The 63,343-nt window shown below is 48.2% G+C and overlaps 1 protein-coding gene across 1 annotated transcript; it reads right to left on the reverse strand.

Annotated features, from left to right (window-relative positions):
• Positions 1-22,332: 22,332 nt before the first annotated feature.
• LOC144161193 (ipis-1-like) lies at positions 22,333-57,519 on the reverse strand. Its single transcript, XM_077692094.1, has 4 exons — positions 57,472-57,519; positions 52,518-53,927; positions 28,128-28,218; positions 22,333-22,388 (listed from the first exon to the last, which is right to left on the reverse strand). The coding sequence occupies exons 1-4, from the start codon at positions 57,517-57,519 to the stop codon at positions 22,333-22,335; spliced, it is 1,605 nt and encodes a 534-aa protein (XP_077548220.1).
• Between the last annotated feature and the right edge of the window lie 5,824 nt (positions 57,520-63,343).

The raw sequence follows: 63,343 nt of genomic DNA on the forward strand, positions 1-63,343 counted from the left end.
ACTGGTTGTACGGTTATTTAAATATTGTGGTTCATTCAAATAAAACTAGTTGGAAGTTCATCGTAGTCCTTGACGCCGTCTCTCGTCCTCGTCGTCCTCCTCGTCTGTTTTTTGGGCTGTTTTTCTGCGACCTTAAGCTTTCGTCCTCGTCGTCCTCCTCGTCTGTTTTTTGGGCTGTTTTTCTGCGACCTTAACCTCCCCCTTCTCTTTTTCCTTCCCATCCTCCTCCCCCTCCTCCTCATCATCACCATCATAATAATCATCATAATCATCATCAATAACAACATTATTATTATCGATTGTTTTAATTGTCTCGATGACCTGTGAAGAAATGTACGGGGCGAGATATTCCGTTCACAGATCGGTACAAGCCCGGAACTTCAGGTGCGATGCAGGACCCTAATTAAACGTGCTGATATCCCGTGCACCTCCTCTAAACCGACCAAAAGGATACAAACCGCTCTTATTTACGAAAAGAACGCATAGAAGTGACCTAAAAGAACATTTCACAGTAAAAAAAAAATACTTTGCAAAAAACAGTAGCACTGCTGGGGCTCGAACAGCGGTAGTTCACGTCAAAACCCGGAATTCATCCCCTATGCTTTTAAGTCCGCATAGCGGAGCTGTTGTTGCAGCCTGAAAAAGAAAAACAGGTGGAGTGTTCTGAGCAAACCAGCAGATGGCGCTGAATGGGTACAGAAAGTGCCGGGCTAGCACCTATCTAGAAGCGGAATGTAGCGTAAGGGGCACAGTGTTTTCATTGTATCGAGCCTGACTCGCAGCTAGTGTCTCATAATGTGGCAATTTCACAGCAGGGGCCCTATTCTCGACTGCACAAATTGCCGGCATTTCGCCCATGTTTTTTTGCGTAAGCACGACGTAAGCAATCAGTGACGTGCTGCACCTATAGCTATGACGACATGCAGTGTAATTTGACGAGTCACTCATAAAGATCGCTACCAAGGTATCAAATATTGTGCGAGAAAGATATAAAAACACTTGGCATGTACTATAAAAATTAAGGCGGTAGCTGAGGCTGACAAAAAAAAAACGCATTTCTGGAGGTCAAATTTGGCGCCAACACCACAAGGCGATCGAGTAACGTTGATCCAAAAGCGAGCGAAAGGCGGATGTCGAGCTAAAGAACATCACACAATTTTTTTACCGTATCTATTTATTTCTTTCAATCGCTTTTATTAACATAGCTGGGCTCTTTGCTTCAATGCAAGCTTTGTTGCGTTATCACCTTCCCTGCCGCCACCGCCGCCACGCCATCGTCTGCTGCTATGTTACAAGTTTGTGGCGTGATCACAGAAAAAGACGGCCGCGACCATCGCTTCTATGACACATAAGAGCAGCGAAGCGCTACGCCTGATAACCGCGGAGCGCACCGATGTCGCCGATTCACTCATTCGTCAAGCTCGACTGCAATCAGCGCTGTAATCAACTAAATAGTCACTTTTCATTGTTATTTTTCTCTTGAGTTCGATCATGTGACCCAACAGCTTACTAGGACAAGTATGGACAAATGCCATGCATTGGGTTCTCTTTGTCATGGAGAGGCTTGTACTGCCCTCTTATGTTGCGGTTACGCCAAACAAATAATTTTTATTTTATTGCCAAACATAAAAGCAAAATACTGCATGTTATTTGTATGTTTCATGATCGCTGACTTGGAAGCAGTTGAAACTATAATTTGTTTCGGTAGGAAACATGCTTTAAACAGCGCGCATGCGAAACTGCGCCTGCTGCAAATTGCCGCACATTTCGCGGCCCCGTAAGCCGGGGCAATATTGTACCCTATTTTGCTTGTATTTTGCGACAAAAACAGCCGCCATTTTTAAGCTGTTACGTAGCATTACGTCACTTTTACGCAGGCTGAACTTGCCAATGCATGACGTAATCGTTCCCGCTGGTTCCCGCCAACTGTTTAAATTACGTCACGCCTTCTCAGCCAATCACAGAGGGGGTGTGTATTACAAGCAGTATTGTTGTTGAATAGCAAAGACAGGCTTACGTTGTCATGTCCGCTGCATTTAGTCTGGTTTTTCATTGCCGGCCAAGAATTATGCGCCTTTAGTAACGAGAAATAAGGCATACTTTAGAACTGGTGTCCGTAGACGACATGAAACGTCAAAATGGCGACAGCACACACAACCGCTTTGTCAACCGGAAGCACGTGACCAAAATTGAAAGCCAATCAGAAAAGACTTCCGGAAAATTGCCTGAATTGCCGGCAATTTGTGCAGTCGAGAATAGGGCCCCAGCTTATATGAATGAACAAAAAGATGAACGCCATCCCGCACCGCGAAAGTGGATGTCCAGAGCAGCTGTTGTAAACCACTGCGCATGCTGATGGGGGAGGATATGAAATGTTCCCCGTTGTATCGGCGGGCTTGTCGCTTGCACTCGGCTTCTCTGGCGGCAAATGTTGGGTCCTGGCGCATGCGCTCGGCGTCTTGTGCGAGAACTGCTGGGTCCTGCCAGAGTCCTGTAAAGCATTGAAGGACTTTGGTCCTGCCTAGCCTGACGCATGCGCTAGCCCTCGAATGACGTCTACACCTCTCCTTTCGAGAGCAGCTGCAAACCGAATCTCTACCAGAATACATGGGGGGTCCATTGTTCACCAGCGCATCATCCATCATCCGGTTTCGATGCTTGTTTTGTGGTTTTTCTTTACAGGAATACTTCGCTCCATGCGCTCGGCGTCTTGGACGAGAACTGCTGGCTCCTGCCAGGGTTTTTTGTTCACGACACAAATTTTCCGACAAACGAGAGGCTAACAGCTTCGTTGTAAAACGCTTCTCTTAACGAGGGAAATGTGACCATTTATTTAGACAGTGCTTAGTAATTTTGGTTTCGCGAGGCTATGGTTAAATGCCTCTAGCCAGAGCATGCTACGTAATGTTAACTGAATTCTGACATCGAGATTTCCTTAACAGTGTTCTACTTCGGCGCTGCCTCACGCATTTCGAGCTCATGGCATGTACGGTAATTAAGTTAGGCTGTAATGCTCGGCCTCTAATAACTTGGCAAATACCATTATCACACGTATAGGCGGTGGTTGTGGCCGACCAGGACGACATCTCGTCGCTGTCTGATAACTCTTACAATGGTTCTTGTTTTCATGTATGAGCTAAACTGAAATCATGTTCTTTTCAGACCGCGCATGAACCACGGGACACATGGCTGGAGAGTTCACTATGGCAGAAATTTCCCAGGCATAAGATAAGAGGTCGTTGTGGCAAACACCAGCGTGATGAGGTCAAGCGCGATGTATTTAAGTGCACAGTGTAGCGGCCACGATTGTCTCTGAGGTGACACATTTTATCCCGCGCACTCAATGGTTTTGCACGAAAAGTTAAAAGGTACACATACAGAACATTAAAAACACTTGTACGTCATTAGGTGTTTATGAATCAAAACAATAGTGGGGCTTGCCCAATGGGGAGGAGGTGGAAGAGGAGGGGGCAAAACTTAATGCACAAGACAGGGTTAACTGGAGGGAGAGGGCGCTAACCTTCTCTACCGTGGGTGCTGTTTCTTATTCCGGGATACCTCTGCAGGTCAAGGCCGCCGCCCGTGCCCGCTGGGCAAGAGCTCGCTGCGACTCCAGGTCCGAGCAGCCGGACAGGGCGACCTCCCAATCTTCCATTGTTGGCATAACTTTGGTTTTCAGTCCGCGATTATATTGACAGGCGCATACCATATGGCCTGTATCTGCCCACTGGCCGGAGAAGTTACAGGAAGCCGATTAGGAGAAAAAAAAAGTATTTGTCATGTTGAGCGCGATTGTACATTCGTCTCCACGTATTTCGTCTCTACCTTACGTTGCATAGCATTTCTGCGGCTTGTGAGCTCGACAAAGAAGACACGAAAGCTTCGACTAACAAATCGTCCTTGCGGCAAGCTTGCGCAAAGTGGCCACATTTTGGAATGTAGATGCCCACCGCTCTAATGCACCAGAATATCTGCCTGCGTAATTTAGACGCCTCTTGTGGTAAGGTCCCCCATGGGCATGGTTTCTACATTATGTTGTTTCGCACCTTAAGTTCAACTTTTCGCTTATGTTTGACAACTGTGTCTTGGCTGGTAGCATTGCATAACAGCTATAAGTGATGCGGGCTTCCCTACTTTTTTACAACTTTTTACTCCGCACATACTAACACCGTTTAAAATGCATACGTTGACATTGCTTCAGTTTTAGCAAAGTTAAACAGGCTTTTTAACGAAATGAAAAAAAAGAAGATAAAGCACGGTGCACACTGTGGGACGCCTGGCGGATTTATTTAAAAACAAAAGAAATATATACTAAGAATTCATCTACGACAAAACAAAAGGGGACGAGTGAACACGATATGTGAAAAATGATATGGAGGGGACTACAAGTCCATGTATCGCATCCCTTTTTTTGAAAAAAGCTCTATTGATGGGGCACTTTCGCATATTATGCTCCTTCTTTAGCGTATTCAAATGTCTCGTGAATTTCCCGCATGCGTTGCTCTCGGCATGAGTTCAATATATTCATGTCCTCAAGCGCAGCAGAGCACCTGCATGTGGCACTTTAAAATGATGCCGAGATTTGGCACACGCGCGAAATTCAAGAGGAATTTATGATCACCAAAACAAGTAGCGACGCGCGTAAGTGCCGCATCAATAGAGTGTGTTCAAAAAGAAATGAGGCACCTGGGTTTATACTCACCACAATATCGCTTTTCACATATCGCGTTCTCTCATCCTCCTTTTTTCTGTCGCCGATAAATTCTTCGTATGTATATTTCCCTGTTTTGAAATAAACCTTTCAGTTGGCAGTCAGCATACGGCGTTTTGCCTTCTTTCCTTCGCCCCTTTAAAAGCGCTGCTTAAATTTGATAAGTCCTGCACCATCTAGCCCGCCTCCGTCCTTTTCTTCACATTGCTTCAACAACTCCCCGTTTATAAGAATGCAGAATAAACGGTGACTGCATATGTCTACTTGGGAAGTAGAGAAATAGAACAGGGTATATTAGGGCTGGGCAGGAGGGATGGATGGTTGCACAGCGCACAGTGAAGGCTTAGGATTCATAATTCAGAAGGTAGATCCGCACTTCCCTCCAGGTTGGATGCACCACGCCACAGAACCAACTTCTTTTTCTGCAGTGCTGTGAATTGAATGTGTGTGCTTTCATTCAAATGAATCAGCACAAGTTAAAAAGTTCCAAACCCTTTCAGAACTGTTTCCTTTTCTTTTCTGTCGTCCTGCAATCCTCAGATTCTGATTTTTCCAGGTTGCCGTTCCAGCAGAGGTTAGATGCAACGATACAAAGAAGGAAGACAAGCTGGCCACACTTACAAAGCATCTTTTATCACGGCAGTCTTTCAGCACTCAAAGTAGCATGCTTCCAAACTAAAAGGCTGCTGCATGCCCCTGTCGCTGCTCTGAAGAAGATACTTCCGGGTTAGTTTAAGGGACAGGAAACCAAATAGTGATGAATCGCCTTCGAGGCCGTTGTTTATATCGACCTAAGCGTATTATTGTATCGCTCTGTAGGTTTCAGATATCCTGTATTCGGAAACATGCTGGTTTTCTTGCTAACTGTTACGACAACCTAACGTTTTAGTTTAAATAATACAGATAACGTGCAACGCCGCATTTGATGAGTTACAAAGCCTCACAATCATGGAAAGCGTTGTGTTATGGCCATAAAAGCCGATACAGTAGAATCTCGATGATACGAATCTCGCGGGACCGCGAAAAATATTCGTATCATCCGAAATTCGTATGAACCAACACAGACCAAAAAATTGAGCGCTGAAAAAAGTTTTCGTTTATTTCTTTTCTTACTTTCGCGTGAACAAATCCGTGATTTTTTCTGTTTCTTTTAAACCCCCATGTCACAAAGCAGTCCTTTCTGGAGCGCGTAACGCTTCGCCTAGCTTCGCGCTTGTCTCCTCACTCACGGAGTCCAAGCTCGCTACACGCCGCAACAGTCAAGCGTGAACAGCATGGTGCGTTTTTGCACGCGATTCGCACGCCTCGGCTTTGCTCGCGCTGTATTTTCACAGCCGCACTGACGATTTCGCGCCCGCGGTATCTCCTACCTCGGTCAGAAAATGACGCTGACGACTTGCAAAACGCTAGAGACAGCCGGCTGGCTCCGCCCGAGATGTTTAGGCTTAGCACTCCGGCAGATATTTTATGGGCGCTTTCACTAGCGGCGCGGATGATGTTTTATAGTACCGTTTTCGCCAACGTTATCAGCTCCTTCACTGTACAAGCAACGTCGTGTCTGCCTTGAGCGGCATTTTAAAGAGCGGCTAGAAGCGGTGCCACTTCGCGGTACCACTTCGCGGCCGAAGCCGCCGCCATGTTGCCGCCGCCGGCCGCGGCGCGCGCAGTTTGCGAGAGGTTTCGCGGCGCGCATGGGGCATGCGGGGCGCGTTTTCGCGAGCAGAAAACAACAGCCCGGCCGTTTCTGGAGAAAGAAGAGTGACAAATGGGGAGAGAGAGCCGTCACTTGCTTGTTCGGCAGTCGGGCGCCTCGCCGGCTCGTTCGTATCATCTGCCGGGCCGCGCAGGTCCGTTCGTAACAGCCGAACTTTTTCCCATTGCAAACAATGCAATTTTGCCGGGACTTTTCAGAAATTCGTATCATCCCGAAATTCGTATCACCCAGAATCGTATCATCGAGATTCTACTGTACTTCTCTTTGCTAATACAATTACCCTGCTGCCTGTATCGGGTTTACAGGAGGAGGAATGAACATCTATTTAGATCGAAACGGGAGATAGACTTCACAACAAGAAAAAAAAAAAAACATTGAAACTCAAGTAGTTCTTTTTACAAGGTATGCTAACTCAAACGACGCACTTATTCGGAGATATGCTATTACGAACAATTGAAGCTCCCTTGTTTTTCTTTTAAGAGGAGCATATGGAGACATCTGTGCCGTGCATCCGGAAAGCGGTCAGCGTCGAGTTGAATATCCTCCGCAAGGAATTAATGGAAGTTTCATTGGTGGATTTTTAAGAACGCGTACGCCCCTATTCCCCCTCCCTTGCGAACATGAGGCTCGGCCCGATGCGCACGTCTCGTTCTGGATTTAGAATCCCTCAACCCTCGTAGCCCCACGCGCGGCCCTTGCAAACTGTGCCAACCTTGCTTAGCGCTCTAACCGTCTCAGCGATCACTTCTGCTCGCCTGAGCAGCGGCATTGGCTGGCTGTCGCGCCTTTTGTTGCCAATCGGCACCGGCATTTTGTCGCCGTCATTCCCATTCGACCATGTTGGGCCGCTAACTCGGCCCGGATTCGCGTCTCGCCATTTATAACGCGTATAAGCGTATCATCCCAGTGCTTGAGCTCTAATTGATTGATTGCCTTATTGATCATTGGCTTGGTGCATAAATCGTTTGCCCATCTTGGTGCTTGCCCATCTCGCCGGCAAGCACCAAGGTATCCTGCACTCGGGACACCTCCCACGTGGACAGCACCCGAAGACCGCGCTTGCCATTAAATAAAGTTTATCCATTCCACTCTAATCGGTACCTGTTCACGACGTCAGACCTCAAAATCTGACGTAAGGGCCTAACGTCCTACGTTTAGGTTTAACTACGGCAACCGTCAAAGTGAGCTTTACGGCATGCCAAACAACGTTATACCCATTGTACGTCGACGGTCGAGCCACGGGTAAGGGCAGACGATGTTCACCCCAGAACGTCACGCTTGGCCTAACGTCCGGGCGTCGCATCTTGTGTGGTTCCATTCTTCAGCTGTGGCTACAACCTTAGCACAAACGTGTTATAAACTGGAAAATACGGGCGGCTTCAAGAAAAAAATGGTCGCCATCCCGCTCTGTGAAAGTGGATTTCCAGCGAAGCTGTTGCACACCACTACAAATGCTGATGGGGGAGGGTATGAAATGTTGCTCGTCGTCTCGGCGGGCTTGTCGCTTGCGCTCGGCTTCTCTGGCGGCAAATGCTGGGTCCTTACTAGCCTGGCTCATGCGCTCGGCGTCTTGGGCAAGAACTGCTCTATTTAGTGACACTAGTCCCGCCTATCCTTGAAACATTCTGCAAACAATGTTTACCAGGAACACACGGTGAGGGGGGGAGGGGTGGGGAGGGGGGCAGGATCTTATCGTTCACATGCATCCCTAATGCGGTTTCGATGCGTGTTTTGTGGTTTTTTCAAACAAATACTGAGCTCTATGATGCATGCCTGATTATTTAGCCTGACGCACGCGCTCGGCGTCTTAGGCGCGAACTGCTGGATCCTGCCTGGCTTCACAAACGACGCTCCAGGAAACCGCCTTCACTAAATAAGGTGCGGAATCTACCGGCAAAGCAGGCACAGGTAGGGTGATATTCTTTCGAAGTAAAAAAAATAAGGATCACTCACGACAGTTTTCGTGCCCGTTGATCAGCCACAGGCCACCAAAAATTGTTTCGCAGGCCCATATGCATTCAAAACCCATATACCGGTCGCGGGTTCGATTCCCGGCCGCGGCGGCCGCTTTTCTGATGGAGGCGAAAAGCAAAAACGCCCGTGTGTACGAGATTTCGCCACAAGTTAAATATCCCCAGGTGGTAAAAATTAATCCCGAGCCCTCCACTACGGCGCGCCTCATCGCCTGCGTTGCGTCGGCGCGTTAACCAACCAACCCTACAACCAACCAACCAAAACCCATATACCCCGCGTCAAAGCCCGGAATTCTCTTTGACGCAACATTTCTGAGAAATCAGAAAAAAGCACCCAAAGCATTCGAAACACTTAAAAGTAGAGCATGTTTTTCAGGGATTTACAATAAAGCCACCCATCTAATGTAACCCTTTAGCTGCCCAACATGCTCCCCGTCCTTTAAATGTAAAAAAAAAAGACGAGCTTACATCTCTTGGCATACATAATGTAATGCATGCCGTAGTCCACGGTGCCTGTTGCTCTCGGAATATGAAGGACAGTATAAGGGTCTATAGCACATGCACCATTTCTTCACAGCGCAGTGATTTAAATCAACTGAGATCGAAATCACAACACCGTAACCCCGCATTCGAGTCGCTCCGATCCCAGCCGTAAGCGGAGAGCCAGCAGTTGGGAATGCCTTCAACAGGACATTCGTTCCCCGACAATGTGAAAAGGAAGAGCGCGTAAACAAACGGAACGCGCAGCGGGGACAAGTGCGTCGGCTGCAGGTGGATATTGGGGCGGGAGGAAAAGCAGCGACAAAGCTGCCGCACCCTGGGCGGAGGGGAGCGCGGTATGATCGCGACCGCAAACGGCCCGTGTGATCCGAGCTGGAAAGCTCATCAGCCGCCGCGAGACATTCGCGCTTCGCGTGCTCCGAGTAAATTGGACTACCCGGCCGCCGGCGGCGCATTACGCCGCGCCTGTGCAGCGAGCGGCAACGCAATATGCGCCGCCGGCGACGGCACTGCCCGAGACGCCCTCCCCCGCGCTGACAGGGAACGTGGCGGAGGAATAGGAGCGGCCGTCTTATTTTCACGCCGCTTTTATGGCCCGCTCGACGCCGCTATACTGCGCCGTCCACTTCTTCCCCTTCCGTCCTTTTCTTGGCAGTTTTTCACGCTGAAGAGCAGCGCTAAGTTTGTACATTAACTGAGAGGCTGAACGAAACAGAGATGAACAAACAGGACAATTGGGCTAGTTGGTGAAATGCATGGTCGAGACTGGCGGGCTGGAGAAGATTCATAGTTGAGACATGCACAACCCAAGCGCCGGCTCGCAATCATATCTTTATTCAGGAAAGACGCGTATCCATGCGTGTACAATATATATATATATATATAGCTCTATTGGTAGAGTATCGTATATCGCACGCGCTATCCGAAAATTCTGGGTTCTGACGGCAGCTGAAACACACGCACACATTTTTCTACCTTTTTTTCTTTTCTACCATTTCGCCGCAATCCCCACTTTCACACGAAAAAGAGACGAGTTATTTCTTGCCTATGGTTGTCTTTGCATTCTTCACTGTTGCTATGGTTATACAAGCCCCTCATTCCCAAGTATGATTACAAATCCTCGGTTATGGAAGCTCCAGGTATCCACCCGTGCACTCATTGTGACAAAGGCTGATTTTTAGAAGGCGAACCACCATGAGAGCGCCATCACCAATGCCGTGTTCATTAGTGATCGGCCGAGCAACACTGTAGGCGCTATCACCAGCCATAATCACGTAAAAATGCAGCACACAACTAGTCCAGTCATGAAACCGGAACTACAACAGCGTGGCGAGGGTGATTCTTCAATTAAGGCTGCATCGCCAGTCCTGGTCGAGCAGAAGAAAAGAACGCGGGAAAAGGACGACGCGGAGCTAGCCGCGGGGGCACGGCCACATGGGATGTTTTTGTCATGCAGCTACCGGCCTAACACGCGGGGAACCCAAGGGAGGACTTGGTACTGGCAGCCAGACGGGTCAGGATACGCGGCCGAGGGTGGTCCTAATGTTTCCCAATGGTCCTCCTTGCTCCCACGGGTTTTCCACAAGCCTGCCTGCCCTTTAGTGCCGCCTTCTGAAGCATGGCTATGAAAATTGGAGATGAGCTGGCCGACGTAAAAGAAAATACCGAGGACTGCGAAAAAGATACGTGGCAAAAAGGTTTAATCCATTAACCCTCCCACTGCCTCTTCCTCTAATCTTATCATTCGGGGCGAAGGTGCTGGGCTTTAGCCGCGCAGATCTTTGCTGCGCCGTACACTTATTCATTTCAGAATCTGGCCGTCTCCCGTGCTAGTTCCCAGATGGCCGTGCCGGGATTTCCCCAAAAAGATCCCAGAGCCTATGGCCTATGATCATTGCTATCATTGCCTTCCCGCCCACTGCCTCTCCTTCACCACCTTCTCTCCTTGTTTTATTTCTTTACATACTTTTCGCGGTTCTTTTTTCTCTTCTTTACTTTTTCTAGTTCTAATTTTATATTGATTTATCCCCCCCCCCCCCCCCCCCGCACAACCGCCTACTTTAAATGCATTCGTTAAATGCATATCTTTAATTCCCGAGCATATAGTTTCTCTCGGTGAGCGCCCCTTGCCTGGCCAATCACCCTGGATGGGTATGAACCATATCTTCTGGAACCCCTACCATTGCCTGCTGCAGCTGCCGCACCAAGCGTTTGGACTTCCAGGCCTATTCAGCTCAAGACAAGTCCGCAATCATGTAGCGACCATGGCAAGAACGACACTCGTATGCATCGCGCGAGCTTTATCAACCGTGGAGACCCGCGCCACCACGATGACGAGCAGCCGAGCCAGTGCCTCGCATTCAGCACGGGAGCATAGTTGATGCTGTCTTGAACGATTCTGGCCTACTGACATCGGAAGTACTTGCGGCACTCGTGCGAGTACTTTGCGGGAAGATTGTCAAAAGCGCCCGTCAAAAGCGCTTGCCAAAAACCGGATTGTGAAAACCGCTTCCTATTCCCGCACCGCATGCACTAACTATTCTGTGGACCAGACAACAGAATAGTTCTCAGCTTTATTCTGTGAACCAGACCACCGAGTAATTACGCTTTGATCTAGTATTACGCTAGACCACCGAGTAATTACACGGGTAGAGTCTCGAGTTTTGACGCCAACGGCCTGGGTTCGAGCAGCAGTACTTCTGATTTTTTTTTTCACGGTGATTTTTTTTACTGTAAAATGATCCCCTAAGTAAATTCTAGGCATTAATAAGGGCGGTTTGGTACATTTTACATTGGTTCAGACGAATACGGCTTAACTCTACCGTGGTATGTTTACAGAATAAAGCTGAACATTACCCTCTGATCTGGTACGCAGAAAAATGATACACATCACCATGTGGTCTGGTCTACAAAACAGGCACTGCCTTCCCGTATCTCCGTAATAGTGGGAAAGAGGGGTGGGACGTTTGGAGACTTATGGACGACTACCTTCAACGAGTTGCTCCTATGCTGTTTCCCGGATGCAGGAGATCGGCTGCAGGGGATGCCGTAAGGAAACCTCGCTACAGGTTTACGCTAGACCACCGAGTAATTACACGGGTAGAGTCTCGAGTTTTGACGCCAACGGCCTGGGTTCGAGCAGCAGTACTTCTGATTTTTTTTTTCACGGTGATTTTTTTTACTGTAAAATGATCCCCTAAGTAAATTCTAGGCATTAATAAGGGCGGTTTGGTACATTTTACATTGGTTCAGACGAATACGGCTTAACTCTACCGTGGTATGTTTACAGAATAAAGCTGAACATTACCCTCTGATCTGGTACGCAGAAAAATGATACACATCACCATGTGGTCTGGTCTACAAAACAGGCACTGCCTTCCCGTATCTCCGTAATAGTGGGAAAGAGGGGTGGGACGTTTGGAGACTTATGGACGACTACCTTCAACGAGTTGCTCCTATGCTGTTTCCCGGATGCAGGAGATCGGCTGCAGGGGATGCCGTAAGGAAACCTCGCTACAGGTGAACGGCGTTCACCGTCGCCTTCGTTGATCTGCTGGCAGTCACGATTGCGAAATGATGGTGTCGTGCTGACTCTGTCTCCACGTCACTTTGATGTGACTTCTATGTGGCAGGGTTTTGTGAATGCTGCAAGATAATGCTTTTGACCGCTCCAGGGCGTGTAATAACACCTCTACTGGTGGTGGCTGTCAAGAAAGGTAGTGGATTGGGAGCACATCACGACCAGGAACTGGTTGTCGTGAACCGCAGCGAAGAGCGATGCTCACGGATATCCCAGCCCTTGGACGCAAATTCGAAGCGGCATGAGAACCTTTTCTTTTTGCATGAATGTGATGCTCATTCCATTTACGGTATAATAAATACAACCGGTATCAATGAAATGTAACTTGCGATGTTAGTTTTATGCTTATTTGTAAATTGTAATCTATTTAACACAGCTATTCAGAAATCGGTTTAGTGGTGCGATTTGGTCTTGCCGATTTTGCGGAGAACACGGAACGCTACGTCATATGGTCGGCGGGTGTGACCAATCCCCACTGATTCCCCCCAACCTGCAACTTTCTACTGCCGAGCTTTGGGAGAGCGCCTCGGCGAGCATCGGCCTGGACGACCAGCTTCGGCTGGCTCAAAGGGCTGTCGATGCTGCCCGCGCTCAAGGCATCCTGGACTGAGGACGCCTGCTTCAAGCTTCAGCACAATCCCCTCTGCTTATTTAAATAAACGCTGTGTCTAGAGTGCCGTCCGACGGCAATCTAGCTGATTGTTGCAGGCATGGCTAGAGTGCCGTCCGACGACATTCGAATGTTTAACACTAGGCTAGCACCATCCAAAGAGTCTGTCGTTCTAGTGTAGAGGATCCGTCAGCTTCTTGATCCCAAAGTCGGTGTTTCGAGACCGGCTATTGCCTCGGTTGCTTTTTTTTTTCATTATTTAATTGAGGTGTAATTTTAATGCCTTAGGTTAGTTTTGGTATTTTAAATTATTTCTTTGTGGGCGTTAGGTTATCTTATGCTATGTTTAGGTTAGGTTGCCTAGCTTTACGTTATCTAGAGCGATGGACTGCCAGACGCGGCAATTTCGGCACAAAACGCCGGTGGACGTCGATATAGTGGAGTGCTTATAATACTGTCGGACGGCACTCTAGACACGGCCTTAAATAAACGCTTATTCTCTCTCTCTCTATCCTCTCATTACTACCATCATGACTCCTTTTCCACTGCGTCGTTCTCTTACTATAATCGAGAGGCATCGCCTATCGCCATTATTGGCCCTATACATATACGCTATTCGCCTAAACGTGCTATGTTATATCTGAAATTATCATGCTCAAATTAGTCCTGCGGGCCTCGAGTGGTGCGATTGTGTCTAAACATCGCCACTATTCTTTTACTTTTGCGTCGCTTTCTCCTCTCTTGTTTTCTTCTTCGTCCTACTGCGTCCTACATATGAGCTATTTGCGCAAATGTGTTTTTCTACTTCGGTAACTAGCATGCTCACATTGCTTCTGTAGGCCTTAATTCATGGCGCTAACACACGTTTCTAAGTCGAACGTCACCACGCATTCACTAGGTTCACCTTAAATAAGTCAGAGCCAACCAATTTATCGTCAGCCATACTATGATGTCATGAAAGATTGTTGTCTCACGTGTCAGGCGCATGGGAATTAAGCCGGCTGCGAGGACATTTTCGTTTAAAATACACGCTTTAACACTTCTTGTAAAAGTCTAGCTACATTCTAGGGGGCATTTTGTACCCTGGACTGTGAATTGTCGGTTCTGCAATCAACCTGAAACTGTAGACAATTGTTTTGCACTGTGTAGAGACGCCGTGTTTTTTAGGGACCGTCTGCAACACACAGTGGAGAGAGGCATAGACACCAGCCCACACGTAATTTCATTGCTTCCACAGCGCCACCGTGGCGTAGTGGCGAAGGCGTTGCGCAGCTGAGCCCAAGTAAGCGATTTCGATCCCAGCCCCAGTGACTGCTTTTCAGATGGAGGCGAAAAGCGACAACTCCCGTGTCTCAAGAGGCGCACGTTAGGGATCCTCAGGTGGTCAGAATTAATCCGGAGCACACCAATAGGGCGTGCCTCATGGCCCAGAAGTAACTTCGTCGCGTTAAACCCCACAATCAATTAATTTCTTCTGGCGAATAAATAAATAAATAAATAAATAAATAAATAAATAAATAAATAAATAAATAAATAAATAAATAAATAAACAGTGTAGTGCCGTATACGATCTATTCCCCCTTATGGGACTATTCAGTTTGTGGAAGTGGCGTATAACTGACAGTCCTGGGGATACTCCCCTTTCATCAATGGCGCTTTTTCGAGAACAATGTGTTTGGTGCGTAATATGTATACTTACGCTGCCCTATGTGAGCACTTAGGATGGATTCCCCAGCTTCGATGCATGCATGTGTCATCCGGACTTTCAGTGCGAACTTCTGAGGTGTGAACATCTTTCGATTGTAAATTAGCATTACGTTGTTGGTTGCATTTTTTTTTAATTTTACGATGGAATGAGTCGTACCGCGCTAATCGGGACACCGCGGTAGGCAGCGAGTGGGCGCGGTTCACAGCAGCGCCGCAGACAAACCCCCTCTTATGCAGCGCTTTGTTTCCACACCGGTATCGCTGGACGCGCTCGCCGCATGCCATCGCGTCATCGGCGAACAACACACGACGGCGAGCGCTACTCTGGCGCCATCTCGTAGAGCGTAACCGCCGCGGAGCACTTCTCGCGCAGCACCCTGGGCACTCAGCTTTCCTCCTAACACTTCTCGCCATACTCCCCTCATTCGCTTCCCTCCTCGTTTTCTCTTCGGTGTCCTCCCCGTTCTCTCGGTTACATCGAGGGACGACGGCGAGGGACACCGTGAAACCACACAAGCGGCAGTATAAGAGCTGCGCTCTAAAAGCGTCCGCCTTATGAACCCGGCAAGCGGTAGGCTTTTCAAATGCTGAAGTTTGTTCCTGAAAGCATATATTTAACAAAAGTTTACGCATATATTTATGTTACCTTACTAATCCCACCTTACCGTTATTTTCAGGAAAACGATTACACAAGCTCTTTTCTGATGGAGGCGAAAAGCGAAAATGCCCGTGTGGTCGGAATTTCGGCGCACGTTAAAGATCCCCAGGAGGTCAAAATTAATCCGGAGCCCTCCACTACGGTGCCCCTCATCGCATATGTAGCGTCGGCGCGGTAAACCCCAATATCAATCAATTATAGAAGCTCTGTTCCCCCCCCCCCCCCGGGAGGCCACTTCATCATCCCCAATTTGAGCCACCAATCGTCCCTAAGAAATGCATAATGCAGACATACCCGTTTTTAGTGTTTTGGCATTGTCTGCGCCTATATGGCACTTACTGCAGTCGGAAGTGCTCCTGATCGCAACACTCTAACATCGATAAAATTGTTTTCACACTTTTGTATCCCTCCATGTTTATGCCGACTATCTTTGTTCCTTGGATCTTTGAAAAGACCTTATGTATTTTTTCCGGGGTGCTTCGTAAGGCACCATGCTTATGCTCGCCAAGTGGTCGCTGGACGTAAGCATTGATTGCACATCGCTATTTGGAGTAGCAGAGGCAAGCTATTCTTCGCAGTGGCAGTGGCTCCCAAATGCGCTCTGCTGACTCTTCGCTTGATTTTTTTCTCGTCGTTTCTTTTTCAGCAAGTAATTGTGCAAATAAATGTGCAGCTCTGGCTTTCATGCTGTTTACGGTAAACTGCAACTGCAATTCGCCTTTGAACGCCGAGTGTACTCTGTTAAAAACTTGGAATGTGCTCCTATAATGCAATAAATCAGTCTGGAACTGTAATTGTGGGATATCCCTGAAACCTCTATACCTAAGCCGGTAGGAGGTTCGAATAGACGTGAGCCTCTATAATAGAGAATGCATGTGAAGTCGGGTGATTTGTTACAGCACGTACCGTTCCTTGCTCGCAGTGTTCTGCGCCGGACACATCATGGCCGCCTTTGTCCGGGCCGGCTGAACACAGCGCGGATACCCGCAGTGAAATCGAGGCACGCTAATTACATGTGCACAATGAGAAGCCGACAATACCCAATTACGGTACCGCGCGGACTCGGAGCGCCACTGACAAATGAGCAGCCCTTAGCGCTCCTTTCGGACGTACAAAGAACGGCAGCGCGAGCCTCGGGAGGTGGGGCGCCGCGTTACGCTAACACACATGGGCGCATAACAGGTAAATGCATTGCCCTGTACTCGCGCCGGTTCACTCGGCGGAGAAAATGCCCCGCCGCACAGCCTCACAGGAGCGCCGGCGCAGTTTATACATCCGTTTGCTTTGACGCTGGCTGAGGCAGCAGTCAGATGCTCTGCCGCTCTTGTGCATGCGCGTGCACAATGCTCCCGGACCGCGGAGCACGATGGCGGAAACTTGAGGGTTTATCACATGAAAAGGTATACATTACGGCAAAAAAAAGTGCTTTTGGTCTGTCTGTCTGTCTGTCTGTCCGTCCGTCTGTCCGTATGTCTGTCTGTCTGTCTGTCTGTCTGTCCGTCCGTCCGTCCGTCCGTCCGTCCGTCCGTCCGTCTGTCTGTCTGTCTGTCTGTCTGTCTGTCTGTCTGTCTGTCTGTCTGTCTGTCTGTCTGTCTGTCTACTCGGTTCAACTTCCCGGTAAAAAAAAGCAAGTTAAATGATGCCTAACACGAAATATGCATAGGCAAGACCGTTCCGAAGAAATAAAACTGCCGGTAGGTCTCATACTTGTCCGCGGAAAGGAAAACCCAGGCATATTTCCGGCAAAATATCAGTACAAAACCGAGAGTGGCCGCGTTCTTTAATTAAGAATACGCGCTGAATTGCTTTTTACGATAGCGAACGAAAAAACAAAGCGTTTTCTTAAAACCGTGCCGAAAAAAGGCGGGATATACGCAAGCAATAGAACGCAAGTTATAAGTTCGAGCTGGTCAAAGCCCAGCAGAAACAAAAGGTCTCAACAGGTGGCACACGAGCAATGCGCACACGGGAAAATTGAATTGAGCAAACCTCGGGTGTATTCATCATGGAAAGAGAGTGATGGGTGGGAAGGGAGAGATGAGAAAGTGTTACGTCGCAGCGATTTGCATCGGAGCAAGCAGATGCGCGGCCTTTTTTTTTTTTTTTTTATCAAACCCTGCAAAGAAAAGCCGACCAGTCAGAAGACAGATAAGCAAGCTCAGAACGCGTATAATGCAGGCATGAGCCACCTTCCGACGTTCCATGAACGACGGAGAGTGCTGCTGGCAGAGTGGAATGCATGCTGAGGCATCCATTGCCCGGTCGCTCCTCGGCTCACTATCACGAGACACAGGAAAAGACCACAGGCGTTCTCCCAGGAGCTCCGCGGTGGAATCAGGGGAACCGAGCAGGCGCCTCAACGTCCACAGCCTGATCGGTAACAGCAGCCTTGCCACGTGAAACCCACATCCGTGCCCCCTGGCTGCTGCAGATATTCGTCCCGGCAGCTACGAAAATTGCGGAAGGGAGGGAGGCAGAAGCAATGCCTGCCCGGCCGCGATGCCGCAATGGCCAACGCATTGCGCCGTTGAGCACGAGGTCACGGGTTCGATTTCCTACTCTGGGTGCTGTATTTTTGATGTAGGGGAAAAACTAAAGCACCCATGCATGCGAAATTTCCATGCACGTTAAAGATATACTAGCGTTTAAAACCCAGTTTCAGCTTTCCGAGCTCAAGCTATATGCCCAATGAAATTCACGCTGAAGTAAATTTCAGCATAAATATCTTAGACAATGATAGGAATTCCAAACATACTGGCGGGCACTAGTACTATAGCTTTCATTGCCTCGGTCAAATACAAATGGCAGTTCAGATGCAACGTCGCCTGCTTTTGGTATGGCGCTTTGCAGCTTCCCGCTTCGTTTGTTCTCGAGCAGAGCCAGCTTCACGCTTCAGGTCTTGCACTAGAAACTCGCCAGGTCTCGGCGGACTAGCACCCCTTTAACACTTTCTGGTTAGGTGCCAGGACCGGCAAGCCGAAACAGTCAGCATTGCACTATGTCCTTCCGAAGTGTGCTTTATAAGCACGAGTCGGGAGCAGGAACAGAGCGCATTTTTGAAGGACAGAACATGGGAGACGCGATAAAATATCCTTTAAGAACAGCTTTTACATGCAACCAGTATAACACCGCGGAACAACACATCGGCCTAATTTAATTTCACGAATGACGGAAAAATGGCGAACAACGAACAAATTATGAATTTAGGACCAATTACGATGAGCAAATAAATGCATAGAGTTTTTAGGGGCTTCTAAACGAGCACGACATCGCGCTGTTCACGTGCTTAAGTTTTTACAAGACTACAACCGCCTACCTGTTTTTGCCCAGTGAGTGGGTGGGTGAGTAAGCTAATAGCAAACGGACGGACCTAGCCTTGCGAGGCGTGCGGAAAATTGCTACGCTCGAGTGGCACCATTTAAGGCTATTCACAGCCAATCAACAAGAGCCACAGAGGTTTGTGTCCTTCAAAAAGTTCACGACAAGGCGTAAGATGCCCCTCTTAGCGATCCAGTGTCCTTTTGGGAATAGTACGTCATCGAAGGAGGAATGCGGGGGGATCCTCTGCGAAGTTCTTTAATTAAAACTGACCGCTCCATCGCGTGCACCGGTCAGTCCTTAAAAAAAGTGTATGGCGTCGCCAAGCACACCACCCATTGGATACGGGGGCGACGAGGTTAGATTCAGTTTAAGAAGCCAAGCCGCTGTTCAGGCTGAATTTGTCCGGATGCGGAACAGTAACGACGCCTCTGCTCTTTTTCTTCCTTAAGTAACACAAGCTTGGTACCGAGGGCTCCAAAGGGACCTGAAATGATCGCTGATCGTCTGCCTTAGAATACGCCGGTTGTCTGGTATCACTCTCAACGATCAATTATGTGAAAGAGCTTCTCGGGCCAACATATCAGCGACTTGTTTCCTCACGCACTAACGTGGGAGGCAAGGAAGAGAAGACTATGGCCGTTTTTCTTGAGCTTCTGAACAAGACGCAGCGAGCGTTGGCAGGTTCTGTCGATGGGGACTCCATGCATCAAAATTTGTAGAGCTGCTTTAGAGTATGTTAAAACTACGGCGTGCCGTACCCCCAGCTATATGGTCTTTTTAAGGGCTGCCTAAATTGCAAAACACTCCGCCGTTGTGGATGACGTCATGTGGTCAATACGACGAGCCCAGGAAACGTTCAGGACGGGGACCACAAAGGCCGATGCGCTTGTCTTCAGTCCTCTGTAGACACAGCTGTCCGCAAAGACATGAAGCATTACTTTATACGCCCGGTCCCAGTGCTCAAGTACTAGCAATCTGGCCTCCGCTACTGCGGTAAATCCCTTCGATTGGATGCCTTAAATGGCTGCTACAAATTGTCAAAAGAACAAGGCGGTTCCGAGCTCATCCCTGTCTTTCCCCAATATGGACAAAGAAACTCACAGCATTGAGACCCGCGTGTATGTGTGAGTTCACCATTAAGCGGAGACGTCTGAGCAATGCTCTCCCGGCATGGGACTCTGCCAGACGTGCGAGTTGCAACAGCAGTCTCTGAGACGCCATCAAGCAGAGGGGCGGGAACTGCGACTCGTCGAGGATTTTGATGTTTGAAGCCCCATGGTGAACTCCGAGCGATATATCTTAAGCCCCTTTCTGTGAAGGGCTTCCAGGCGATCATTTTGAGACTCGGAAAGACGCAAACAGCGACACTCAATCCTAACGCCACTGCAGCCGCGCCTTTATGACATGCATCGACATTGATGCAGCAGGGTGGTTGCAACAAATAAGGAGGTTTTAAAAGCACGTTTTTTATCAGCACCATTAAGCAAGTCGCCACCTGAACGCGTAACGCTTGGCACTGCGAACCTGAGGACTGTATACGCGTTTTAGGGGAGCTGAGCGTCATGGAGCGGCACCTCAAAGGATTGACATTTTTTCGCTTAGAGCACACTTCCCAGACCAAGCATGCAGATCTTTGCCTAGTATGGAAAGACCTATATAGCAACTGAAACTCATTGAAAAGAAGCCACTATTATCATAACACCCCACCCCCATGAAAAAAAAAAAAAAACCAACTCCTCCCCTACTGGGAACAGAGGTGCACGCAAAGCTTGCCGAACACTGTGCAACCGTAACCAATCCCTCCTGAAATCCCCGTCAAACCAAATGTCCAATCTCTGCTTGCCGAACCCTTTCAGCGACCCGCCGTTGTCGTTTCGCCTGGCTTTCAATTGCCGAAATTTAGATTAGCTCGCCGAGCACGTTCACGGGCCCTCTCCCGTTGTTTTTTTAGAGCTGCCTGCTCTTCGGCGGAGCGGGACAAGCGCGGCCTACCCATGGCGCAGCCGGCCTTGAACTGGCGATAAATGGTGCGGGCGGAGCGAACTAACCACCCTATCCCCCCTCCGTAAGGAAAGAGCGCCTGTGATTGGTTGGGAGCATGGCGTGATCCGGTGCGCCACCTGTGCGAGCTGGGGATTTCCCGCCGCCAAATGGGGCTGAGGAGGGAGTTTTGGTGTACGACGCCAACAGCTACACCGACGGCGACACGAGTCAGTCAATAAAAATTACCTTGAATAACACAAAATCAAGGATACGTATCTGCTTTCTTGGCAGCAGATGTCGTCGAAAAACGATAGTCATCTTCCGCCCCTGCCCCGTGACGCCCTCTCCTCTCTCCCCTTCCACCCATCACGCTCTTCCCCTCCTCTCTTTTCCGCCCGTGACGAATGCAATGGAAGTTTGTTCAATTCAATTCAATCTTCCCGCATTCGCACTGCTCGCGCGTCATCTGTTGGGACCTTTTGTTACCGCTCTGCTTGAAACCACTCGAGCTGACATCTTTTGTTGTAGTGTTTGCTTTTATCTTGCCTCTCTCAGACACCATTTTAAAAAAAGCGTTTTTTCTTCATTTACTATCGTAAAAACCAATGCAACTTGTACTCTTAATTAAAAGAGTATTGGTAGTCTCAGTTACGTACTTATATTGTCGCGATAAGACGACGAAGCTGTGTGGGTGGTGCGGGGCTGGGCCACGGTGTAAGAATATTCTTACACCGTGGGCTGGGCTTATTGCTGTGATGGCCGACATCTTGTAAATAGATCACTTCTGTCCATCCCATCGTTCGTCTCACTTGTGCTGCTGCCACGTAACAATATTTTGCCTCAAATATTCCTGAGATTTCCTTTGCGCTAAATAATGTGGACATGTATGGGCCAGGGCAACAGTTTTAGTAGTTGGGAGTGACCTTGCCTATATATATTTCCTCTTCAAGCATTCTTTAGTGTTTTTTTTTTTTTGCGGGGCGGTTGAATCGAGTGCGACAGAGGGACAGACAGACAGACAGACCAAGTTTTTCTCGCTTAGGTAGGTCGAGAAGGACACTAAGCTATAAAATATAAGGAAGGCAGCTCTAGTTATTTTTTATACCGATTCGAGGAACGGACAGGCATGCAGGAAAGTGAAGGTCTCAGCAGAAATTTCAAGAAAACATTTCGCTTCTAAACTACCCCCAGTGATTTCATTTGGAAGCCGCGAAGAAATCAGTCATGCAAAAGACAGCATCATAGCGCCGCTTTCGAGCGAACCAAGTGAAATACACTGGAGTGCCGATTCAGCACTACCGCAAAATTTCGGCTGCTCATGGTACGCCGTTTTTCAGTTCGCGCGCATTTTTCTGGGTGCCTTTACTGGTGCTTTTCGCGAGAGCCGCGCACTCCGCTGCATCTGAACCATTCCCCTCACAACACTAAATGCCGTATCCGAGAGCAGCCAGGCAGGATGTTTGCGACGACGAGCACCCAGCGCACCACCATGATATCATGGGAGTCGGCAGCTGGGCCGTAAGCCGAGAACTTCTCCGAGGCATCCGGCCGAAGTCCGCTCCCCTTCAGTGGTCTCACGTCGGTTCCATCTCTATTAAACCCTTGGGCGGGCTCAGGTAGGTGCCTTCCACTGTTGACACACAAAACAACCAAACAAAAGGCTTGCCTTTCTGGAAAGCATAATGTCTGAGCGGCCCTGTTCGACGCACTAGGAGTCATATGCATGCCTGAAGCACCGCTAGCTTTGAAAGGTCGATTGCCAGTTATATTGCCGAAATGTGTTACATGACGGCAGCGCACATCTTTTTTTTCTCGCCCAGAATAGCAACACTAACAGGTGCGAACTCGCACGTCCTCCACCTCTGCATTTCTTTTTCTCACGCTTGAAGGACCGTGTATGATTTGGGTGATTGTACGCATAGGAGAAAAGTTATTTTGTTCGAGCAACCAAGACAGGCTATCCATACGCGTGAAGAACTAAAAGTCCGTCATTGCAACACGTTGCAATGAGTAATATGACTACTTATTTATTAGACCGTAATTGACTGGCCAGATTATTATCACCAAAAACCTTCAACGTAATGTCAGCCCGAGAAGTGACAACCAAAGAACATGAACAGGACCGTCTCCCTCTCCTATATACAATTCGTATAAATTAAGAATAAAAAATCTGCTCTGCATGCAGCGTAAAACATCAGGGAAGAATCCTTCCTTCCTTCATGCTGGTTAAACGGGGGAACAAACAAACCAAATACAAAAAAAATAAACCCAGCGCAAACTCGCAAGTCGAGATTGGGCACTTACCAAGAATAACTTGTTATCCTAACTTACCAAAAATAACTTGTTATTTCTCGCGAGGTATCCTACTCAAAGAGAGAGAGAGAGAGAGAGAGAGAGAGAGAGAGAGAGAGAGAGAGAGAGAGAGAGAGAGAGAGAGAGAGAGAGAGAGAGAGATCCGAGGGTTCTTCAGGTGATGCAGAGCATGTCGCGTAAAGGTACTGGTCGTGAGTTATCGTCTGCCTCATTTGATGAAGCAAGTCTAACGTGACAGGTAGAACTTCTTTTCCAGAAGCACGTCGACGAGTACTTGGACCCAGCGAATGAGGAGGTGCGGGCAAGCAGAAAGCAATCATCAAGGCGGACCCGAAGAACTAGTCGACCTTACCCTCCCATCGGTGTGTTACAGATGTCGGTAGTGGTGCAATGGGCTACGAGATCAGGAGAACGGGATTTGAGGGGAGGTGAAGGGCTTTAAAAAGATCTAGTTTTAAGGGCTTTCAAAAAATGCGGATTCGGGACATCGCGTTTAAACTTGTCATAGCCGAGTCCCAATTGCATTTTTCGAGCAAAACACGCGCTAGCCGCCGAAGGAGTCACGCTCTTCCCCTCGGAGTCCCCTGATTATTCGTGCCCTACATAATGACAGAAAGTACACACTCCGATGGTGTTGGCTGTCAGAAGCATAACAAAGGCTGGGTCGGTATCTATACGCGTGCTTTTAGACACGGGTCACATTGCAATTGGCGTTTGCACGTTATTGATTTTTTTTTCTTATTTAGCAACTACTCGACATGTTAGGATAAGTATCTTCGATTTTGAATTGGCATCAGCCGAGCGAGAACAGCAAAACAACGACAGTCAGTAGCGCTTGCTATGGGGTCTGCACTGAAATTGGAACGTGTATACTGCTAAGGATAAGGCAAAGTACTGTTTGAATTGTTCATTAAAGCGTAACCATGCACGCTGGTGACTCTGCGGTGTTTTATAACCGATGTACGCACGGAAAGTAGCTACGCGCACTAAAATAAAAATATCGCGTTCGTATGCTGTAGACGAATGGCCGAAACTGTGCTTATGCTCCTCGCAGATAAATGAACGAAAGAACGAACCCTGATTGCAAATTTGTTTCCTTTGTCGAACGCTGAGCTAATATTGACTCGGGCTATGTATAGACTACCGACGCAAAAGCAAAAAAAAAAAAAAAAAATGGCGTGTCACGCAGTTCAGTTGGCTCAGACGTAAAATGACGTCATTCTTTAAAGTTATTACGACAGTTGCGGCAACAGTCTGAACCCGGCCTCATGTTTACATAAAGGAGGAACGCTACGATTTCTGACGGCCTGCTCTGCGTCGCAGAAAATGTGAGGGAAAATGGTAAAAAATACGAAGTTATTGGCAATGTCAGAGCGGTGAAAATATTTCTCATAAGCCATAAACGGCTCAATATTTCTGATAGAACAACACATTTGCTTTTATGTATACGTATCGCTAGGAATGTGATAAACAAACGCGAGTATGTGGGTTAGATCGGTACCCCGGCGGCCTTTTTTTCTGATAGAGCCCCCTCCCTCCTCTCTCCCTCCCCCCACCCCTCCCCTTCTAAAAAAAATCCAAGAAAACGCCCGTGCATCGAAACTTTGGAGCCCGTTAAAGATCCCAGGTGGTTTATATTGGCAATGTAAACGCAGCCTTTCCAGGACATACTTCCTCAGCTCTCTGCTTCCGGATGGCCTCCAGCGTTGCAGTTATTTGCGTAAGCTTGTAGCAAACACACTGCGGCGTTTGTTTAAACAGAAAAACGGATAGGATCAGCGAGGCGCAATACACGAAGTAGCGTGTATTGCGATAAGTTCGCAAAAAGCTTGAAAGAAAGCAAAGGTCAGCAGATGGAAGTTTTTTTTTTTTTCACTTCTTAAACATGCGAGTGCTTTCAGCAGCCGTCCGTGAAGCGGCAGTAGTTTGTACCGCATAAAAGCACGCGTGACGAAGTGTTGAAAGACAGCATGTTGTACACATCACACCAGCACACGTTCTTAGAATAAGTCTTGTGTATTCTAAGGAAACAAAAACGAACAGGCACAATGTGCGGCGCAAAACGGGGCGCCGATATCTCAGTGTACTGGCTTTACGGCCACTCAAGGATGCAGAACGTATTTTTTCATCTACCGAAAATTCAGCGCTTGTACTGTACAGAGTGCTTGCTTGGCTGCTTTCTGTCATCTTTCCTTTTTTGTTGAAACTGAACTAAAAGCTTTACTCTGCCACATTCCGTCTGGATAAGTATCAAACAAGAGAAGTTTAAGGAGAATTGGCATACCCCGAAAAATTCCAGGCGTTCCGTCCAGTGAATGCGGATTACCAACGGAGCTGTAAAGTCATTGCCACTTAGTAAACACAGTAACTACGGCTTTGGTGTCACTATGATATACACTGATCTCCATACTGGCAACTGCAGACGCATTCTTGCATAACGTCAAATCCATGCACGAACGCCACCGGGTGGTCGGCCGGGTCGGACCGGTGTGTCATCGCAAGCTTTGCAAATGTCCCCAACACAAACAGCGCAAACGCATCCGATTGCGGGCCCGAGACACACATAGTGAAAAAACCTTTTACGACCATGCAACAAACGCAAGGTCCAAAGACATCCTGAGCACATCTTAAGTGTCCTTAATGTGAAAGCTTCAATGCCCAATTGAACAATACTCTTCTGGCTTCCGCCCCACGTCCTCGAAGGGCTTCGTCCTCTTGAGGCTTGACCCAATTCGCTTAGTAATCCGACTCCGCCTTCCGCTTTCTACCGACTTCGATTTGTCGCCTACGCGTTGCGCCGCTTATTGTTCTCTTTCGCTACTGCAGAGTTAAAGCGTGTGCTATGGAACGCAGCGCTTCGCGCTATGGAGTACCTCACGCTTCAATGACACGTGAAGTCTTGGGAGTTTTTGTGGCAGGACATCGAGAACTATGTAGAAACCTAGCCTAATACACCTCCGCTGCATTTAAAAAATAGGGGGGGGGGGGGGGGGGGGGGGGAAGGCGAGAGCGCGAGCAACGTAGCTTCAGTGAATTCCAGCTTCAGCAAAGTGATCTAAGCAATGATTCCACGCTTCCCCACTGCTCTTTTACATTTGTTGGGCGCGGTGATAAACATACAGTGGTGATTACGAGTCTACTATTTTACTCGTGTTTGATCATGTGGACATGACAACGACGACGCACAGCCAGTCCAGATCAGAATCAGGCTTAGACAATTTTTATTTACATCGTACGGATGACGGGGACGCAGACTAAAATCGTACAAAGGCTTGACGAAGCAACTGCGCATTCGGGCAAAAGGTCCCAACCTTGCGGACAGAAGCAAATGGACAGACATGAACAATACATGTCTAAGCAACTATCGGTGAAAACAATTTACAATGTAGACAAAGACACGAAGCCACTGTCTATGGGCTTCACTTAAAAGCACATGTCGCAACATTTGATGCTTATTAGAAGAAATAAGCATCAAATAAGCATCCTTATTCTTCTTTTTTTCTTCTACTGCGAATGCCCGTCGTAATTAGTCCGATAAATTTAAGGCAGGAACGAGGGAGCAACATCAGGTGCGTCAGGTGGAAACGCCCTGCATTTCCACAATAATGCCGATTTCGCGCAAGTTCCACCTGTAATGTTATAAAGGCACAAATGGAGATAATTGGTAGGCCAGGATTCAGAACACCCCCCCCCCCCCCTTAAAAAAAAACTGGCTCTGAAGAACTCACACTCAAGAAAGGCGGCATATAATGGTACGCATATGTAGACAATTATCTGAATTTCCGCAGATTTTTTTTTGTTTCACGTAAGATTTATATCGCGTTAGTAAAGGTACACTGTAAAGCTTGAGCTTACACAGAGGGAATCAAAAAGTTACTTGGTGGGAGTAACGCGTACCGACCTTTTGGGATACTGGGAACGGCTCATTTCAGTATAATCTGACGTTTGTGAGTTTTGAACGTAGACCTGCAACAACAACAACAACAACAACAAAAACAGTAGCTGATGACATAAAATGACTGTGGTGAAATCGCTGCTGCGCCATATTTACTGCGAACGGGGCACAAAGAAAGTCATTTCAGGAATTCAAATTAAGGTCGTAGGCACCCAAGTTACACCTGCACATGAGGTGCGCCCGAGTGGAGGGATACATACTAATTTGTGCCGTCCGGCGTTTCATAACGTGCTCAGAAATGTTGCACATACGGGTACTTCAGTTTTCCTCGTCTGTCTAAAAAACGAGATGCCAAAGACTAGATTCAAGAGCCCGCGACGTCGCGCTGAGCAGCACAATGCCCCAGCCACAGAGTCACTGCGGTGGGCATAAAAAGAAAAAGGAACAGCAACATTTCAGACAATACAAGTGGTCGGCAGTCGGACGATGTCGTTAAAACCTTTTTTCTCAGAATATCGTAATTTCAAAGCCCCCATATATAGCTTATCATTTGCGAAACTGACTGTTCTCTTTTTTTCGCAACTGCCGCATTAATTTTGTGCGAGCGAAGCGCCCTGAAATGAGGCTTTGCTGCTCGCTTCACTTGCGCCGCTACTTCAAGAAAAGAGACAGCGAAAGGAAGCAGCGAGGGCCTAGCGAAGAGCGTGGAGGGTAAAAAGTTGAGTTCATATTGCTAGGCGCCTTCACTCTGGTCTTTTTTTTTTTTTCTTTTTCTCCTTCTTCTTCCTCTTTCTCGGCTCCGCTTTGTTAAGAGGGGACTAAGCAGCTTACGGATCGAGATCTGCTTCGATTGGGATCCCGCGCGGCTTCGAGCTCTCGCAATCGTGTTTGCCCCTTTTTCTTCTTCTTCTCTGGGGCCGCCAGGCAGCGGTGCAAAGTGGCCACCGAGCAAAATAGGCAGCCGCAGCCGGCGCGGCTCGTTATTTCCCGCTTCCAGGCTTCTCGGTTTCTCTCCCGTCCCCTGTGCAAACACGCCAAGATGCGCGCTGCACGGCGCAATAAGGAGCTTACGCTGCTGTCTTCCCATGTGCGGAACGCATGGGGACACACAGAGAACTAATGGGAGGCGTGGGCTGGCGCTCCGTTCAATCACGCACGTACGGCTTGGGGCCGGGTGCGGTCGCTTCTGCAGAGCCAGACTGAAGACGTCGGTGTGCACGCGACCCCGGTGGCTGCTGTCAGGCCGTGCGGTCTGCGTGCATAAGACGCGCACATGACGCCGGCTTAGTGCAATGTATTTCGTTGTAGCAGCTAGTAGCGTGATAAGACAGCATCGCGTATTAATGAGCGATGATCAGTCCTGCCATTGAGAGCGATGGAAGTGAGTACTTTCTGGAGGGCTCCAAAAAAGCTCTATAAAAACCATACAATGGTGAAGTGCATGTAACTCTGAAGTTGTGCCTTCTTTTGATTCACAAAAAGAAAACAAATAAGGTTAGGCACCTGGTGCTCCATACCTTTGATAACACCTATAGGAGAGCATAATGGCGTTTCAGTGGTTGCTGAACTAAAGTGATCTAACTGGTTTCCGTTCGATTACTATGCAACAGCCTGTACGTTAACTGTACGTTAACTTGTGCACCTTAAAAGGTCTTTGCCTTACTACCATGTAAATATGGCAACCTACCATTTTTATCCACTCCAGTGTTTATTTTTAACGCAGGGAAATACTTTAAAAGTGCGTGCACACATTATTTTATTAACCAAGGATAACGAAAGAAATTAGATCCGTAATAACGCGATTTAAACACATCTGCAGGAAGGTGTTGCAACGCGCTAGAGGCGACGCCGTCACAGGATGTCAACACATACGTACATGTCCACAGACGCGATTTCAGCCGCAGACCACGTGCAGAAAAGCTTTGGCGTCAAGCCACACCTGCGTCGCTGGCCACTTCTAGAATTTTCGGTGTCGATTCCAACATGATTTGGAATGTGCCGTTACTGGCGCTATTCTGCACTGACGCAGCTGCCACTTGTCCAAAACGCGGAGCTCCTGTCGGTTCCTTCGTCGGCGTTGACCACCTGTGGCTCCAGTTGAGCTGACATGCTGTTTCGATGATCCAGCGACTGGTTCAGAGCGACCGTTCCAGTTCCGAGAGGAGTATCCACGGCGACGATTTCACAAGCGGCCGGCCCGGTGCTATACGGGGTGTATCAAGGAAGCTTATAATATCTAGTGCTCGGCCGCACAGCACCCGGCCCTGCATGCACACCATGCCACCGCGGGGCGACGGTGGTTAGGCGAAGTGGACCGCGGCAGAGGTCTCCTCGTAAAGCATCTCGATGTCCACCACCGGGCTAGAACCGGCGCGTGAGCATGGTTGTGCATAGTTCTATGGTCAGGTACTGGAAGAGGAGATTGCGCAGCCGTGAGCAATCAAGGTATTCTGCTTGGAGGCGGCCGCTGGTTCGGGGTTGCGCAGGGAGTGAATGGCTGCGTCCATGGATCGCCCTCCAGTCTCCTTTCTGCAGAAGGCTGCTGCTGAGCGATCGGCTGAATTCTTCCTCTTCTCTTTCTAGTACTCACGCACAAGGAGCGCGCTAGCATTCAGGATAACTCAGCGACTATAGCGGGACACGTTACACATTTATGTATTATGTTATAAGCAAAATTCAAGTTAATTTACTCTTTATCTCACGGGCCCGTTGTTTAAACAGAGGTAAGGCTATTTAGGTGTGTTATAGGTGAGAACCTTACTGGCCAATCGCCTTGAGTCGGTATGTGAGATCGTAGGTCGAAGCCGCAGCCAACGGGAATTGGCGAATAGTACGTGAGCTTCTAAAGGCAGCTGTTATTGTCATCAGCCAATACCGCCGAGTTGTTGTGTGAACATTGTAGGTGTAAATGTTGACGTCCCCCCAATGGGAATAGGTGAAAATGCCGTAGGCTTCTGCATCAGCAGTCATCGTCACTGGCCAATCCACCTCAGTGGGGGGTATTATTAAGCCTACATTCAATTTCAAGGTTACGTAACTTTAGCATTATGCCTAATTAAGCGCCAAAGAACGTTCAAATAATTGTACGCCCATCTACGGGTACTGCTTGACGAGGTTAATCATCGAGGCGTGACGGTAGGCTGTACGATGACACCGACGGCGAGGCCAGGCGTTCCCATACCCGCATAGCCCGCTCCCTCTTCTGGGCACCAACCTTTGCGCAAGCGAGTTATAAAGTAGAAAACGCGGGAGGCTTAAAAAATGACGCTTTTAAACTAGGCTTAACCTGTTCACGCGAAATCGGCTGAGGTAGGCAAATGTTTCTTTTGCGCTGAATATTGATCATGAAAACAACCGTTCTCGTGAGACCCCCGCGAAGGCTTACTTTCCCCCATTGCGTGCGTGTGTGCAGAGAAGCCTGCTGTAGGGCTCCTGAGTATAAAAAAAAATGCTGGCGATTACGATACTCCCTAATTGGATATTTGGGCGCAGCTTTTTAGCTGTTTTATCTGTGAAAAATATGTTGAAGAAAAGAATTTTAGACGAACATATTTGTATGGTTACAGAAAACTTGTATTTCCAGTGGTTAACGAACCACATGCACCGGTTGCCTCGCTCATCGTTCAAACCTCACTCGGGGTTCTGGCGTCGGCGGTGCAGAGCCTCCGCTCTGGCAGCTCGTTTAGCTGCAGCGGCTGACGAAGCGCACGACCGCTTGCCTCACTCGCAGTCACGGTGCTCGCAGTTCAGCACTCACTCTTGAACGCTGCAGTGCGCTGAGGCAGCACTCACTCGTGGGCTCTCTCGACGGCACCTATGGTGAGCCTCTGCGTCGGCGGCGCAAAGTGCGTCTCAGGAAGGAACCGCGAACTGCGTCTTAAGAACCGAGCGCACATAATCGTCACGCGCACGCCCCCCTCACGTTTTCGCCAAGCGTCGCGCAGTCGAGCGTCTCGTGAGGGACAGCATGCTTCCCCCCCCCCCCTCCCCCCCCCCCCTCCGCACACTTTCGGAGAAGCGTCTCGCGCTGCCACGGCGAACCGATATCCCCTCCCAATTTCTCGACAGTCTCTTCCTCTTCCTTTCACTCTTCGGGCTTGCCATCGTTTGCTCGATGACACCGACGGCGAGGCCCCTCAGCCAACGAACGTGCGCCAAAGGGCTGCGCCCTAAAAAACAATACCTGACAGGCAAATGTGACGATATATTATTAAAATAATATACGATTGGTGGCGGTAAGAAAATTGGTGACGTCGCCTTAACAGCGTCAAGGCCGCAACAAAAATCAAAATAAAAAGCAAAAAAAAAAAAAAAAACACCGAAAGAAAACGGCTACGCCTCTGAAAGGATCCGCGTTTCGGAAAAGGCAGGAGCAGCTACTGGACGGCGTTCCTACTCAGTTGATACGATCGCTTTAAAGGGGTCGGACGAAGCACAGGTGTTCCTGTAAAGTGGTACTGACACAAAATTTTGAAGGCGAGATAACTTCGGAGATAGATTGGTGTGAGCACACATACATCATATGCAAAATATCAGCGGAAAATACAGCCTAGAACATATTTAAAATCAATTTTAAAGTGTGCGAAACGCAACCGAGCAGCCAGCAGAGGACAGACGAGCGCCAGACGAATGGTACACGCCATCGTTTAAACTACAAGAACTTTTCAAAGCGAGTGAAAACATAGACTAGTTGCAATAATCGAACGTACGGCGCTGTAGCATCCCAATTCTGTTTCCCTCGCGAGAAATAAAAAAATAAAACATCAGAAATGACGAAATTTCCATAATACGGATTTTACCGCTTATGCTAAGTACAGCCTGAAACCCTGGCTAGGGCGCCGCTCCTTGACAGCGAAAATCTACTGAAAAGAATGAATTAGAAAAAGAAACGACAGAAAACGAGACAAATTTGGTGGAATTAAGTTCTGCTCTTTATATTGCCCGCATTTTGCCGCAGTTCATGTCGCACTTGTTGCGCTCAGCAGAAATCCTTTGAAAGTCCTCGCTTTCCCCTTTCAAGGAAGAAAAACAAACGATAAGAATAATGGCCTCAGAACGATAAAGCATCGAAAATCCGGGATCGAGGCGTTAATTTTATTCCACAGAATAGCTTTCTACTCCCTGTTTTCCCTGGACGCCTCTAATTGGATCCGTATTGTCCAGCTTGCAAATTGGTTTTCTGAAAATGCAAACCGCAAAGAGGAACTAAGCAGCGGCGCAACATGACACTGAAGTATAAAGACACTGCCATCCGAAGCCGTAGCCGGCGTAGTCAACAGCAGGCTCAATACAATAAGAACGGCCCGGGGTTGTCTATACAGTCGAATAATGTAATCACTACATGGGTGCCTTCAACTGACGCTGAGGTAAATGACCATTGCACATTTCAACCATGGTTGAACTCAAATCACAGAAGGCAGTGCTCACTTTGATCATGGGCATGAGACGCAATTTTATATGCCATGATTGAATGACATAAACAAAAATAACAGACAACATTAAATACATCTTGGATGAATTTTTGTGATTGAAACTTGTTTTTGTTCGCTCTAATTTCTTTCGGGCAGGACAGTGTTTTGAGACAGTTTGCTTAAAGAAACTCTGCGACGCTTTTTCTTTTACTTTTTTTTTTGAAATCTTCAATGCTTGCAGAACGTAGTCAACAAACACATCCAGTATAGATTAGAAGGACGCAAAGTACCCCAGCCAAAAATTTCTGCTCCATGTCCATCAGATAACTTAGAAACTTGCTCGAAAGATTTTTCTCTCTTTCTCGGTCTTGGCGTTCTTCTACCGCTGGAATTACGTCAATACAACGGTGTAGCAGCTATCGGCCGCCTTTTCTTCCGTGCTGGCGATAACTATAGCTTTCGGACAGCTTGCAGACGTGAAGGAAAAAGGGAAAGCATTTATCGGAAGTGCTTCAGGGTCCCTTTTATTATGGAATTCGGACAAATAAAGAGCGAAGAAAATACTTGGTTAGTATTAAGCTGAAATTCAAATTGGGATATTACGCGACTGAGCGACTCTTGGGCTCTCAAGAACACCGTAGTGGGCGGCTGCGCACAAGTTAAGGCACCCGCTAACTTTCAGCGTGCGCACTGGCGTTTTTTTTTTTTACCCTTCCATCAGCAATACCATTAAGTTTCTTAGTAAGATTACTTACTGGAGTAAGAGTACTTACTGGAGAGGAAACTACGTCTGGGAATCCATGTCGGCATGGGGGGTTTTGCCATTATGGGAACACTACAGCTTGGCATGTCTATTGGATTCTTAAGCGTCTTCTTGACTTTGCTTTCTTCACTATGCAGTGCTATGTTTACGAGGTAGCCGCTCCGGCCGAAATTGCCTAAGCTCGCTTCGCTTCTCTCGCTTCGCTTGGAAACTCGAAATTTGCTGCATTAGTTCATGCTAAGACAGCTGCGCTTCATTATAAGCAAGTGGGCGGACTAGTGCCGGCGAGCGACCATCAGTACATATTTGCATAAGTACAAGCTTACAATGTAGACGCGTTAGTTGGTGGTAAGGAGAGTGGGCTTCACGGTTCATTTTTGCAATAGCAGTGCACATGTTAATAGCGCCCGGACATCTTGGCTGAGCGGATAATTTGCCGCAGCGAAAGTTGTAGCAGATGGTTTGCTACGAAAACACGAACGAGAACACGACGAATGCGAGGTGCTCGTTTTCGTAGGTACGCGCATAAAACGTTTCTGAGCTTTTCCGACAACTTATTATTTGAAATGTTTGCAAAGGAAGAGTTTTTAATGCGTTTCTCCAAGAATTTTACATTATTGTTAACTACCAGCTTCATCTGCAGAGCACTAAACATGACCATTCAGGAAGACTCGGTAAAAAAAACACGAAGGAAGCTTACACTAACGCGTAAGAGTTGAATGTAGCGAAGACCATCACGAAGGTTTAAACGATTGCAGCCAATTTGCTTCTTCGCGGCCCCAACGAGCTTTACTCCATTATTGTTGCTATAAATGTGAGCTTCTTTAATTTATATTGAAGTCATAATCATTGGACATTACCTTGGAGGGGCGTACGCTATGAAGTGTCCTCGTACCAAGCAAGTGTTGTCACGATTACGACGAGCACTTCGGTCTTTCTCGTTCCGAGCAAGTGTTGCCACTATTACGGCGAGCGCTGGAGTTTTTTTTTTGACAATATTGGCCAATCTCCCTAAGTGGGTATGCTTAGCTTGACAGACGTGTGCCGGGGACGTTGGGCGGTGGCTGGAAGGCACGCACCTACGAGCGCTCGGCATTTTATTGGTTTTTTAAATGCCGGGCGTTCGCCTCAATCTTGACTTGACAAACGTGCGCCGGGGACGCTGGGAGGTCGTGGCGACGCGCGCACATACGAGCGCTCGGCTTTTTTTTTTTTTTTAACTGCCGGGCGGTCGCCTCAATTTCGGCTAATCTCCCTAAGTGGGTATCCTTGACTTGAAAAACGCGCGCCGGGGACGCTGGGCGGTAGTCGCGAGGCACGCACGCACGAGCGCTCGGCATTTTCTTGGTTTTGTTAACCGCCGGGCGGTCGCAGCGAGGTCCGCGCTCATGTGCGCGCGATATGCAATTTCTTGGTATTTTTAACTGTGGACACGAAACATTGCTATTGCTAAACAGCCTCGCTGTTAAAAAACACGTTTTATTTTTGTTTCTTTAGCCTTAAAACAGCGTGCTTTATTTTATAATTACATAATTACACACCCTTCTTTGCGTTTTTGTGGCATTGAATTTACGGCCACTAAAACGTTTCAATCAAAGCCAATGATGAAACTAAGGCGAGCGCACGGTATAATGGCGGCCCATGACGATACAGACGGCCTTGATGTGAGCCGCATAGACGCTAGCGCCAGATTCCTCGCTAGTGTGAAGGGAGGTTCCCGTTTGAACCCATTCCCATTTCATCCTTCCCGCTTGTTCCCTCCCGTTTCAACCCGGCGCAAAACGACCTTCCCCTTTCGCCCTTTGCCATTTCACCTGTTCTCATTTGAACCCGTTCCCATTTGAACCTTCTCGTTTGTTCCGTGCCGCTTCAACCCGGTACAAAAGGCCCTTCCCGTTTCGTATTTTCCCATTCAATTGTCAATTGAAAGCCGCCGTGTAGCGCAGGTATTGCTCGCATGTGTACTCCGCGGCAGCGGTGATAGTTCCAGCCCCTACGGTCGCATATACGAATGCACATGCACTTATATGCAACACATACAGAAAAAGAAAGGACGAGAACAGACAAAATAGAACCTTTCCGCGGTCCCAGTGCCAGTTTGTAGCGTCCGGACCTCTTGCCGAAAATGAACTTGGGTGTTTTAACAAATGCAACTGTAGTACAGGGATACTGTTTTATTTCTACGCAGGAAAAAGACCTCGCGAAATATAATTACCAAATCTAGCAAACTCCAGAAAAAAACGTATTTTATGAAAGCGGAACTATTATGGACCAAGCCAGAGGTACGGTCAATTTTAATGTGTGGCCAAGGGTCACTTTATATGCACATATCTGTAAAAGAATGGCCATTGAAGCCTAAAGCTGAAATTTTTGCTTGGAGGAAATGGTTCGCACAAATTTTTCATCCAGGCGTTAAGAACACCCCAAGCTGTATTCTACTGCGTGTACCTTTTACGGATAATATATAGGCGGGCACGCAGTACATGGAAAAGGAAAAGCAAATATTTAGGTAGTTATCCGTCCTTAATAGAGAGTTTTAGCACATCGTTACCGTGTTTGCGTCACCATTTACCATGTTGCCAGTTAGCACACTGTTTGCGGTTTGCGTATTCCGGCCGCCGCGGCGCAAGTAGCGACATCTGATGAATTAGTGTCAAAGCAAATCACGCATAATTTTAGATGCGACGCATCTCTTTAACTCGCCTTGTCCCGCGTCGTTGTCGCGGCGTAGTCCGCATCCTCGGCGCCGCAGCTGTGCGCTCCGCCGCTCTCACCGCAGCGCCATCTGTGCGTCAGCGCGGTCAGCTCACTCCCGTCGTCGTGCCAGCTGTGCGTTAGCGCGCAGCTTGCGCTCGCGCTTGCGCTCGGTTAACACATGCGCATGCGCTGCTATGCGCTGCTATGCGCTGCTCTCTCTCATTCCGCTGCATATAAACGCGGTAAGTGCGCCGTTCCGCTCAGTCGTTCCGCCGCCGGCGCTCCGATGACATCGTCCGATGATTTGAATAGCGCAACACCAACCCCCGATGCGTCGCATCTACCCCATGGTTCCCCTCGCGGGAAGATGGTGTAAATTTTTCTTGCTGTAGTTCAGAATAACTGTAGTTGTTTTGACAATACTATAGCCATCGCCTGTAGAGCCATAAAAAGAAACCGTGTCGGTGGCGCCATCTACCGAATAGAGGTAGAGTCAAGGTGAAATAGAATTTGCCCCCGCGCTAAATAATTAGGCAAGAAATGAGTAAAATGTGTTGTAGTACTTACTCAATAACCTACACTACCTTGCCCAGCGCAATTGTGGAGGATAAAAGCGCACTGCGAGCTCAGAAAGTTATCTGAACTATTTGAGGCGGGCGTTTTGGGAGCCGGTTGAAACGGGAAGGGTGTTTTGGGAACGGGTTGAAATAGAAAGCGCTCAAACGGGAAGGGCGTTTTGGGAACGGGCGCACACGGGACGGGCCAAACGGGAAGAACGTTTCGGGAATGGGTTCAAGCGGGACGGGTTCAAACGGGAATGGGTTGTTTCGGGCTACACCCAGTGTGAAATGTAAGAAACTCTGAGAAAAGCCTCCGCAGCAGCCCGAAAGCGATCCTTCCTCCCCGTGCTAAGCAGTACAACGTCTTAGCCCCTAATCTGCCGCGAACAGGCGCTTTTAAACTTGGCGCTCGTTGTTCCAGAACGTTGGCTTTACGTCGAATATTTGTTTGACTGCTCTCGGCGTACCAATTTTACCGAGTAGTTTCAGTAAAGCCCGAATAAACGCAAAATGTCTAACGCCATTGTCGCTACGACACAACCAGCGATTGTAGCGAATAAAAGTTTGGAACGACAGTCCATAAGCCTGGCCTTACATTTTCGTCTTTACAGTTCCTGCAGAGGCTCTTGAAAATGCTGACGAAGACATTTGAAATCGTGTAGCCCTGATTACAGTTGTCCTGCAATACAGCCATGTTGTGTACTCCATGGCGCCTCCTCCGCCGACGCCACGGAGTCCACATTATCCCGCATAGCACACTTCGAGTAAGCTCCACGCTGCAAAACCTTCTTTATACGATCACTGGGGTTATCGACTATCAATTGAGCTCTTGCTATTTATTCCTCTCCGCCACGTCACCCATACCGCAGGAGAAGTTACGGCGCACTGTGGCTGGAGACGATGACTGCACACTGGTGATACAACTTCCGTTTTACACCTTCACTTAACAGATGTGTCCGTAAAGCTCCTGAGGATGGTGGAGCCATCTGCTGTACGCGCAAAGAAGTTCTAAATGCATCAAGGCAGGCGATCAGGAGTAGCCGCCAGGGCCTTGAGTACGAGCACTCATTTGGCAACAAGTGTTTATTATATATAAAAAAAACGTAGGCTATACTGAGAGTTTGCATTGAATTTGATCGCACTCCTGTGCTTCGATTTAGCGCAGCCTAGTTAACATTTCATGCTACGCAGACGACATCTGTATCTGGGCTTCAGGCAGGAACCATCGAAACATTCGCGCCACGCAACAGAAGGCAATTCTGAAGATAAGAAAATATCTCAGATGCTGTAATCTTATATTTTCCCCTGAGAAGTGTGCTGCGATACACTCACAGTAGAAGGCCCTCCAATACATTATGTCAAGCCCCACAAGTTTCTCGGTGTCACGTTTGACCGCTCAATGCATTCGGCGATTGAAAGCCCGGCTTCTGTGTATTGTGCGCATTCTGCGTATGCTCGGTGACCAGCGACCATCTGGACGTACAGCAGCTCCTGGAATCCAGAGCGAAGCCTCTCTGCTCACCTCATGGATTCCCGGACTAGGGAACCACTCCCACTTCAGGAAGCTCAAATAAACGTTTCTCTCTCTGCCTCTCTCTCTCGGTGGAAATTCGTGGGGCTGCCCTGTGTCCTCCCTCATTTGCCTGTATATTTTGTCGGCCTCTTGGGTTACAACCTGCCGGCCCTACATCAGCTATCACCTACAAGCCTGAAGGTGATAGACTCACTGCTACCAAGAGCTATGCGCACCTGCCTGGAACTACCTAAACGCACATACACGGTTGGAACTCTGTGCGAAGCTCGGTGCCTTTCCGCCACAGTGCTAATTAAAACGCCAAGAGCTGTTTCGAACGTCTGTGCGCCATTTGACTCGGTGTCGTACGTATCATTTGGCAGTCATCTCCACGCAACATGTAAGACACGTACCTGCATCCGGCGAATGTTCAAAGACCTTAAAAGTCGACATTGGCACCGTGGATACTGGCGCCGTGGAAAATATGCATCACAATACCCGGAATCAGCAAAAAAAGTCTGTCATGCCCGCGGCCGCGCTCAAGTTCTTTACACTCGAGTATATCTTTGTCACGTTTTGTGGCACGTCTCGACCAGCCTAGAAAAATGGACACGGGAGAATCGTTGGCACATTTACCACAGCACATATTTATTATGCACAACTCCAACCCCTAAGCAAAATAAACAACAAAGTAAACAAAGAACTCAACCAAAGAAATTCCTAAATACTAATCCATAACAAAAAACCAAACCAAAAGTCACTACAATGAAGTCCCTTAATAAAGCAACCCGTCCTAGTTCCAGGCTATACAACGTCCATGTTAACAATCCTAACAACAATGGTCATGGTATCAAGTCCCTAGCGGACGGGCCTACCGCTGTCTCCGGCGCTGACGTGTCGTACCCGTAGCGTGGCCGTGACACACTGGTAGTCGTAGTTGTGCGCGGTAGTCACACGGTGGACCCCTTTTCAGCTACCCCTCGTGGTAGCCCTCGTAGCAGGAGGCAACCCCTGGCCTCGGGGCCGTCGCCGTGGTAGCAGGTAGCACCGGGGAGCTCCGGGAACGTTGCCGCGAGGGGACCGAAGGCGTTAGTTGACGGTGCGTGCTCGCTGTACGCAGGCGCCCGACCGTCGCCGCTGGGGCCACCAAAGCGCAGGTTGGTGGTACGACGCAGAAGTAGGAGCCGATGCCACGTCGGTCCACTTCGGCCCAGGCTGACGTGGCTCTGGTCAATGGCGTGGCCTTGTACCCCGGCTTGTTCTTCGGACTCGTGCCACCTGACCTTCCTGCTGTGGCGTTCTTCTGATCTCTTCCTCTCGCGGACTGTGCCCCCAAATTAATAGCATTTGCCCGGCCGTCGCGGCACTGTTGCATTCGCTGTGCCCGTGTCCGCCGCACGGGTCACCACCACATTGGTTATTCTCCACGTGCCTCCATCGCGTCACTTCGTCATTAGTCCGCGCTCTTCGCAGGAAATTTGCATTCTCTTTCTTCGTCTTCATCTTCATCGGCCTCTGGTTCCGCTATGACTCGTCATCTTTATTCCAAAGGGGGGATTGCCCCCTTATTCATGACACTCTTCAGCACTTACAAAGGCTATACTCGTTTATGCGAATGGCTAGGTTCTATCGGGCTCATCAGCCACCGGCGTGTGGATCCCGTTAGTCCGGTGCACTATCTAAAGAAAACTAACTCACGAAACATCCTCGACTGCTACCGAACTGGCAGCTGTACAGGGCTGCACATCATTACATCAGCGCAAATCATGCCCAGCAATGAATAATATTCCTCGACTCGCGTCGCGCCTTACAAGCCCTTCGAAAGCTTCACAACAACCGCAGCCAGCTTGTATGTGAAATTGCCGAAAATCACACGTTCACAGTGCGTGAAGGACATGACATCATTCTTCAGTGGCTGCCTGGTCACTCGGGCATACAACGCAACATTACATCCGACGCAGCCGCCAGCGCAGGCCACTTCATGAGCAACACGATCCCAGCTTCCTTTCTCCCGAGATGGCAGTAACGCCCTTATCCTCGCAAGCGGATGGACTGCACAAATGTCGGAGTGGAGGACCGTCACCACAGATATCCACCACTGCAGGCTATTCATCCGCACTGTAACTTCCGCTTTCCACGCGGCCTCAACAAGCGGTGTGAAGGAGTGTTGCGCCGACTGCGCCTGACTGTTGCGTTTACTCGGAGTTTTAAGTTGGGACGATTCTCCCCTGTGCCGGGCTTGCGCTGTGCTTGAGACTGTTCAGGCTCGAACTTTGTCAGGCTCGAACTTTGTCAGGCTCGAAAGTTCAGGCTCGAACTTTCATCATTTTCTTGGGCCCTGGGCCAATAGTGTTGACAGTACTTTGGGTACAAAATTTCTGCTCCGGTTCCTACGAGAGTTTGAACTAGACAAGTCTTTTTATATATGCATGTACTGTTATATGTAGAGTTATATGCATGTACTGAATGTGATTTGTTTTTCATGTTTCACTTGTACTTTACTTGTCTCCTAAACCCACTCCCCTCTATAATGCTGTATGCCCTGAGGGTACAATAAATAAATAAATAAATAAATAAATATGTACTCTTTCGCGCTATGGCATTCATCTATTTAGTTTTCTTGGGTTGGTGTTGTTTTTTTTTTTTTTTGCTTCGTTTACTTTTCATTGTGATTCAGCGTTTACATTAACGATGTTCTTTTCAATTGCATTTTTATGTCCTGACTCTGCTGGCAGCATTCCCTTGTTTCTCTTTTTTAACGTTTCTTGTTTTTCTTCTTGCTGCTGTACACCTAATGTCTAGTTCACCCCGCATCATCCTAGTCACCCCCCCCCCCCCCCCTTCTGGCGTAGCAAGCCTTGTCCCTGGCAGGGCTGACCTCACCATCTCATATTAAAGAGCATTCTCTCTCGCTCTCTCTCTCTCTCTGATTAGCTGGTAACAAGCCATGAATACAGCAGCGAAGCCAACGCTTTTAATGTTTGCGAAAATGTGTTGCGGGCAGGAACAGTAAAAACAGCGGCGGCTGCCAGTAGAAGTTCATGCTTTTGTAAATCGGTCTCTAAACTAAGTATTTTCATGTGATGGAGAAGTATAATTAGAAAGCGATGGGCAGTCAGATGTTTCAAACACTCCAGCACATGCGCTGTTCGATTAGATGCTTGGACGCGCGCATGTAAGACTTGCAAACGAGCTGCTCACTAGAGCAGACAGCACAATTCCTTTCTACAAGATGCTCACATGCTCTTGTGACACGGACAAACCAAAATGTTTAGGAGAGGCCACCGTAGCATTTGTAGAAGTGTGGAGGAAGTCAGGTGGCTTTTTCACCCTGTCCCGGAGGCCACTGGCAACCGCGTCGTAGCAAAGGCGGCAAAGGTCGGCCAACCGAGGCGCTTCGTTACGGCGCGGCCCAGCCGGTATCCAATGGTCGGTCGGTATGCGCACACAGAAAAGACGACAGTAGAGCAAAGAAAATCAGAGGCGGTGGCGAGTGTGCGTATAATACAAGCATAAGAGGAGACGGCCGGCTTAGAATAGCCTTTCCGGCTTCACTAGAGGTGACGTCAGCACCTCTCCTAAGCTCTTCTTTCCTCCGCGTCATGCAACAAGATTTGTGATAAGACGTTCTGAAACAAGTATAACAAGTTTAGGCATAGATGAATACGACAGCACGTAAGCGTGCTGCAGGTGACCCGGCTCGTACGGGAAATCGTCCCTATGGAATGGGGCGGTTTGAAAAATTCAACTTTTTTTTTATATCGGAGGGAGGTGGAGAGGGTGCGTGGAGGTCCAAGGGTGGCTTCATTTGGACCACGCGGGTATCTTTAGCACGTGCTTAAATCTCTACTACACGCGCGCTTTCATTTTGCGCCTCAGGCCAAACCAGTTAGTGACACGTGTCGGCGTCGACAAGGATTAGGAAACGCAAGCACGACCCTTGCGCGGAAAGCGGGCGAAAAAAGCTGTCCAATAGCAGCGATCTGTGCTTCCTGGCTCGCAAACGCAGCAAAAGGTGGCGGGGATTCAAAAGAAGCGCAGGAAAGTGGCGGCAAACTTGGCGGCGCACCAATGAGCCTTCTGCTGTTGGCGAAAAAGCGATATTCGACTTAGATGCCATTGAGCCCGCTATCTCACGATTGCGCGAGTTGGTTTGCGCAATTCAGAACGCCTGTCCGGACTTTAAGTGTTAAAGTTTCTTTTTTTATGACATAGTGTTTGTAGTTTTGCACCAAGTGCACTCCAACGTACACAACTGACGGTAGACGTGTAGTGGGACGTGGAACGCAAATATTGGTGAGAGCCATGTTTGCAGACTTATATCTCAAACCAGAGAAGATTCACATTTCTCTGCTTACAAATAACGTTGGGTTTGGTATTATTTACACGTTTCGATTTTACTAAAACCAGCAAGTAGTGCACCTATTTCTCAATTTTTCGTGATTGATCACCTTGAAGTTACGCATTTTATTGCAAATTATGTTCACCTGGCCCTAACGTATACCCGCAAAACTGGAATGTTTCGTACTGTCCTAGCTTTCTCTTAAAATTTAGTGGCGTGTTTATATAACTCACACTGTATATAAAAGACAAAGATGAACATATTATTTTGTAGTTCTTGTATTTACATATGTCGTATTGTCTTGGAATCTTTAGCACCTTAGCCTAAAATGTTTCCCAAACTTTCAGTCTCGCAAGAATATGCCCAGAGAAGTAGGATATTAAGGGGGAGAAGGAGGGGGGGCTAGTGCACTGGTAATACTGTTCTCTGCCTTGACAAATGCCTGGCGAAGCATTGAACCAACAGCACCGACAGCGTGCAGGCTTTATGTGTCTTTATAGCGCCTATGCGGCTGATTTCAATATTTAAAACCGGCGATTGCATCATGAAGAATTGTCGATAAGACTAGTGATAGTCGCTTATCGTAAAACTTTCGACAGGGCTATTGATAGTCAACTACCGATAGATTTCTTTCTTACACTGTCGATATTTGCAAAAAAAAAAAAAAGACCATTACAGTGTCGGTAGCCAATCTATCAATGATTTGGCATCAATGCATTGTGCGCCTTATTTCTGCAGCAATGACACCTTCCCAGCAGGATTCAAGGAATATCGTAGATGAACAGGCCTCACAAAGTTTAGCGGCTGGAGGTGATAGTGGAGCAGTTTGGTTTCAAGGCGCAGCTTTTCCCCTCTACCCTCCAAGGGTTCTGTCACGACCATTGGTGTCAACAGAACACTCCCGCGAGCAAATAAAATTAGTTAATGGAATCACCAGGAATCGAACCTGGAACGAATAGAGAAACGGAACGAAAGCCCGTTGCCTTACCGATTGAGCTATACCAGCCCACGCGGAGACCGCGGAGACAGACGGTACACTCACCGAGCACATCTGCTTGTTTACCCCTGCGTTCTCGCTGAATGCTACGTGATAGCGTCACGCGAGCTCTCGCGCCGCTGTGCGCTCCACTCACGGCGCGTGTAGCGGCCGTGTGCGCGCCTTGCGCATGCGCTAGGAGTTAGTAAAAATTAAAAGAAGCTCACACCAACGCATGACATCTCACTTCTCCGTCTCTACCGCCGATCTCGTCGCCTCAGTCGGCAGCGGCAGAGACGGAGGAGATGTGAGATCGTTTAACACCGGGTTTGAGCCTCCCTTCATTTTATAAAAAAAGAATTTTCACTCATGTACTTCTCCAATACAACTCAACCAAGCAGCCTTCGTGGATCATGCATTGATTTGACCTTAGCAAATAATATCTTTATGAAGTAATAAAGGGTGTGGTTAACTGCATTTCACTTGTCTCTGGTTTCACTCTGTGTAGAGCCACGTGTGTGAATTCAAGTGACGTCGCATGGGTAATCGTTGTGGATGTCGTTTAAAGCTTCGCTTTCCAACCGCCTTCACAGGGTGTATTGGAGCGCATTTTTTTTGTAGCAGTGAAGCAAGGCGAATTAGTGAAATACGTGTTTATTATTAGAAACAGGAAGTAATATGCCAGTGAATATAAGCGCTGGCGAAGAACATTGCAGCCAAAATAATCGCGGCTTGAAACATTATTTAAAACACATGCAGGTTCGTTGATTCGAGCATAAACAAAAATCTCTAACATTCGCTGGGGGAAGGCTTAAAACGCATTTTGCTTGATCTTTTTGTGCGAATACCTTTCGGTAATGTGCACATCATGGTTCCTAGAGTCGGCCCTGAAGCGTTGAAGACTACCGATTTTGGCGTCACTCTTATGCAAAGGCGCCTCGCTTCTGCATCCTCGCCGTTCCTAGGAGGGTCCGAGATGCAATAACGTGACCCAGTGCAAAATCCCGCAGGCGCTGAAGAGCACCAGGTGGCGTAAGTAAGTATTCGTTAGTGGCCCGCCTTCGGGGCAAGCTGTTGCTGCGAAACGCGAAAAGCCGGCTACATTATTGTTATTATTTTCAGGCCGGCTTCGCAGGATCTGACAAGGAAGCTTCACCTTGCAGGCTGGCCTCACCACAGGCTCACTCGTAAGCAAAACTTCTCTGAAAAGCTAACCACCCGAAAAGAAAAAAAGAAAAGAGAATCCGTACTAAGTAGTGGCGTGGCGGTTTAACCAGGTTATGGCGCGGGGCTCACGAGAGGGCCAGTGATTAGGTCGCACCACACAGCTGTGTTTAGCGGGTTTGTAGCAGAGGCAGATAGTTATCGCAAAGAAAGGCTGTCGCTTGACATTGACGCGTGCGCGAGAATTTCGGAGGGAAGCATTGTTTTTGAAAGGCCGGTTTCGCATAATTTTTTCCCGTTTTACATGCCAGGCACACAAGACCCGGGGGAGAGATCCAGATGGGGAACCGCCCTTGCCCCGCCTTTCCGAGGTCACCTTCATACGCCCCAATCGCCGATACAGAAAACCAAGCCTAGTAAAATGGAAGGGCAATCCTGCTGATTTTTTTTTTTTAAATTTTACGAGCAGGGTTATTCAGCCAACGCCCGACTCATTTTTTTCTTATCTGGCCACACCACGTCCACTTGCCGGCTAGAAGCAAGGACAATGTATGCAACTTCATACTGCGCTTGATAAAACACAAAGTGTCATTCTTTCAAATGTCTGGGATGCGAGGCCATGGAATGAGGTCTTAAAGTCGACTAAGATACGTGAAGCCATTGCAGGAACCGCAACTTTTAACACGTCATTGTTCAGTTCATGGTAAAACGTGGGGAATATAAAAAAGATGCTATTACAGAGCTTACTGCACGGTGTTACATGAAGACTGTTTTATACTACTGTAGCGTTCTATACGAACCGATGGACACCATAGGCCGCAAGGTCTTGCAGAACACGGGAAGGGGCCACAAAATTGTTTTGCCGCCTCGAAACAGGCGCTTTTCATCGCCCGTGAAGGCGAGCCATTACGAATGAATATATGTAAGCCAACACAAGCATGACTCCGATGCCAAAGGCCATATCTGTCAGCAATTAATTTTCATGGCTGCCGTGCACGTGCTGCGCACACTGCCGATAAGATTTCTACGCCGGTTCAGATAAGACTGCATGTGGGGACGAATATGTTTTGCTCAACGAAATCACTTGCTTCCATAGCCACGTGTTGCCGAACACTAGTCCTTCATAACGTCTTTGCACTGTGTATGAGAACAATGAAACGTAGAGTTCCAAGCTTAAAAAAACTATTTACATGAGAGCGACTAACAAAACAGCCATTTTCCCGTTCTCGTATGAATCTGGAACCAAAGCATAGCTGAAGTCACGCAGTGCAAATACCCAGGTGTCACTTTACCCGCCACACTCAAAAGGTCGCGAGTCTGCTTCCCCAGAATGGACAGAGAAGGCCAATTAATGCGACTGCAAGGGTAAAACAGGCCAATGACGAAACCAGACCCGAAATTTGACTCGATAAATGTACCCTGCGCTGTGACACCGAGCATACCACCTATGACGATTTGCACTGCGCGACGTCATAGCACTGCTCCCGTTTTTGAGTGAAAGCATATGTCGGGGTTCTTTTATTTGCCAAGTTTGTTCTCACGGGCGCTGCAATTTGTCATTCATGGGCATTGTGGCAAAGTAGATCAACGGACATTTTTTAGAGTGCAACTTAAGCTGGAATACATTCATCTCTAGCTTTTGCACGCCATCCTTTCGCAAACTTTCCTAAGGCCTAAATTACCGCATGCTACTGCTACTGTTTAAAAACTAATTTATACGTCGGCTATATGGTGAACGTTAGAATATGCATCAATAGTCTGGGACCCTTATACTAAAGTAGCTTGTTTCTAATGTTTGCCCGCCATTCTTTCGCAAACTTGGTTGGTGAGCCTGATGCTGCCATTCAGAACGGAAAATCCGCAAGATCCTGTTTTTGTTCCCATCAGACGGTAGGAATCGGCCGAACAGCAAGTGGACGTCGAGAGGCAGGATGCGATGACGGATGAAGAAGACTAAAAGGGGGCGCTAAGCAGACGAAGACGAAGTAAGACACAAACACCACATATACCACATACCACAAACACCACATGCCTTACTTCGTCTTCGTCTGCTGAGCGCCCCCTTTTAGTCTTTCCAATAAGCATGGACCAACTAGCTCAAAAAGTTTTGTTAGGATGCAGAAGCCCAGTGAACGAACACAGGAGGTCGCCACGGCGACGATGGAAACCAGGAAGCCATGGTTCAAGAGAGGAACATTGAAAAGGGCCCTTTGTAGAAGAACTGAAATTAACTAAGGTATAAGCTTGGGCGTGTCGGTATAGCATTCTCGGAACAGCGCAAAGGGACGAGGACGAGGTGTAGTCGGGACACAGCGCAGACTAACAACAGATGTTTATTGCACGAAATTACTTAAATACAGAATTCTGTTGCAACAAAGGAGAGAAAGAGGGAAGAAGAAAGAAACACAGACAGAATCAGTGTTTTGCGCGGCTTGTGTCAACCTGCTCTACTCACGTGTCATCACGTGCAGTTGTCACGCGGCACGCACTATTCTACAACTTCGACGTTTCCAGTTCACAGTTATATGAATTTTGTGAAGCGGGAATATTAGCCCCAAAGCTCCCGATTCCGGACCAACCCCCCAAGTGGGCATCGGCTACGGAGAAAGGGGCATTAAGTAACAAAAACTTTACAAGGGCTAGAGGGTTCAAAATACTGAAGACTAAGGCGCTAAACAACGGTGACCAGATGAAACACGTAGAAACATACAGAGGGCCACTTCCAACTAAACTTCGTTTGTGAAAACCCTTAATTAAATACACTGTTTTAACGTCGCCATATCGTCACACCAATAAAGTTTAGTTGGATGTGGCGCCGCGTCTGTTCCTACGTGTTTCTTCTGGTCCCCGTTTTTTAGCGCCTCTGTCTTCAGTAAGAAAGTAGCAACTATGTACGATTACTTTTCTTGTACACTTGCAGCGTGCTGGGATAGCACAATCAGTAGAGCATCGGGCTGCTGCCTCCGCCCCCCCCCCCCCCCCTTCCCGCGTTGAAGTCACCCAGATCGCACGTGTTTTTTTCTCTGTACAGCGGCGGCCATTTTCTTGACCGGACAACAACGGCGCTTTCTCGCATAATGGGGCACTTAAGCCTTTCGCTTTAATAAGAAAAAAAAATTCGTGCGGAACAACTTGAAGAAAAATTCTGCGCAATGTCAACATTAGGTCATAAAGAAATAAAAACAAACCGGAGGAGGTCAAGCTCAGAGCTACGAGCATATAGACGAAGATTAAAGCGACCGAGACACCCCCATCGCAAAGAGTCTGCCGCGAGGCACCGCTGATCCCACTGACAGTGAGCAACACCCTTGTCTATAACACTGAGTTTGACTTGAACTGCTTATCTCTCTAAACTGCGTACTCAAACTTGTCACAAATAACGTTGTGGTCAAAATATATGGTCAATACTTCAGAATGAAGCAATAGTTTTCTTCAAATGTTTTTCGGCCGAGGCAAGCTAAGGCTATAAGTACGAAACCTGTGTTATAGACAAGGTTGTTGCCCTCTGTACATACGTCCATAAATGTATGTATGTGTGAACCCATGTAAGCTCGGAGCATCGCCTTCACGGAGGCCACAGTTCTCAGAGATTCGCCCTGTAAACGCATATAAATTCGACATCTTGTTTTACGCCCCGCTTTCAAGCAGACAGGCTTTGCTCTTCTTGACATTGCGGTGTTCAATGAAACGTCGAGTGTCGCACTTTTGCGCCAGTATTTGTTAGAAGAGCACCACGTATGCACGAATAGGCTCTGTTCGTTGAGGTTCAGCGAAGAGCTTGGAATCACGGGCAGGGTATGCCTTGTATCACCAAAATAAAGACTAACCACGAGTACAACAGGCATTTTTTGCACAACTGAACGATTATTTTGTTGTCACTTCCATTTCTTCTTTCCAGTTGCTTAAGAACTATGTCTCCCTCCTATTTTGCTGCTGCCTTGCAGGGTATGCCTTGCATCACCAAAATAAAGACTAACCACGAGTGTAATAGACATTCTGTGCACAAGTTAACTATTATTTTGTTGTAACTGCCATTTATTCGTCCCAACTACTTAACAACTACGTCCCCCTCCATTTTTGCTGCTGCCCATTGAGACCGCGCAAAGTTCCTGCTCGAAATTCTGCGCTCACAATGATGTATTAGGAGCACGGCGGTTGCATTTTGTGAATTTATTATAACGCGATACTTCCGAGTTAAGCATAACGAGCACTCAAAAATATTAGCGCGCTTCTTGACTGCCTTCAGTAATGGCCACGTGCATTGGGAAAATTAGATTTTCCGTGAACGCCGACAAGACTCGCGGTACGAGGGTCCTCGTGGACCGCCTCAGTTCAAAGGGGGCCGGTCGCATTAGCGGAATAAGCTCTATGCTAGACCTCACCCTATTACCCTCGGTTCTTCTTTGTCCAGTGATGTTCGGCTCAGTGTCACTCGCTCTAGCCCCCTCGGCGTCCTCTGTTCATTACGAGCCAGCTCAGCTTCCAGAAACTTTGGCAGAAGTACAGCGAAAGTAGACCTCTTCCCTGCGCAGCGCTGCGTGTGCCCTGCAACGATGCAATGAACAGCGCTGCGATGCATCAAAAAATTAGCGGGAAGATGTTTATGCCATCTCCACTCCTCCGCAGCAGGTAGACGGAAATAAAATATACAGTGGTGGTAGCAGTCTAAGTAGTTTAGTACAGACGGGAACGTGGAAACAAGGCCAGTAAACCGTGTTACCGCTGCTATACGGACGCACACATTTAATTCCGCCCTAGTTAAGGCGGAATTACATTTCCATGTGAAAGGGAACTGCAGGATGTCCGTTATTTTTAAACGAGGCCGTACAAATCAAGCGACCAGTCATACGCCAGTATATAGGCAAATATTACGTCATTTGTGCTGGGCTGGGAAAATACTACCTGTAAAAGAGGGGTAACGCGGGCCAGCTGGTACATAATGGTGAGAGAAAAACAGCGCTAAAGACAGGACAAAGAAGAGACTAGACACACGCAGCGCTGACTGCCAACTGAAGCTTTATTGAAAAGAAATGGGGTTTTTAAACCCGTTTTTTTTTTCTTTTTTTCAGAAAGAACATATACCCCAAAATAGATATAACAGTGCTAGTGATTATGACGCGAGATACCTAATCTCATTGTCCATTGATTCCAACAAAGGACTGCTCGATCGTTTCCCCTTTGGTGCATGACTATAGTGCTTCGAATATCTCTCGCGTGCGTTGCTCTCGGCATCGCCTTAGAACGGCGACTTTTTCAAAGGGACGCGTGCACCCGCCACGCCTTGAACAGTGCGCAGCAAGGTTGCTGCCCGTGCCCTGTTTTAGGCAGTACGCCTGCTCCCTTAGGCGATCATTGATGCCCCGTCCTGTCTGGCCGACATAGGACCGGCCGCCCGACAGTTTGATTTCATACACCACACCTACGCTGCAGTTGACGTAACGTTGGGCACGCTTAATGTTGCAACTGGTCCTTTGAGTTGTCTTTAGCGCTGTTTTTCTTTTTAAACATAAACATACTACACGTGTCCTTTGCTCGCCTAAGCTACATCTGGGACAGACGTCGCGCCCTAGCGAATACCTATGGATTAATTTGCACCACTTCGGTATTTTTAAAGGAACGTATACATAAAGCATACAGCTTTCCTTTATTCAAAAGGCAGCCCTGGCGGAAAATTCTCTGGGAAGTTAGGTCTGCTTATATGCTTTGAATGCCAAAACATTCTGGCTTCCTCTGGCGATACGTTGTTCAATAGGCCGTGAGCCTCTGATAGCAGCTTTCATCGTCCCTGGTCAGTCCCACTGAGCGAGTATGTAGGACTTTTGGTTGGCTATGTTGCTGTCGCAGCCATGCGGGAAGCAGCGAATCGGCGGTGAGCTTCTGACAGCAGCTGACATCGTCCAAAATGCCTTCTAGTGGGTGTGAGAGAAAGGTGGGTGAGTATGTTGACATCGAAATCAAACGGCAATGGTTGAAACGGCCGTGAGCTTCTGACCAGGAAAAAAAACAACAATGAATGAATGGATAAAATTTCTGGAAAAAGTAATCTAATCTCGTTTAACTCAAAGGAATGGTGGTGGTTTGATAGGTCTGAAGTGGCGTAACAGGGAGGATACAATCGCTGATTAGGTCAAGCAATGCGAACCCTTTCCCGGATAGCCCACTATAATCATATTGTTTCGACGAAGCGGAACATCTATAGTGCGTGCACATGATTTTTCACATGCATGCTAGCGTAAACGGTTAAGAGCTGCCGTTGGCCGCTGCAGAAGTTTACTTGCTACGAACGCGCAAGGAATTAAGCAAGGATTAACTCCATAGCGGCGATTAAAAACGTGAAGTTCAATATGAGTGAACCAATATTTTAGATCTTAATTACTATGAATGACATTTCTGAATACTGATCAAGCGCGTTCAAATGTGCCGGGAGCACTGCCATTTATTCATGCTATCTCATCAGTGCGTGAAAGGCATGTCCAATATGGCTTCTCGGGCCGCCTTTGATGTATTGGCCTTATGAGGCCTTTGAGTTGCTTCAACATGTTTGCCGGTCTGTGTACACGAAAAAAAGTGCCGGATCGCACATTCCAGACTCAAGCCTAAAAAGTAATTCGAAACAAACGATGCGCGCGGGAGATGGCATGCGAAAGTAGCTTTAATGGACCGCCAGATTACCCTCAAAACCGTGGGAACCGTATAGTTACATTTCAAGCGCTTGCAATAATCGCCCGAAACGTTATACCCAACATACTGTGGTGCCCTCGTTAATAATGTCGCTAACTCACCTTCGTTGAGGGTATACGAGTCTGTCGGCCCGAGCCTTATGAATATGCAGTCGCCGCCTATTCTGCTAAAGTACGCCGTATCATTTCTAAATCTTGATAATATGCGAACCAGCAACCAAAAACATCTTTTCACCTTTTACTTCTTTTTTCTTAGAGAGGGGGGATAACAAACTGGGCACGACGTTCCCAAGACCTTCCAGGCAACAATGCGCTGCCTTCGTAGCAATTCCCGCTGCATGAATTCCTATACAAGCCTGCTTTTAAGCGGCGACAGTTTTCAGAACGTCCTGAAAACAATGTAGAGCAACGGCAGGTGGAAGAAAAGTTGAAAATATCTCAGCCATTCCCGGCGCAACGTGACTGCACGTTTCTCTCGGCCTGAAGAAGACGCGTCACTACTCACTTGAGCCTGTTGTCGCGTTCTACGTATGCGTGCTCGCGTCAGGGCCATCTTCAGCAACTCATGTAACGCCACAGCGAAGGTGCTGGCATGGAAAGATTATCTATACAGTTTCTTCAAAGGCAGCACTGAACAAACTTCACCTCGCAAAAAAATTGCGCTGAAGTGAGTACTTTAGTAAAGCAGGTAAGCAAGTTCGGGAACTAGAGTAACCCGTTCTCAGATTCTGTCGTTTACGCGTTAAATAGTGTTGCAGTGCGTAGCACATCCAGGAAAATTCAATACTTTTCACTGTGGTGAGAGACAAAAAGAACCCTCTCCGAATTAGAGGGCCAGCAATTGGCAGCTTTTACAGCCCGGGAAGCAGGGTGTTTTGGGGTCCGCCGCGGGTAGAGGGATAACTGCCTAAAAAAGACATTAAAGAACTATCTGTTGAATACAGAAGAATATGCTGTGTACACAGGCGATAAAGCACAGCGTCAATTACTGAGATACAAATAAAAAATCGTTGAGAAACACCAAAGTAATCTTATCGAACTGTTAACCAACAAAGTGACATACGCAATTGTTAACAAGCAGAGTCTGTCACACGCAAGTAGAAAGCAAATGTCGCGTCCCGCTATAATTACGTCGTGTTTTAATTCTGGTGCATGCAGGGCGTGCGACGCCTAATTCAAGTCTGCGAGATTCAGACATATAGGGCGGACTAACACGTTGTTCCCTGTTGTCAAAATTCCGACACAACTGCTGAGCTGCGCCAAAGAACACTGGAGCTGGCTGAGGCGAGCTTTTCATTATCTCGCTGTAGACAGCCAGCTCTGAGACGCACGCAACCGTTTTTCTCCGATGCCGGCAACAGATGCAATCGCGAACAGTGCGTGGTAGCGCGGGTCGCAAGATCGAGGCGAATCATACGCAAATGTTAATATACGACCCGTCTCACCGAGCCCATTAGGAACACCATGTCCGGCTCCCTGTTGACAACCAAGAACATGAACGGGCGGTCCACGGTCACCTTACGCAGTTCCTGCTCGGTAGGAGTTATCGATGTGTCCCCTATGGTCGCCATCTCTTCGGCTGGTGGTGAGGGGCCGCTGCGACCGGCCCGGAAGAACGCGTAGTGCACCGCGCCAGATACCTTCACGACCACACCGGGTTCCTCACAAAGACCCGAGAAATTTTCGTTTCCCGATAGGGCCTCATCGCCGGAGGTCATTGCGGGAAGCAGACGTTTCAGATTGGTAACGGACGTGACCGTGAACTTCGGTAGCGTCAGCTCAAGCTCACCCTGATCTCTGAGGCAGCCCAAGGCACGCAGGATCCTGGACGCGCTCAGGTTCTGTTCCACGCTGGCGAGGCCTTCGACCTCATAGGGCAGAACGAGGACCAGCGACTGACGCGGGCACTCAAAGGGCAGTTCCACGAGGCTCGCTCTTAACTCTGGGCACTCCGCGCACGGGTAAGGCGCTGCCTGCGTCATCATCGGGACGGTCGTGAACCTGTCTCGCGTCTCGTAGAAAACGCCACAAGGAGCCTCTTCGAAACGCCGCCACCAACGGGCCTCCTGTCGAAGCAAGCTGGTAAATACGAGCTTCGAGTCTCGGTTCACTTCTTCCTGCGACAGGGCCTCTCCAGGAAGGGTGAGCGAGTACGACGTCATGGCCCGCACCAGCGCGTCCATGGAGACCCGGCACTGCTCGGCGCTGCGAGCAAAGTCCTTGCGGTGGATCTGCACCTTGAGCGTTTTTACGGCACGTAAGTAATCCTCTGTGAGCTTGATCTGTTCTGCGTGGTAGAGGCACACGTAAGTGGTCAGGCGCAAGCCCTCGCGTCGGGGCTGCCGGGGCCACCAGCTATTGCAGGGCAGCTCTCGAGCATAGCGGGTAAGACGCTCAAGGACCGAAACACCGTCCCGTCTGTCCCAGTAGCAGACGTGCAGCAAGCGCGCGATTTCTGTGGCAGTAGTGCCTCGCGCACCGTGGTGAACCATGAGGAGAGTGCAGGCGACCAACCACGGGGACAAGAGTAGATTCACAGTTTCGTCGCTCGTCGCGCGCATCTGTCGGTAGAGGTCAATGGGGAACTGCAGCAGCGGCCCGGCCATCTCAGGTGCCATGTCGAAGGAGCACAGATCGAGCAGGTCGCTTGCCGAGCTGTAGTCAGTGTCGTCGTACTCGGAAGTGCCGCTGCTGGAAGTTGAACAGGAAGCAGCACCCGCCGACGACGACTGGTCGGAGCTCCGACGAACCGCCCTCGGAGCATCCGGCGAGGATTCACAGGAAGACTCGGGTGAATGCGACGTAGAAGGCACCGAGAAAGAAGGATCAGAGCCCCGATCTCCGTCTTCTGGACCCTGGGAGGGCAACAACGCATCCCTGCCAGTCAGGGACGTAGCCAGCTTTTCGTCTTAATGTGTCCTGCAGAGCTGGAATGTGCACAACTTCCTCTTCGTCCTCTTTGCTTCATCCGATGGCAATAAGCACCCACTGCTGTTTTAGTTACTTTCGTTACAATACACAGGCGGAATGCAGCGAAATAAATGAATCGGCCAGCGGCCTCTTTTCTGATGGAGGCGAAAAACGAAAACGCCCGGGTGTTCGAGATTTCGGCGCACGTTAAAGAATCCCAGGTGGTCAAAATTAATCCGGAGCCCTCCACTACGGCGCGCCTCATCGCCTGCGTAGCGTCGGTGCGTTCAACCCCAAAATCAATCAATAAATGAATAGGCAAGCACATATTGGTGATATTGGTGATGAAATCAATCATTATTTCATAAGACTAGAATGCAAAACATACAAGCACTGTGTTTAATTTCGTGTTGTTCTCATAGTGATCACTGTCTCGCGCATTGCCCCTAAAAAGCTGCAGGGCCGACAACAGTGGTCTCAACAGGATACCGCCCCTGAAAATCACGGAAATCACGGAAACGGTGTTTTTGAGGTGACGTGAAACCCGGCCATAGCTGGTGATACTTGAAGCTAGCAGTGAACATTATGGCGCTAGGACGGATCAATTGCCGGTCCGGCTATGCCACAGCAGGTTCGTCTCAGCTACGAACGTACAATCTTGCGCACGCTTCAGCGATGAGCACGCCGTGTACTATGGGGTTCACACTCAGAGGGAACACGGCAGCGCGAGACTGCAGCTACTACCACGGTATCCTAACGGCATCGCGCGGATTGATTGATTGATTGATTGTGGGGTTTAACGCTCCGACGCAACGCAGGCGATGAGGCGCGCCATAGTGGAGGACTCCGGATTAATTTTGACCACCTGGGGATCTTTAACGTGCGCCGAAATCTCGTACACACGGGCGTTTTTGCTTTTCACCTCCATCAGAAAAGCGGCCGCCGCGGCCGGGAATAGAACCCGCGACCTCGTGCTCAGCAGCGCAACGCCTTAGCCACTGAGCCACCGCGGCGGGTGGCACCGCGCGAAACCAGCGCACATGCGCTTTGCGGAAGCCGGGAGTACACACTCATCAGCGCGGATCCCGTCATCGGGGCGGCAGCGTGTCGTCTGCTACTTGCGTGCTCCTGGCGCTGAAGAAGCATTCGACCTTCCCATTGGTGATGAGCCGCAACAAAAATTCGGCTTGTATTTTTACAGCAAAGCTGTATGCCTCTACCCCCAAACGGTTTCTTCTCCGTGGGCAAAAACGCCAAGGCCTAAGTCGCTGAGCGCATGCGTCAGGCTAATCAGGGATACAACATAGATCTCAGAATTCGTTTAAGGAAACCACAAAACAAGCATCCAAACCGCGTTATAGATGATAAGGCACCTGTGAACAATGAGACCCCATCATTTCTGGTTCCTGGTAGAGATTATGTTTGCAGATTATCTTTGAAGGCTAGGCAGGACTAGTGACACTGAATAGAGAAGTTCTTGCCCAGGACGCCGAGCGCGTGCTTCAGGCTAGGCAGGGCCCAGCATTTGCCGCCAGAGAAGCCGAGCGTAGTGTTAGTAGACGAGGTATTAGAGTACCGCTACTGAGGAATGCAAGTCAGCAGCGGCGGCCATGTGGGCGTTTATCAGTGTTGCGAGATTGCCGCATCTACGGCTTCGCCGTTAACTTCGACCGGGTCATTTGTTAACAGCCCTACCGAAGATGCAGCAAAACGGCATCTTCGGACACACTTGTGCTGCTGAAATGCTGTTACACGCGTTATCTTTGATTCGTATTCGGAACGACGTCAGTCGGGCGCAGATGCAGAGAAGGGAGTAGGACAAGCTAAGCCTACCAGAGTTGACCGACTAAAACGCATAAACAAAATGGCGGCGCCCATGAACCATCGCAGTGTAAACAAACGTCACGTAATGCGAACTGACCAATGATCATGGCGGCAGCACGCAACAATAGGAGAAAATATTGCCGATACTCTGAACCCTTACCTAGTAACGCTACCCGAGCGCACGCGACAAGCCGGCCGAGACGACGAGAAACACTTCACACCCTCCTCCGTCACCATTTGTAATGGTTTACAACAGCTTTGCTGGACATCCACTTTCGCAGGGCGGGATGGCGACCAATTTTTTTTCTGCTTCGATTTTGAACGGCACACCCCAGTGCCTAAAATGGGACGAGGCACCAATAAAACACATTTTTATTTATTTTGCCGTTTATTCGCCGCACTTACTGAAATTGTCAGGTCAAAACCTACTGCTATTGAGTGAGCCTGGACGATCGTTGCCGTGATCTTCCTTTGCTATCAATGCCACGCTCAATAACCTCAACTGCAGTAGGTAGCCGCAACTATAAACCAGGCTGCTTGAAGTTATGGCCACGGCTATGCTGCTGCGACATGTTCCGCAGATCTCGGTAATAGCTCGGGATGCAATGAGTGAGGTGAAGTACCTAGTGGGAATTAACAGTCCCCTGTTCTTGCTTTACTGCATTAATCATTGATGGTACAAAAAACCACTAAATGATTTCAGCGCCGCAGGATTTGACGTTGCCGCTCAAGGTTCTGCCGACAACGCCAGTAGCAGACCACGCGCGGCCGGCCTGATGACGTGATGAGCGTTATGAGTGATGCGCTCCGGTGCGATGTTTCCGCGCGGCGTCGTTAGGGTGTTCTGGCAGTAGCTGCAGCCACGCGCTCCCATGGTCCATCTAAGTATGAACCCCATAGTACATGCAGGTTTAGGTCTGTTTTTGGTCTCTGTGTTTGTGACGGGTGTTGCTTCAGTTCATTTCTATGTGTTTTTTTTAAGACAATGATCTTTCTTGGGCTACTTAAACGAGAAAATTTTGGCCTGTCTGTATGTATGTCTGTCTGTCACAGGAATCAGCCGCCCTGAAAAGTTAAAATATTTGTTGAACGAGACGCTTATATGTACAAAACATTTTAAAACTACTAAATCTAGTGGCCATGTTCATTTGTCAAAACATTAGGCATATTTGGGGCAAAACATCGATACATAAATGATATTTGCAGGGATCTTTTATTTAAAAATACATGGCTGGGTGATATTTGCGAATAAAAAAATACGCCTTAAAAACTCCTAAAAAAATACGCCTTAAAAAGCGCTCGCGGCGCCCCCTCATGGAGGCATTCTAAGAAGTCCAACAGTACCAAAGGTTCCAGTAGATGGCGCGAGCAGTGGAACGCGGCAAAATCGAATTGACTTGAGCAAACCTTCACTGTTTTATCGTGGGAGGAGCGAAGCGGAAGGGGGGGGGGGGGGGGGGGGGGGAGAGTGTGAGAGGTGGACGTGAAATAGAATTAAGACAGTCACTTACGTGGCAAAGGCAGCAGAAGACTATCGTCTTTAGGCGACATTTTCGGCGAAGTGAGCAGATATGCAGCCAATTTATGTTTTGAAGATATTAAATGCTATAAATGCAGCCTTATTAAGTGGTGTCCTCAGTACATGACTCCTATGGCGGACATTACCTGGCGGGCCCGCTCGATCAGCCGTTGCTGCATGGTCTTGCGGGGCATTGCGGGACAGAGCAGCCTCCCAAGAGGAAAGGGTGGGGGCGAGTATAGGGGTGAGCCCGTCTAAGTGGCCGTGGGCACTCCCAGGCTGAACGGCAGGAGGTGGTACTGGGGCTGTTACAAGTCGGTAGGTTATGAGTGTATTCTTTTGGTGGATAGGAAGGTATACGTGCTTGGAACTGCCCCCAGGACGTGGGGGAAGCTCCAGACACAAGCCTTACAGAGCTCGGCATAGCTCGCCCCAACCACACCCAAAGTATCCTTCGCGTGCGGTATAGGCGAGGATGTGTGTATAGTTGAGCGGTTCTTGGGGTAGGATGCTTTAAAGGGGCCACGCAGACAGAACACGTTTGGTTAATTCGAAAGACTGCCTCGTTAGAGTCACACTGACACCACTTTTAACGTAAACTTCGCTCAAGTAAGCTTTATAATTAGGAAAAAATGAAGTGGCCATGCGACCCACTAACTCATTTCCCGCAACAGAACCTATGATGTCATATGCCCAGATGCACGACTGGCTGAGGCCAGCGAAAGCAAACGCGAATTCGGCAGGGCTTATACGCTTGCTGAACGAGCTATTTGCGCTTAAATTTAGGTCACATTCTCTTTATAGCATTGAAGTTACGAACGAACACGCAAACACCGAAGCAGTCAGTGCGGCACTTTGCCGTCTGACACTGCCTAACACAGCCGTCGGATGCGTTGAGCTTGTCTGAGCCAACGCTGACCAACTGACATAAGCGGCACGGTCACTTGCATGACCATGTTTGTCAAGTCATAGCTTACGTTTTAGAAAACGATTAGTATGAACCCTAATAAAAATATGGCAGGTATAGAAGTCCGGCCAGAAGCAAAGTGTGAACACTTGGCACTTCAGTGGTATTGTAGCACCATCTATGAAAGTGGGCGATAAACAAGATGACCAAACGGGTGTGTCTGTGAGATTGGAGCAGCCCCGGTCAGCAGGCTATCTTTAGTTTTAAGGCGCTGCTCTGGATACGTCATTGTCGACGTCAATATTGGAATATACTGTCAATATACTCAATACGTCAATATACGTCATTGTGCTCAATATTGGAATTATTTTAGAATATTTATATATGGCGATATTTTCCTGTCTACACTAACGGCTCTGGCGTGAGAACTCTATTAAGAAGTAATTGTATCGCCTTTGTTACCCTTTATTACCTTCAATTTCAAGCGAAAGCTTTAATCTGAACAAAAAAATAATTGGAACGCGAACATTTGTCGCGTTTTTCATATTTCGTACTTTTACTGAAACCGATGTTATCTGTATTTTTCTTACCTATTCAGTGAATTAGACAACAGTCCTGCATAGTTCGTCTTGCAAGAAAAGCTAATGATATCTTAAGATATTCAATAGCTAAAGAAGCATTTAGGAACATCAACGCCAAAAGAGAGCACCACATGTGGTGGTCTGTATTAAATACGGCGATATTTGCGTGAAATAATAGATTCACTATAGAGTGGAATAGCTGGGTGGTAAACTACCCTATGATAACTGCGTTTGAGTGTCCTCGTTGTGAATAAATATACTGCGCACTTACGCATATTTACAGCCTGCTAACCAACCTTATAACCACCTGCTCGTATTTAGCAGCAGCACGTAATCCGCTCAATTACTGTTTTTTTAAATGCAGTAACCAATGCAGCAACTATGACTTCGTACCCGCAAAAAAAGAGAAGAACCTGCGAGAACATTCAAAGCCTTCAAAGCAACCTTCACAATGTGCCGGCCTACGGTTCGGCAGGAAGGTGATATTATTCCGTCAGCGCCGTCTTGTTTGGAGGCTTCTACCTTCTACCACACTTCTTTCTGCCATCGTTGCAGTATTTTGTAGGTAAGCGCGCTAATAAAATTATGCTAGACGCCTTTGCGATGGCACGTTCGGGGGCGATGAAGGCGGTCGGCGCGGCCCGACCAACCCAGAGTTGTGCGAGTCTGCCGCAGCTGGCGGTGCGGTCGCCCGGCAAACTCGAGTTACCGGTGCCTATAGAACACTAAGACTTTCAAATAACAAAAAACTTGTACTTCTTCCACTTCTTCTGCTTAAGTATAAGCCTGAAATACTTCGCAGGAAAAGTTCCCGCGTCGTTTTCGCCACTCCCGGCCCTCGCCTTCACAAGCCTAAACTTGCAATTATGCACCGAAAACTGCACCCATGACGACAGCATGCGGTATATGAAGCGAAAATACCGATATTTCCAGCGTAGGTGCCCAGGTGGCACCGCCTTCTATCCCACCCCTTCTCATCCTCCTTTACTTGAGCAGCTGTTCTCTCTTGATCCTGGGGATCAATTCTCTACAAAAGGGCCGTCGTGTTGAAACGACGCGATGGCACCATGCAAATGAAGGTGTTCTCGGGTGGGGCCCGTCGCTTTGTGGGGCAGGAAAAGACAGAAAAGCAGACAGGAAGTGCCAGGAGAAGCCCTGCAAGAAGAGCGCGAAGCGACGGGGTCAGCGCACGTTGAAACGGAGTTCGTTCTTAATTTCCGTTACCCTCTACTTTACGCTGTCTCGCTGCTGGCGTCGGGAAAAAAAGGCAGCGTCGATGATGCCATACAGCAAAATTGTCGGCCCGCATAGTATTTAAAAGGCAGCATCGTGCGCACGCACTGCCCGGGGCGATGCGCAAATATTCTTAAAGTTCGTCACGCGTGGAAGGGGAAGAGGCGGGAAGGCGAGCGGCTCAGGCGTGACGGGAGAACCGAAGGGCAATCGGATGAAGGCAATCACCGAAAAATCTTGTTTCTTCGCGGGGATACCCTTACAACAAGGGAATACAGCGAGAGGCCCAGTAACTCACTTTCAAGGCGGCGATCAGAGCAACCAAGAGCAAAAAGGTGGACGCGGAGAACAAGAGGCGCGCACCACGAGAAAACAACACATACCAAGGAGCCACTTAAAGCGATTGGATGCCCATCGAGTCAACCGCTTCCCCTTGGTCTCACGAGCGTTACCTTGAAAAAAGAAGCAACCGCCTCTTCCAAAGACCCAGAAGGGAGTAAAAACAAAACGAAGGGCGCAGGCACCACCGGCACTGAAGAGAAGTCAGAACAGGAAACAAAAAGGACAGAAACCCCCACGGCGTAAGCGTCGGTCACTGCAAAAAGGAAAAATACTTCGGCACGAAGCGCGCACCGAATATCGCAGCGGATCGCGATCCTGTTTCTTGGGTCGGGAAAACTGACGGGCGTCAAGTTTGTAAACAAACTCGCATAGCTGGTGCTCAAGTAACTTTAAGCCGCTGTGAACAAGAGACCCGCGCCGAAACTCTCGGGGAGAAAAAATAGTGGCCTTTCTCGGGACCCGAGGGACGAATGAGACATGTGATGCTTCCCAACTTAAAGGGGCCATGCAGACAAAATGCAAGTTAGTTTTATTCGAAAGATTTACTGTTTTATAGAGCCCTAAGCGCTTGTTCGGCCGCAAACGATGCTTTAATAACTGAGAAATTAAATATTTTCAGTCAAAATGTCAATTCTCCCGCTAAATCGTGTGCTTTCGTGACGTCGACAATGACGTATTAGGAGGAGGGCCTTAAAACTAAATATAACCAGCTGACCATGGCTGCTACCATCTCACAGGCGCCCGTTTGATTATCTTGTTTATCGCCCCCTTTCATAGATGACGCTGCAATACTGCTGAAGTGATTGCGACCGAGGTCAAAAGTCACGCAAAGGAAAGTGCCGAAATTAGCACACAGGCCACACAAAAGCTTAGAAAGGGGCAAGAGATAGCAATGCAGGCGAGCTAAGAGGCAAGCGACGCCCCCCCGGTGACCGACGCTTGTCCGAATCATCGGGAAAAAAATTAACGGAAAGAAAAACCGAGGAGTGGCTAAGATGAACTACATAAACATGCACGGGGGCAGATCACGGTAACAATGGTTTGAGGTTCACAGTCAACTACAAAAAGAAAAAAAAAACTAAAGTATATGCCCTTACAGAAAGTTTTCTTCGAGATTCAGAAGAGCCCTTAGTAATGCACGAATATATGTGGCAAGGCTGTGACAGAACCGTAGGTACTAGGAAAGGGGGAAGGTCGGCATGCTCATTCAAAAGGGAGCCAATTGGCACAGAGTAAACGAAAACTGTGAAGAACATATGTGGGTTAAGGGCACCATAGCGGGAAGAGAAACACTGTTGGGAATCGTCTATCTGTGGTCATGGGATGATGGTGAGGTTAGAGAAAAGAATGAAAAACTGGTAAACTGCATTAAGCGGTACCGCGATCAGTTAAGACAATCGGGAGAGGTGATTCTAGTGGGAGACATGAATGCCCACATTGAGGATTTAGACGGATGCACAGACCGCAATGGCAAACTCGTACTGGATATGTGTGAAGAACATAATCTCATTATGGTAATCATGGGAACAGGTTAAGCGCCAGGCACAACTGGAGGAAGTAAAACAGACAGGAAAGGGGCGCTCTTTCCTGTCTGTTTTACTTTCTCCAGTTGTGCCTGGCGCTTAACTTGTTCCTATGATGAAGTACCAACCCTCGCATGGACACATTAATTCATTATGGTAAACAGAGAGAATAAATGTGAGGGACAAATTACTTGGGAACGAGGGGGAAAGCAGTCCAGTATAGACTACAGCCTCGTATCAGAAGGACTGTATGAAAGGTTGACTTTAATGGGAATATATGAAATAGGAGCCCACAGCTTCGGAAGTGACCATAAACGGATAACTTTGACTTTTTGGAAAAATGGAAGGCCAAAACCCGAAAACGGTGGTGCACGACTTGAAATTAAGCGGTCAGCAAATGGCAAGTATTGCCAAAAGCCTGGAGGTGGAAAGCGAGAGACAGCCTACGAAAGATTGAGAATTCAGCGAACTGATTGGTTTCATTCAAGGAAAGATAAGGAACGCGAAAGGACGCAACTACTGGAATTGAAAAAGAAAGCCTAGAAGCTGGCGGAACAAGGAAATCAAGGAAGCTATAACAAAAAGACAAGACAGCAAGCATCGAGAGAGCACAGGGCGGCCAGGCGAGTTCGAATGCAAGCAGAGGAAATCACTTTGAAGTGGAATTGGTACCGCCTAAAGAAGCTGGAAGTGCAAAAACTTGTACAGCAAAAACTTAAACGAGAAAGTGAGCGATGGGTCTCGAATATAAAGGCGCATCGAGAAAGTTTTGGAATCACGTAAAAGAACTCAGGAGAAAGACCGAAGTACAACGTCTTGTCATAAACGTTGAAGGTCTGGTACTAAAAGGGGAAGAGGCAGTATTTCACATTCACTCAATGGTACAAGAGAAGTTCAGAAGAACGGAGAGAGGACTACAGCATTTAGAGAGTGCGGCAACTGAGGTGCGTACAGATAGAGAGCTAAAGTTGGAGAATCTAAACTGGAAAAAAGCCGAGGAAAATTTCCCAGCTAATACGGCAACAAGGACGGATGAAATTACTATACGGCTGGTCAACCTACTGGGCCCAAAAAGCAAAGCACAACTGTTTCGACAAATCTAAAAAGTGATAAAAACTAAGCAAGTACCCGACGATTGGCGTAAGAGCAGGATGAAGGTGATATATAAAGGTAAAGGAGATAGGGCTGATCCCAACTCATACAGGCCTATTAGTTATCTCAGTGGCATACAGGCCGGCAATGCAAGCCATAAAAGCGGAACTACAGGCGTGTATAGAGGTGAACTGCATACTGGGAGAACTACAAAATGGATTAACTTAGAGGACAATTTATTTGTCCTAACCCAATGTATAGAGGTGTCAATGGCTCAAAAGCGACCACTGTGGATAGCATTTCTCGATATAAAGGGAGCCTACGATAGTATGGATAGAGA

The sequence above is a fragment of the Haemaphysalis longicornis genome, unplaced genomic scaffold (genome assembly GCF_048455015.1).
Source record: "Haemaphysalis longicornis isolate Haplotype H1 unplaced genomic scaffold, Haemaphysalis longicornis Haplotype H1 scaffold_1, whole genome shotgun sequence".
NCBI lineage: Eukaryota > Metazoa > Arthropoda > Arachnida > Ixodida > Ixodidae > Haemaphysalis > Haemaphysalis longicornis.

Bases quoted from the DNA above. Each gene is read 5' to 3' on its own strand.
- LOC144161193 (XM_077692094.1), bottom strand. From the start codon at position 57,519: ATGCCCCGCAAGACCATGCAGCAACGGCTGATCGAGCGGGCCCGCCAG. The intron at 28,219-52,517 runs GTGAGACGGGTC...TTATGCACGCAG, and splicing joins TGGTGTTCCTAATGGGCTCG to ACCGCACGGCCTGACAGCAG. The intron at 22,389-28,127 runs GTACGTGCGTGA...GTGTGTCAACAG, and splicing joins ACCGCACCCGGCCCCAAGCC to TGGAAGGCACCTACCTGAGC.